Genomic DNA, 60,948 nt, shown 5'->3' on the forward strand with positions numbered 1-60,948 from the left:
GAAAAATAATTTGAGCAATGTTAGGAAGGAACGGAAAAGATGGGTGATGGATAGTCTCACTTCATTTTGTGCAAAGCTTTGCATTAAGGTGCCAACATATAATATATGTCTTCTTTTTCCCTAACTCCCCTAAGTGTGTTGTTTACATAGATTAACTTGTTTCGAAATGATGTATAATGAATATACCTGTGCCCTTTTTCTCAAAATACATCTTTGTTTCATTCCCTTAATTACATCCATTTTTGCTTGTAGATACAAAAATAATATTGGGCCTTCATTTACACCTGATGCTTATTAATTGTTAGGAAACTGATTTTATTTATATTCCATTTTAAAGATACATAGCCCTTGCCCAGTTTATTCATTTACACCGAACGAGGCTTGATCTTAGCATTTTGGAACATTTAAGTTCTTTGAGCACTATTTTATATAAGTGCTTCATAGTTGACTTAAAATTTCATCTGAAATGAAGTCTGTTATTATGACTATTAAGTTTGTACAAGTTGGTTACATCGAAACTTATGTTCTATCTCATTTTACTGCATTACTAATTTGAGTGACCTAAACAATAATGTTGTTTGCAATATATTGTAGGTACTTGAAGTAGCTTTAGGTTATTGGATCCTTTGTTGAAGGACGGTAATCATGCATTGTTTGGAGTCTCTTTTTCTCAGTGGTTTCATGTATCTGCTAAGTGGGACAGTTTGATAAACATTTTGTTAAAGAATACACTTTCCTGTAATAGAAATTGGTGAATAATGTCACAATTGATTGACTAGAAGCTTTTCTTTTTTTCTAATTGTGTGTTAATGTTCTTTTTGTTATTAAACCAAATTTTAAATCTTTGTTTCTTCAATTATATAGTTTAATTTCAAAAGTCATTTTGAGTGCGTTGTGTGTTTTAGTTCAGGTTTATTGTTTATTGGAAGCTGATGCTTGTTGCGTGGGATGGTTTCACAATTTTTCGATTAAGATGTGTAGTGGGTGAAATTCTTTTTTTTTGCTGTGCCGAGATGGATCCTCGGCCAAGTTGGATTTTAGTAATTTTCATCCTCTGTGCCAAATTCCCTATCTCGGAAACTTGGCTGGAGTATCCATCTCGGCACAGCCAAAAAAAATTCCAGATCGATTAAGTATTTCGGTACTTGTGGTTTTTTGTAAAAACTGAAATTATTAAGTTGGTTTGTTAATTTTTTATTTTTTTATTTATGGTTTATAAAAAAAATTCCCTGTTCTAGCACTCTGGAAGCAAAGCCTTTCTTGTTAGAGCATATGAGACAATGCCGTTTCCCGTCAGTAGCCCAATTCATTGAAAAAAAAAAAAAATTCTTTGCACAAAAATAAAATCCAACGAAGTCTCCAAAAAGAGAAACAAAAACAATTGGGGAATTCTAATTTTCGATTCAACCTGTTGGAGGATTTGCACTGTGTAAGTGATAGGTTTTGGGACAGCTTAACAGCAAGACAAATCTCAGCCAAGTGTAATATAAATGCTACCTAAGATGCAATCCATAAATTTCAAGAAAAAACTTTGGTGGGAATCCCAAATAATTGTATCAAAGTTGAATCAAAATACGACGGTGACAGCACCAATTCATTGGTAGGGAAGTAGTCATGTTGTAACAAGATTCATTCAAAAGTTTTATAGGTTTTAATATTCATATATACAATTAGTAACATCGCTAAAAGACGGCTTATGTTTGAACTCCCTAGAGAATCAATAATCATTGTGCCTATCAATAACAGTACATATGTGCTTTCATGTAACAAATTAACCAACTAATTAATACAAGTAAAATAGACACTAATCCTGATGTTCATAATTATGCTACTGACAGGTAGAGATTAGCCAAAATTACCACAATTTTTTGCTAGTAGTAGTCCTGAGGAAAGCAACATAAAACCAAACTAGAAAAGAACATACCATCCTTGGTAAAACTATCTCGAGGGAAGGACAGCATTTAGGTAATTGCAAGCTCTCTAAAAAGTAGCACCAATGCTTCTACAATCATTAACAGGACAAATAAAGGCAACATGCCAACATGGGAAGTGTCTCAAGCAGCATTATTGGGTAATGGCTATTGGCTATTGTACAGTGCATGTGCACTGTACAATACTGTTATTGATATTCTTCACCAAAAGCATTTTTTTCAGATTCTTCCTTGGACCAAAAATAATCTATGTGACTCCTATAGAAATGGACCAATGCAAAAGGATTTTATCATTGCATGCGACAAATGCCATCTGTACAAAGCTACAAATGCACTTTACAAGTAGAATGTGGAGTCAACCACAATGCTGACACAATATTACCCAAATTTTGTATAGCAAAAAATATTAATAGGATCATGATGTTTTGCTATGAGTGTGACAATTGCAACTATGGTTGAGATCTGATTAACTGTTCACAGCTGTCCAGGAACCTATAATATTGAGCCGTCATTTTTATTTTTACCCAATTAAAAAATGATTTTAATAATAATAACCAAGTTTAATCAAAAATTTTAAAAATATCCAACCCGTGGAATTTTTCCACGGGTTGAAATTTGAATTCCAACCGTGGAAAAATTCCACGGGCCAGACCCTTTTTTTTTTTTTTTTTTTTTTAAAACAGAAATTTGTATTTATTTTTTATTTTTTGTATTGAAATATTAGAAATATTGGATATATTTCTTTGAAAATAGATGGAATACAATATAATTTGATTTATTAGAAAGACTGCAACAAATAACCCGGATCAATATTTTTCAGATCGGATTTTTCGCGGTGGTAAGAAAAATTAATATATTTCTTTATGTGTTATTGGAAAAAAATAAAAATGCTTAGATTCCGAGTTATTGATCCCGGTTCAAAAGTCACTTCTATGTAATCTAGAAAATATTATGATCTTTCTAGTACATTTAATTTATTAAAAGTTATATCTATTTTGAAAAAAAAACAAAAACTTTAATTTATTTAATGATTATTATTCAAAAGTTATTCTCAAAATAGATAAAACTTTTAATAAATTAAATGTACTAGAAAGATCATAATATTTTCTAAATTACATAGAAGTGACTTTTGAACCGGGATCAATAACTCGGAATCTAAGCATTTTTATTTTTTTCCAATAACACATAAAGAAATATATTAATTTTTCTTACAGCCGCGAAAAATCCGATCTGAAAAATATTGATCCGGGTTATTTGCTGCAGTCTTTCTAATAAATCAAATTATATTGTATTCCATCTATTTTCAAAGAAATATATCCAATATTTCTAATATTTCAATACAAAAAATAAAAAATAAATACAAATTTCTGTTTTTAAAAAAAAAAAAAAATGGGTCTGGCCCGTGGAATTTTTCCACGGTGGGAATTCAAATTTCAACCCGTGGAAAAATTCCACGGGTTGGGTATTTTTAAAATTTTTGTGAAAACTTGGTTATTATTATTAAAATCATTTTTTAATTGAGTAAAAATAAAAATGACGGAATATTGAGTGTTCAAATTCTCGCTCATGAAGCCTATTCAAAATTTCATTTTTCCCAATTGTGTTTATTTCTCGAGTTCACCAGTTGGACTCGAAAAAGCCTGTTTAGACTTTTACTATTTTGTTATATTCAATGAGGCACATTACCGAAGGGAAATGGCATCGTCCCAAATGCTCTGACAATAGAATAATTTGTCTACCTAACTACCATGGTGCAGCAACTAAGAAAATTCTAGAGAAAACTCTGCTGAGAAAAATAAAATACCGAGAAATGTCAAGTCTAGTGAACAAGAAAAGGCTCCTTTAGCAGATCACAACATATTTGACGAACCACAATCAGTTCATCTCATTAAACCCATCCAAGCCTTGAATCCAGATATATGATCTGAAAAGGACCTATTACACAAATTGTGGACAATTGATCTCATAATGAATGTTTGTAAGATAAACAAAGGGTGCATCATCACATGCTGATTATAAAAAAAAAGTTCCTTGTAATGTACTTACTGTGTGCATCAAGGTGGAGACTTAGCAATGCTTCATATATAGTATATTAGATCTCATAGTGATTTGTCCATTGACTTACAAGAAATGCCAATAATAGATGCAAGTAAAGCAATTGGCAAAATTAATGCATAGTTTATTAAGTAGCTATCCAAAACACTTGAACACCTAACTAAATCCACAGAGTATGGGACTTCTTAAGATATCCATAACGAAAGTAATAATGTTTCGTCACTTCCAATCATGGCCGGCCCTGGTGCTGGGCAGCCAGGGCAACCGTCCCGGGCCTCAATATTCAAGGGGCCCCAAAAAATAAAAATGTTTGTGTATATATAAAAAAAAATTGTATATATTAAAAATAAATAAAATATTAAGGCCCAAAGTTTGTATGTATAAATGGCTCAAATTTTTCTATAAATAAGTATGATTTTTTTATAAAAATTAGACCGGCTAATCGCTTCCATAAATACTTTAACACCATATGCTTCTAAGTCGTTTTTGCATTTTAAAAGTCTAAATAGTCGATTAAACCGTTCAACATGATATCCATATTAAAACGTGCTCGGAGACCAAATTTTACATTTTTTTTACTATTTTTAAGGTAGGTAGAAAATCATTGTTTTTTATGGTTCAGAATCTTCTGAATCAATGGATTTTCTAAATATCTTAAAAAATAGTAAAAAAATCCAAAAATATATAAAATTTGGTCTCCAAGCACGTTCTAATATGAATATCATATTGAACGGTTCGGATCGACTGTTTGGACTTTAAAAATACAAAAATAACTTAATAGACATATGGTTTCATAAAAAAATTGTATATATAAAGGGTCCAAAATTTTCTCCCGCCCCGGGCCCCAAAAACTTCAGGACCGGCCCTGCTTCCAATATTGTTATGACCTAAAGTTACTGATAATGCACATATAGATTAAAATTATATTAGCCAATACCAAGTTTAATTATTTTTTGGCAGATGCTAATCAAACTTATACCAAGTTCTGACGTTACTGATCCATATCCATATCCTTATATTAGGCAATACCAAGTTCAGTTAATAATATAATTTTAATATATATATAGGGATTGACTTGGGTGAGCCATGGAATAAAACAAGTTGGTGCTTCATGGTACTATATTTTCATTTTAAAAATTCAAACAACTGATCCGAACAGCTCAACACGTTCTCCATATTGAAATGTGCTTGGAGACTAAATTTTACATTTTTTTGAAATTTTTTTACTATTTATTAAGCAATTTTGAAAATCTCTGTTTTGCTGTGAACAGTAAAAAAGTAAAAATTTCTGGACCATCGGATCAGCGATTTTCAAAGTAGCTTAATAAATAGTAAAAAAAAATCCAAAAAATGTAAAATTTGGTCTCCAAGCACATTTCAATATGGACAACGTGTTGAGCGGTTCGGATCGGTTGTTTGAATTTTCAAAATAAAAATATATTGCCATGGAGCACTAACTTGTTTTACTCCATGGCTCATTTTAGCCATCTCCTATATATGTGTGTGCGCGCGCGATAATTTTGATCAGAACAATACCAAGTTATATTGTTCTGCCAAAAACTTGTTGCCAAAATGAGTACTTTAATAAAGATATGGATCAATTTGATTAGCACCTGCTGAAAGAGAAGGTGAATTAGTTTCAGAATTCAAATTAGCTTTCGTAGACCACAGATAAGGAATATAACTTTCAGTATTCAAATATTTTGTTATAGAAAATAAAGAAAGTTGTTTGAGGATATGGATATGAAATGCAAAAAATAAAAATAAACAGACACAATGATGACAGCAAAAACCTACTTACTCAGGATTAATAAGATGCTCCATGTCAGCATTAGTTGGGTCATGTACATTTTTAAGCTCTTGATTAGCATTAACTGCAAGCTCTCTTTTTTTCAAGTTGCATTTTCCAAGTTGTTTAATTTGACCTGTATCATTGATATTATAGTGATGTGTTATCCTCGTAAATAATGTTCGCGACACTGTGGTTATTATTTTTCTATTTTTTTTTTTTTTTGTGGAACACAACACTTTTAGACACAAATTTGTGGTTAGGGTCCCTAATAGTTATTAATTTGTTAACAAAAAAGTTCATATACTAAGTTTGAACAAATGATTTTGTTGATAATTAATTAGCTATTGGTCATGCCACTAAGAGAGAGTTAACAATTGGTTAAAACTTGGGGTCTGATACGGCCGAAGTCCTGACTAGACTCAAGGTCCGTGAGTGGTTTTGCGAGTGGATGTGTGCGTGTGTATGGCGTCCCGTCTCGGGAAGACGGTCCGAGAAAGAAACTCGAGATTAGTAACCCGAGAAAAATTGTGAGACATTATTACTCTACCCTATGTTGTTTTAGGGTTTAGGGTTTAGGGTTTAGGATTTTTATTTGTCTTTGGACTTATTTCATCAAAGTAGTTGTCGGTCCAAGTCGTTTTGAGGTCCACTATTGTCTTTATAAGGGCCTTGGGCACATGGCCCAATCAGGGTCTAAATTAGGTGTTTGTTTGAGGGGGAGGTTTTGCGTTTTACATTGTTCTCCGATATTAAGAGAAATTGATACAGATTGAACGACCGACAGGAGACCGAATTTGATTTGATGTTTCTTAAACTGCCCAACTCCCCACTGAATTTTTTATTAATAGAAATAAAATAAAATAAAATATCGAAATTCGAGAGCAATGTTGATTATTTTCGAAAAATAGGTAGGATGGGTTGTGTCAACCCGTCCCACCGGACGGGTCTAATTAACCCGTCCCGGTTCCCTCCTTAATCACTTAACTTAATCAAATTCATTCGCGCAAAAAAAGAAGAAGAAAAAATCCGGACGGTACTACACAACCCGTCCCGGGTCAAAAAAAAAAAAAATTTGTCGAACGGGTTAAGTAAGCCCGTCCCGGTCCAGGATCAAAAAAAAGAAAATCCGGACGGGTTAAGTAACCCCGTCAAGAATTTCAAAGATTATATTATATTATATTATTATATTATATTATATTATATTATTATATTATATTATTATATTATATTATATTATATTATATTATTATATTATATTATATTTTTTTTGTTTTTTATATTATATTATGAATAGAACTAGTTTAGTTGTGCTTAAGTTCACCAAAGTGTTTGGTGAGCTTAACTCCAAAACTTTTTAAATCGGTTTCAAATGACGAATCCAAACCGTTAGAACCTGCCTATCTTGCGAGTGATGCATCTACATGTGAAAATTTTAAACGTTCGAATTAATTTAGTATAAAGTCAAGCGGTAAAAAAACGTTCAAAAAATAAATGCACTAAAATTAATTTATTAATCTTTTAATCTTGACCGATTGACTTTATACTAAATTAATTCAAATGTTTAAAATTTTCACATGTAGACGCATCACTCGTAAGATAGGCAGGTTCTAACGGTTTGGATTCGTCATTTGAAACCGATTTAATAAGTTTTGGAGTTAAGCTCACCAAACACTTTGGTGAACTTAAGCACAACTAAACTAGTTATATTCATAATATAATATATATATATATATATATATATATAAGTATATTAATATAATAATATAATATAAAAAACAAAAAAATATAATATATATAAAATCATAATATAATATAATATAATATAAAAAACAAAAAATAATATAATATAATATAATATAATCTTTGAAATTCTGGACGGGGTTACTTAACCCGTCCGGATTTTCTTCTTTTTTTTTTTTTTTTTTTTGATCCTGGACCGGGACGGGCGTACTTAATCCGTCCGACAATTTTTTTTTTTTTTTTTTTGACCCGGGACGGGTTGTGTAGTACCGTCCGGGTTTTTTTTTTTCTTTTTTTGCGCGAATGAATTTGATTAAGTTAAGTGATTAAAGAGGGAATCGGGACGGGTTAACACAACCCATCCTACCTATTTTTCGAAAATAATCAACCGTGCTCTCGAATTTCGATATTTTTTTTTTTTAATTTCTATTAATAAAAAATTCGGCAACTCCCCACGGATGATCTTTTATGAAATACGGCATCCTACGCGCATCAATAAAAGAAAAACACCCCATGGGCTGGACAAGCGTGAGGAAATAAATTGTTAAATATTAAGGCCTATACTATCAAAAGAAGTATTGGGCTAAATTAGGAGAAATTAATAGGATTGGTCGTGCCTGTTCTTTTGTTATCATTCCTTTTCTGCTTGTTCAAATTGGGCCACGTCTGTTAGATTTTGTTTTCTGTTTTGCTTTCAGCGGGAAGCATTTCATGTTTTTATTTTTTCTTCTTACTTCTGGTATGATACGTTGCTGTCTACTTTATAAGTAATTCGGTTTAATTTTTGTTCTATCTAGTACGATAAATTGGAAAAAAAAAAAGATAGTCCAGCAGTGCTGATAACTGATAAGCATCATCATATGGATGATCTGTTCATCTAAATAGCCATTTCAAATACATAAAAAGGAAATTGATAATCTCTTGCTTGCAATTAAGCATTGTAAATAATTTAAATTGTTATAAATTGCATGTTCCTTCAGGCTTCAACCTGCTATTGTTTTTTTTTTCCTGTCAAGATTCTTGTTTGGAAAGCAAAGCATCAACAGTACCAACTACCAAAGAACAGTTCGCCAGAAAAAGGCTCGTACATCAATAATTTATTCGCCGCGTGTATATGCGTGTGCCAATAGCATAATTGAATTTAAAATAAAGGATAGCTGAATTGTTGATGGAAAATTAAGCGTAGACAGTAGACACGGTCACACGGACAAACTTAAATTGAGAATAACTAAATTGCAAATATAATTTATTATTAATAATATTCTCGTAAATTCCAACGATAAATTAACTAAACAATAAAAAACCAATAACCGCATCCAACAAACCCAGACCCCAATTGGGCCAACCGAACGCTGACGATCCAAACCACGCTTGCAACTGCAACTGCACTTGCAGCAGCAGTCACAATAAAAACACCCGCCGCAGTCACAGTTACTGCAACCGAAATCCCTTCTTTCCTCCCACACCCAACTCCCACTTGCTTCGCTGACACCTTCTCCACCCATTTCCCCACTTTCCACTGGCGGCCTCTCAAAATCCGAAAATTCTGAACCGGTCCTTTCCTGTCCGTCCTGGCCCCACCTGACAGTCTCCCATCCATCACTGCCCCATTCCAAGCTTTCCTCTGAACACAGGGCTCTCAGTCTCTCCCTTGCTAAGCCAAATAGCTCTTCTTCGAAATCACCAAAATCAAAATCACTTTCTTTACTTTCGTCCCCGAATTCTTCGTTGTCCCAATCTAGGACGCCTCGAGGGGAGGGGCCCGTCGAATCAGCTTCTTCCACGTCAGCTAGGAATGGGTGTTGAAGCAACTTCTCGCAACCCGACCGCTCAATTGGGTTCAATTTCAAGCATTTGTCAAGAAAATCTTTTCCATCGTTGGACAATTTAACCGGATATCTCGGTAAAATTCCACCGTACCCGATTCGGACTAATAACCCGGCCACATCAGTGCTGCCGACTCCAAGCTCAGCCCACGGGTGGGACCCAGTGACCATCTCGATAATTGTACAACCGAGGGACCATACGTCAGAGGCCGGGCTCGGTCTCTCTCCTCTTGCCACTTCTGGCGCCATCCAATTGGGGGTACCACTAATCCAATTCACTCCTTTCTCCATGTCAGCAAGATGCTTGGCGGATCCAAAATCTGATAGCTTAGCACCATCTGGACCCGACCCAACAAGCAAATTCCGGCCCTTCACGTCACAGTGCACTATGCCGGCAACTGAATGCAAATAATGCAAGACATGTGTCAAGCATCTAGCATAGCCTCGCAGTTCTCTCTCTTCCAGTCCTCCTCTCCTTGCTGCCAGCTCACCGACAGTGCCGCCCGGTACAAACTCCATGTGAAGATTTCGGCACGTGACCGAATTGACCTCCTTTGTTGTATCATCACCGATATAAGATACAATATGAGGCGAATTAACATTCTTGAGAATTTCTATTTCATTTTCCAAAGAGAGAATTGAAAGAGGCGAAGAATATTTCGGGTTAACGGATTTAACTGCAAAAACCCGCCCAGTGGACCTGTCATTGGCAAGGTTAACGGTGCCAAAGGATCCTGACCCGATAAGGTTTCCACGAATCCAGCTTTTCGTCTCCATTAGAGAGGTTGAAAGATGAGCTTTTGATTTCTTTTTCAAATGAAGAGGGAATGGAACAGAGAAGGAATTTGTACATGGTGAAAAGGTTGTGAAGGGGCTGTGGTATTTATACAAGACCTGGCTTGGGACCAGGGATTTGAATTTATAATTAAAGAAACACTTTTTGCTTATGATCCATGAGAAATTGTTTGCATTGATGTGGACCCTTGAAAAAATTGAAGTGTGTACTTGCGTATCAATTTATGTATGTATATTTTTAGTAATATTTTCATTCAGTGTTAGCAATAGAACATTAACATTTTTATGCATAAATATAATTGATGTGGACTTTATATTGTGAAATTTTACTTGAAACATAGATTGAATATGATATTTACTAACTACTTAACAAAATTAACGAATGAGTATGTGTATTTTTTTGATAAAACAAATATAATTGTTTAATTTTATTCCATTAACGCGATGCAATAACTAATTAATTATTTCATAATCAGCATCACTAATTAATTATTTCATAATCAACACTGTTGGAAATTATTATTCAAAATTGTCAATGGAGCATCTTTTTATGTGTATTTTTTTATTCTAATAAAAAAATAAAACCAGTATTCGAATTAGTAACTGGTTTAATATTTATTGTTGGAAATTTTGATCTCATCTTTATTTAATAGAAAAAAATAGAAATGTTTAGGGGTATGTTTTTCATTATAAGATTTGAAAGGCTGATCGTGAAACCTGAACTCCTTAAAGTGCGCATGTGAGAAAGAATTAATTTTATAGAGGGAGGAGTCCACAAAAGGCCGATTTATCCAAAAAAAAAAAAAAAAAATATTGGGTCTTTCATCTGGACACAGCACAGTTTGTAATGAAAGAAAAAGAGCCGTGTGGGCTTTGCAATTGCAACCCTGCAATAACACTGTCAAAATTTTATCCTTATCCAACTTTCCCCTGATAATATTATCATATTCTAGTTTTAGTAGTAGCAGACTTAACAGTAAAAGATTAATTGGGGGAGTAGAGAAGTAGATGTGGGTTTGGTGTTGGTTTTACTTGCAAGGCTTGTTTACCTGCTTTACCTGGTTGGTTCACCAATTATATGCTTATCCGGTTCACATTTTGTATATAGTTGGATAGAGGTTTTGTTTTGTATACCATGTTGAAATTCTCTTGTTCCCCATCATTGAGGGTTTATGGGTTTATTCTATTTTGTTCCCTGGAGTATTCTATTATTCGCCTCTTTCATGTTTGGCATGTTTATGGGATGTGCTTACTATTATTCGCCTCATAATATTAAACTTTAATATTGTGAGAATGTGCGTTGGCAAGTGATTTAGAGATGCTTGGTTTATGTGGGATGACAATGTTTGCCTTTTGAGTTGGAGAAAGCCAGAAAGGTAATTTAATTGCTTGTTATTGTCACTAGGAAAAAGGAAACTATTATTTCATCCAAGACTTGGATGCTCAATTAGTAATTTCTTTCTTATCTCAAATTCTTCGTTGGTCCAAAAAGATATCGGGTCTAGAGCGTAGGTTTGCAATTATTGACAATATTTTTCAAATTAAGCATTTTTTTTTATAATTTAAAAGGTTCACGCATGTTTGTTAGTGGATTTTCCGCGTGTCCAATTTCACACAATTTAGTTGTCAATTTGTATTCATTAAAAGGTTTAATTATGAGCCATTAAATTTCAAAACATTTGATAAATTGTATGAGTTGCATTTTTTTAACCATTTTTAAGCGTGTAACTTTGCACGGAATATAGTTCAAGTTGTAACAACAGAATTTAAAATTATAAAATAACGATTATAAAAACTTTCAGATTAATTCAGTGGCAAAAGATAACATTTTCCGTGTGAAAAAACTGTGGACCCCAAATCTGAATAAGAATCCTTTATAAATATTGAAATTTGAAAAATGAAACCTTTATCTACTAATTACATCAACAAATTTCAACCCTTAAAATAATTACATCTCCATTGTTATATAAAGCATGTAGATGTCCTGACCCGCTAACAGTTTTGATTAAAAGATGAAATTTTGGATTAAATATCAGCCCTCCAATCAAATATTCTGATTTTATACACCTTTTATGTTATTTTACGTGTAGAAGTTTAAATTTATTTAGACACATACTTGTCACATGTACTCTCACAGATAAATTGTATCATATTTTTGATTGGCCCTGATTAGTTTCTATTTTTTAATTGTTCATATAAGAAAATTTTGAATTGATTGGTCATTTCTTCATTTCTTTCTATTTTTTTATCATTTAAGAAGTGTCATTTGTCATTTAATATGTCGTTTTGTTTGAGATTTTGTTTTACAAAAATATGTCAACAAGTTAAAAAATTTATGTCATTTAATATGTCATTTAAGGGATGTTATTTACGTGTGATGTCATTTAGTCTAAACTTTTTATAAAAATATATCATGTTGTTTGAGATTTTTTTTGTCTTATAATATGTTTTTGTTGCAATGTTTTTGTTGTAATGTATGAACACGATACTAGTAATACATCATGTATCTTAATTAGCGGATGTATTACATCGTGTATCTTATGACAAGTGAAGAAGACAGAATTATATATATATATATTGTCATAGAAAATATTGTTTGGTGATATGTCATGGAGTTTGAAAGTTTGGACAATATTTTTTTTATCCAGTCCAAACAAATAAAAACACAAATACAAATTTAAATGCATGGACGTGATCAATGCTGAAGTTACATGTGCAAGATATTTATTACTTTTTTTTAATTTAAATGCTTAGATTTCTATTGTTGAAATGTTAGAGTAGTTAGATATATAAAAAAATATTTCCGTTATTTCATCACTTGGTATAAATATGATATATGGTACCGTAAAGATGTCCTAAAATGAAGGAATTCAGATATAAATTTTATTTATTATACTTTTTAATTTAAAGTTTAATTGTTGTTAAAAAAAATTACCCACATAAGATGATCCTTGAAATAAACACAAGTCACACTTAACACACCCGAATCTCATGCTGGTAAAAATAAATATTGGAAATTATTTTGTCAAGTGCAAATGTGATATACAAAGGATTTATTAAACTTATAAATGAGTGTGACATACTGACATTTCACATTAAAATATGAAAATTAGAGGAGTCATAATCGTCCACCTTAATTATCACATTCTTTGTCATTGTCAGCACCTCGCAGTTCATACTTCATACTTCTCTTTAGAAAAAAAAATATACTTGATATAAAAAGTGTTTATACCTTATGTTATTAGGTTACAAAAATTTAAAGGCTGTTTTATTACTTATTCAACAAAATTTAACTGAATTTGTTTATGATAATTTTTAAAAAATTGACAAACACTTTTTATGCTAAATATAAATCCTTTTTAATTCAGATCAGATTTAATTAAATTCTATAATAAGTATAAATATTTTCACATGAGGTACAAGTAATTTTTCTGAAAACTATGCATAACTTGTCACTCTGTTCTTTTTATTAGTCTTTTTACTGGAAATTAAGATTTGACTTAGACAATTACATATCCAAGTCAAAGAGCAAATTTACCTCTGAACAATCATCAATGGGGCTATGATATTTTAACATGTCTACAATGCTATGAAAAGTAAAATCCTTAATTTAAACCACGTACACGTCACTGGAGGCTAAATTAACAGTTAAAAATCTTTGCTAGTTAGGTAGACTGTTTATTTAAACCAGATACTCATCATTACTAACCGGTTAAAATTATGGCCAAGGTCAATTAGCCTATTTTATAATTTAAATCACGTTTACAAGTGTTTCTGATCAAGAAACTATAATTTTACTTCCGGATGTATATTTTATTTATGCGTTATATAAAGATGTGATTGAAAAAATAATAAACATTGAATATTTACTTCAGGTGAAAAGCGAGAATCACAAAAATTGAGGACAAAGTAGTAATAGTTCTCTGTTGACTATAAATTAATTATTAACATTTTTACCGAGACGGACAAACTTGAACGTGAAATAAGAAAGATTTAGGAAGGCTGATTCATTAATTTTGGCAAGTGGCATGCATACGGTATCATGTAATCATGTATGGTGCATATTATGTAGTCATTTTTAAAATATAAATGATCTATCTGAATTTAAATGATTTCTATATAAAAATGTATTTACAAATTAATTTTTTTTTTAGATTTGTAAAAAACCATTATCTAGAATGATCTAAAAACTTTTAATCAAATGATTTTTTTACCTATCTAAAGATATAGTAAAAAAAATATTTAAAATGTGATCTACAAGAATATTTTCATATGTAGATTATGTTGAACGGTTTAGATTGATTATTTGAAATATAAAAGTAAAATTATCGATTCATAGTACAAACCAATATGCACTATGCATAGTACCGTAGTGTCACTCAATTTTGATCCACTACATAAAAATGTACATGTAGATCAATTTTTGTTATTTTTACTATATATTTAGATAAGTAGCGAATCACTTGATCTAAATATTGTAGACCATTCAAAAGTAGTGATTCTCTACCTATCTAAAAATAGTAATAAATTATGAAAAATTGTTAAAGTAATTTATATGTATATTTTTATATGGAGATTATATTAAACGGTTCATCAGACTGGTTATTTGAATTAAAAAAAAAATCAATAGTACATACTAATTTGCGCTATCCAAAGTACCATGGCCTTATTCTCTTTTTTTCATAATCAAACTATAATGACCAATTATTTTTCAAATTATACCCAGTTATATAAACTGTCTACTTGAAACATGAAGAAATATAATTTTAACTTTGTTTTTTACAACTCTTCCATTAATTCGAAAAAAAAATTATCTAATAGTTGCATAATCAGTAAACATTAATGTCTCAAAGTAATTTAGCTTTTATTTCGTTTTAACTTGTCTAATGTCGTTCTGTAAATTTGTTGTCAGCCTAACATTTTCCCTTAATTCCGACAGCGATCTCCAACTCTAGCCAAGCAATCTAATACAAAATTAATCCACCAACCATCAACCGAACCTCACCGCTTGCTTATTCTAGCAGAGCCAGAGAGACTACTACTGTTAATTAGGTTGTGTGGTTTGCGTGACCGATACTCAGGGCCCCACAAAATGGGATTAATACGTGTACCGATGCCAATGGCCAGGAATCAAGATTGTCGCCGAGAAAGCAAAAATGGGCCCCACTAAGGTTGGGTTGGGTTCGGTTGGGTGAGGCCTGGTGAGGTGAGCGAGGAGGTGGCCGATTCGTGGCTTGTGGGTGTGGTCTTGGCGCGCACGATCCACGCCTTTGTATCTCAGATTCCTTATTCACATTACTCAACAACAAAGCATGTCGCGAGTCAGAAACCGACATAACCAACCTCATTCGTGACTACTTCCGTTGGGTCATCATTGTCAATAATATACCACATGAAGGATCCCACACATTGTCGGCCACAGAGAAATCTGCCCCCTATGGATCCTTTTGGCCCCAAATCGGAGACGTGCACCCATCCACAGCCACAGGTATGAATAATACGGTAATACCTTAATTAAATTAAGAGAGACTGAATCAGTATATTCTCTCCTCGTCTTGCTTGCTTTGCTTCTGGAGTTAGGTTGCGGATTGTGCGTTTGGTAATATAAATGTGTTCAGTTACTAAACGAAGAAAGGACATGCGGATATCTTCCCCATTAATCCACCTCCTAACTTTTTGTATCGACAGATACGTATCTTTTTGTCGCGCAGGTTGTGGCACCTCAGCTTAATTTAAGTCAATTTTTTTTATAGTTGTGCGTCAGCGATGCAAAACATTACTTCATTATTTGCTCAGAAAAAGTGACCGTTCGATATGTTAACACGTCGTATAATTCTCGCCAAATATAAAACACTAGTATATTTTAACCATGTTATTTCCGAGTTCAAATTTATTACAATATCTAAATCTGTCTAATTATTTGATCACATACTAGTGCCTAATTACTTGATTACACATTAGTGTAATAAAGTGTATTTATGTTACCTAACAATCCAAACATACGGTTTGAGCGCTCAGTTAATTGTCATGTCACCTAAAATGTCAACATCGGCACATTTACACTTTTAATAAATTACTATATCAACATTTTTTTTTCCTTGTAAACCGAATCCCTCAAAAACACTGTTTTCACAGCTCTAATACATATATATTTTCTTGGACATCACTTGTCCTTAGGCTTTCTATTGATTTATGAAAGATTGCACAGTTACATAATACCAGTGCACATCCCAGCTCTAATTACGAATCAATCATATCAGTACCACTACTTGCATATCACAGGTTGTTACCGTGCTATGGCTTTATATTCGAGTTTTCAAATCCTAACGGTCGATCCGAACCGTTCATCTTGTTATTCATATTAATATGTGTTTGGAGACCAAATTTTACATTTTTTGAAAAAAATTTACTATTTTTTTAGATATTTAGAAAATCACTTGATCTGAAAATTCTGGACCATCCAAAAAGAGTGATTTTCAATAAATCTAAAAAAATAGTAAACAAATTTCAAAAAATGTAAAATTTGGTCTCCAAACACATATTAATATGGAGAACAATATGAACGGTTTGGATCGACCGTTAGGATTTGAAAACTCGAATATAAAGCCGTAACACAGTAACAAATCGTAATATGCATAGTACCATAGACTCGCTCTATTTTCTTGAACATCACTTGTCCTTAGGCTTTCTATTGATTTATGAAAGATTGCACAGTTACATAATACCAGTGCACATCCCAGCTCTAATTAAGAATCAATCATATCAGTACCACTACTTGCATATTTTTTGTAATACAAGTTGGTCCAAGACTCCAAGTGCAGGATTTCACAGCTCTAACTCTGAGATAATAAAAATATCCCATGGATCTTCCTTGCACTTCGGGACAAACATCATATCCACAACTGATATCTCTGATCTTCTGCGACCAAATAAAACGCCAAATGCTGTTGCGATCACATACTTATTTCACTAGAATTAGAGCGGAGTAGGTCCGATGTTTTTGGTTTCAGAATTTGGATCCTCCCAGATATCTGAGGTATAATTATTAAATCTAGACTATTCTTTCAACCTAACACAAATTTCAAAACAAATCCTTATAGTTTACATAGGCACCGGATTATTAAGCTCGATCTATCTGCAATTTATCTGAACCGCCCGTTGCTAATTGTTCTCTGTTAAGTACCTAGGAGGATACAAATTCTTAGTTTGATAGATTCCAAGGCAGTACGAGATTCTTTCAAATATATGAGCTCCGATTTAATATCACGTCAACTTCAATCGTATGCACAGCTCTTAAAGCATATCCAACGATTTTGGAGCCTATCAGATCTACTCCGCTCTAGAAAACCATCAAATTAGTTTGAATATATGTGTCAGGTAGATACCACACCGAATGAGGTATCAGAAATTGGCACAGGAAATTTTGAGTCCGGTTTAGGAAACAAGCGAGCTGAATCTCTCTCTGATTTGGCAATCAAGTCACGTGCAAGGATCAATAACATAGCGGCCCAAATTAAGAGATCCAAATCCCTTCATTAAGTTAAGATTTTTGGATTAATTTGTTAAATGCGGTTTGATGTGATGGCTAGTTAGTTTATACAGTGAGGCGATCGTGTTAACTGTTTTCTTTATTTTTTATTTGTTGCCAATAATCATTAATTAGCAAGATATATATAAACGTGTGAGGATTCACTCAACCTAAGTTTCTCTAATAGGCCCATTTTTAAAAGAGCGTTTGATTGATTTTAGGATTTTTATTAGCTGTTCCTATGAGTCTAGACTGATTAATATGATTAATTATCTCTAAAAAAATTAATACACAATCATTGGCTAGTTCATGTTACATTTTAAAATATATCATTGTCTGGACCGTACATTCCTTGTTGGTTCACATTTATTATATTTGATCTAAAAAATATTAGCTAATAATACTTTAACAATGGAAAATCGATCGTGCAGAATTCTTTTTTTTTTTTATATATAAACTAAAGTGATTTAGTTTTACCAAATGCAGTGCATCGAAGTTTCAAATAGTGGTGTAATTCTTTCCGAAAATTTTATTGGTACTGTAAAAAAATAAGCTTGTAATGTCGTTTTTGTCAAAAGTCAATAAATGTCATGATCACTGAATTATTCTCTTCATGGGAGCACCTGATTGAATAAATCAGCAGGAGTGTTGTAAACAATTAATAATCGATCTTTCAGAATTTTATTTAAAAAATATTTAGTTTTATCAAATGCAGCGTAATTATTTGTCGGGAATCAAGAAAAGTATTTACTTCATCATTATTTTAATACAGAAAATATGTATAAGTCAACCGACCATATCATGATGGACCAATGAATTGCTCTCTTTCAACAGCCAACCCTACCTTTTTGACAAACAGTTCCAGCAATAAATTGGATTTGCCTTTTATTTTATTTTTTTTTTGTTTTTTGGTTGTGTGTTTGGTTTGTTAGTTATGATTATCCGAAGAAAAATAAATAAATATATAAATGAACATGTTGTAGCAGAAAGATATAACCATGACTTTTTGGCAGCCATGATCTGAGCAAATGGAGTGCTGCTGCTGTATGGTTTGTCTGGGAAATACCTGACAAGCAACAGGGAATTGTTTGAAGTGGGAGAGGATTGTGTGCCAATATTAGGCATCAAACCATGAATTGATGTTTGTGCAGCGTATTTCAATATAAATTTTAACTAATCGATCACAATTGTTAAATTTGAACGTCGTCAGATGGACACAAAACTATTCAATTTGAACAGATTAGAAAGAATAGGATCACGGTAGATCCAATCAAATGTTGCTCCAACTTCAAATTTAAAATTGTTTTTTGAAAACTTGGTAGCAGCTACAAAGATTATATTAATAAACGTGTTTACAATCTCAATCCCTAATTATTATTACAATTATAATTAAAACTACGTTATCACATAACCTTCAAGACCCCCCAAATTTAAAATTGCTATATTCATAATAACTTATTCAAGCCACTCAATTCAACCTACATCAATAAAGCATCTGCATCCCAGCTATTCAAATGAGTTTCTAAATAATTGTTAATTACTTTTTAGAAATTATAGTCTCTAAAGTTTATAACTCTCACATCCATGAAATTAGTTTTAAAGTTTCTATTAAACCACATCAGCAATAAAATTAAAAGGAGAAATAATTTCAGCCAATCATTTGGCTAGCATAGAGTTTATACACAATTTCATAATAAGAAACTTTCCTGCATAATTTCTAAATAAGAAACTCTTCCACATCTCTAAAACTTGATTATAAACTGCCACATTATATTAAAAACTCTCACAGTACTAGGGATGTAGATGCTATAATATGAGAAATTAAATTTTATATTTTCAAAAACTTTTTTACTATTTTTATATTTAGAAAAATAATTTTCAATATCATTAGATAGTAAAATAATTTTAAAAAAATATCAAATATAAATCGAATTAAACATCTTGACATAATAATTTAATGTCAAAAACGAGATTTGAAGCCGTAGCACCAGTTGCTTGGTACTATACATAACACTATTTACTAACCTAATAAAAAATCATGTCATTGTGAGAAGTATACTAATGTGATCAGATTGATTATCGAGAACAGAAATTACAATTGATATCTCTGCTGAAATTAGTCCCGTGCTAAAAGTTCTAATTTAGAAATTGGTTGTAATTATCCAAACTGCCCATAAAATTTGAATAAATAAGTTTGATCATTAGCGAGCAAAATTATAGAGAAAAAAAAAGATGCATTGGGACAAAGCTTTGCAACTTGCAACCGTGCAAGCATGCATGATTTGCTGGTACACACGACCAAGGGAAATGGAGACCCGCCTCGGCGTGGTTTGTCTTCGAATCCCCATACATTTCGTCGGATCGGTGGAGCATAGAGAACCGTGAATTAAATATACATATCTATTTCCTAAAAAAATATGCATACCTAACTAAATATATTAGTAAGATTTGAAAGCATTAAAACAAGGCTTCTTGGGAGACCCAAAATGCCCGGCTAGTTGCTTCCCTGTAAACCTGGACCCCAATTTTCTTCTAATAAAATAAATTATTGCCAATTGTGAATATCAGCTTTTTATCGTGAGGATGAATCTGATTACCACAATTTTGAGTTATTATAAAGTTATCACAACTATTTTTTATATCTTCAAATTTCAATTCGTCGATCCAAATCGTTCAACATGATCTCCACCAAAAGTTTAAAATAGCGCGGAATAGCGCGGATAGCGCCATAACTTTTATGGTCCTTAACGCTATAACGCGTTATTTAGAACCTTGATCTCCACAATAAAATGTCCTTCCTAATCAAATTTTATATTTTTTTTGAATTTTTTTTACTATTTATTAAGATGGGTACAAAATTCAATGGTATGAATTTGACTAATTTTTGTAAAATATTTAATAAATAGTAAAAAAAATCAGAAAAATATAAAATTTGATCTGCAAACATATTTTATTGTGGAGATTGTATTAAACGATTTGGATTGACAATTTGAACTTTGAAAATATAAAAAGAGTGAGTCTATGGTACTATGCATATCACGGGTTGTTACCGTGCTACGGCTCTATATTTCAAATCCTAACAGTCAATCCGAACCGTTCATCTTGTTCTCCATATTAATATGTGTTTGGAGACCAAATTTTACATTTTTTGAAATTCTTTTACTATTTTTTTTAGATATTTAGAAAATCACTTGATCTGAAAATTCTGGACCATCCAAAAACAATGATTTTCAATTAATCTAAAAAAATAGTAAACAAATTTCAAAAAATGTAAAATTTGGTCTCCAAACACATATTAATATGGAGAACAAGATGAACGGTTCGGATCGATCTTTAGGATTTGAAAACTCAAATATAGAGCCGTAGCACAGTGCCAAATCGTAATATGCATAGTACCATAGACTCACTCATATAAAAAATAGTTATGGTAACTCAAAATTGTGATAATCGGATCCGTATCTTTTATCTTATATGGGCCCCGTGCATATATTTGAAATCTATCTTGATGGTTTAATTGTAGACTTGTAGTATACATCTTCTTGCCTTGAGGGTTTGAGTTGGCAATTGGCATGCCGGCTGGCATAGCATACACAACTGTCAGAACAAGATAAAGGGGCTGTACTGCAAAATTACTTGTAAGATAATTTTAGTTGATTCTACGAGGAAAAAAATAAAATTAAACGTGTTATTATATCACGCTGATTATTCATGGCTCTCAAGTCTTATCTCTTCTTTTTTTCAAATAAATAAATAAGTGCATATATCATATGTTACACTTTTTGTTTCGATTAGACATCAACCGGTTAAATGCTTTGTCACTGATATGAGCTTGTTCTTTTGTGTTGTGTAAAAAAAAATGCAAAGTAGTCTAGAGTATGAGAAATTAATAATACGGTGTGAAAGCTTCAAATGGAATAGATGAGTTGACAATCAGCTGTTGATCTAATGACAAAGACAATATTTAACATGTGAGAGACAACATACTTGAAATTTAAAAATAATATTTTTTTGTAAATATTAAATAGTTATGTGATTTAACTTCTGACCTTTATTAAAAAAGAAAAAGAAAAAAAAGATGACTACTATTTACACGATTGAAATTAATGCGGCAAATAAAATTGATTCTTACTTGTGTAAAGATCAATTAATAAATGAATTATTATTTTAAGGTGTAGTTATGACAACAAATCTACTTTTAACCTTAATCTTTAAGAGAAGATAAGTCAAAGGTCACTATATTAACTTTCACTTTGGACTAAGATTAAGTAAGGTTTAAATTGGAAATCTATATTATATTATAATTGTGATATTTATTATTCGTATATTATGTCTGTAAAAAATAGAGGATTCACAAACCACATGTCTTTTATATCTCATTTTGTCTCACATTTTATATTTTTGTTTTCAAAATTTAAATTGTCAATTCAAACAACTCAATATGATCTTTATTTATATCTTTTGAAATTTGTTTATTATTTTTTTAAGATAGATACAAAATCACTGTTTATGGACCATCATTATTGTACATATCTAAGTAAACAATTTCCAAAAAGAAAATAAATTTGGTCTCCAAACATATTTTAATATAGATATCATGCTAAGCGATTCGAATTGACAATTTTAACTTTGAAAATAAAATATAAAATACAAGGCACGATGAGCTATGAAAGACATGAGATATTTAAACACTACTTAACAATTTTAATAATAATTTGATGTTTCACTCTACACGAAATTAATAATCCTCGATTCATCATCAATTGAAACCGATTTTTTATTAATACCCTCAATTAAATAAAAAGTAACTAAAATGACCTCATTTTTTTTCTTCTGAAAAATGCATTGAAGCCCCACCATGGGGCAGTTGGCTATGAATTTTTTTTAGAGATTGTATAGTATGTATAGAATGGTTTCGGTCTCACTGCTTCTATGATTTATATTCTTTTTTGTCTCTTTTTGGAGACCTATTGTTTGATTTTTGTATATTGGTCTCACAGTAAATCTGATACATTATGAATCCAAAATTCATTAAAAATAAGTAAGTAAATAAATATTGTTTGAGTTATTTCAAAGCTAAATGTATCACGTACATTCAATTTGAAATCCGAATATATATGTCTAAAATAGCTCAAACTAAGATGTGATTAACTTTGAACAAACTTTGACTGACCATAACTTTCTCTAGGAAACTCGGTTTTGAGCATTTGATCAATTTTCGGAAGTTTGGAAGGAGGAGTTATGGATTTTGAAGCTAAACTAAGATTTACCTTATAAAATGTCCCGCGCACTCAAACCTGCAAAAAAAAAAAAAAAAAAAAAACCCTTTAGGGCCTCAAAACTGCAATTGAAGTATCTGAAAAATAACGATAAGTTAAAAACCTATCATATAAACTTCAAACTTCGATCTAAGTATCTCAGTAAATTGGTTATATAATGAACTTGTAGAATAACAATTTAACTTTTTTTACTATTTTTTATGATTTATGAAAGATGACAAAAAATGACTTAAAAATAAAAGAAAACTGTCAATATTTTATGAAAGAAAAGAAGAGTGTATTTTCTTGGTACATGGGTTCTGTACAATATCTAAAGTTCATCTATAGTTTCGCACACACACACAAACATATATATTCTTTGTCATATATTCTATTTATAAAATTAAAGAATAAGAGTATCCAAAAAAGGGAAAAAAGACAAAAAAAAAATCATAAAAACAGTGAGAGCAAATTACTGTTAGTGTCTATATGTAAAAAAAAATCACAAAGAAAACAAAGAGAAGAGCCTCAAAGCTTAAGTTAGAGTTTCCAATTAAAATTTTCATTTCTAATTTGCAACTTTTTTGTCATTTACAGTAATTTCATTTACTATTTTCATTTTAAGATTTTTCCAAAAAAAAAAAAAAGATAATCGCCCCACAGTGCGTCCATCAGAGCAGTTTTTTTAGAAAAAAAAATTGAGGACATTTTTGTTAAATTTTATTTAATTGAGGGTATTAAATAAAAAATCGGCCATTAAAATTGCAAGTTTAAATGTCAAGCCGTCTATATCTTCAAAATCTGTTGTGTTACTTAATTTTTTTCATTTTATTTTTTTTTCAATTTTTTTAAAAATTACTATTGCTAAAAAAAAAAATCAAAAGACTACTGAATTTTGGTAATTTGAAATTTAGCACGATCATCATTTATCGTTGCGGACGCAAATCGTGTCCGCCATTTGCAATTGCGGACACCCTCTTGCCCTATTCGCAACCACAAATGGCGGACATGGCCCTATAAATTTACTACGGCTAGGAGAGAAATCACAATTTTATTCTCACATCAAATTCCTTCGAGTTCGGATAAGTTTTCTCTTCTTTTTTTGTTTCAATTTTCAATTTTTAATTTAGTAGTAGTTTAGATAGGTTTGGGATTTAGATTTAGGGTTTAGGATTTATATTTAGGGTTTAAGATTTACGGTATATTGTTTAGTACCAAAATTAAATTAGGCTTGTATCAAAATTAATTAGATTAGTACCAAAATTAAATTAGACTAGTATTAAAATTAAATTTGACTTACTGTATATTGTTTAGTGCGAAAAATAAATTATACTTATATCAAAATTAAATTAAATTTACGGTACCAATTAAATTCCAAATTTTACCAAAATTCTTCCAAATTGTAACAAATTTAAGACCACATTTGGCCAAATTTAAATTAAATTAAATTACAGTATATGGTTTAATTAGACGGTCCAAATGTAACTCGATTGCAATAAGCAGGATAGGAGGTTTACGAAGAAGAAGGCGAAGAGAATTAGTCGATATTAGCAGGCGTTCGTTTTTATAGTTTGTTAGTTATTTTGTCAGATATTGTGACTTATTTATTTTTATCGGACATTAAATGTTATTTTTTTATCTGGCCATACTCTAGTTATTTATTTATCTATTTTATTGTTTAGATATATATTTGGTTGATTTGTTATTTATTTTTTTGTTAGTTATATCATTAATTTATTTTATACATACGACATTTCAAACAAACAATATTTTACAAATAAACGACATATCCAATAAACAACATTTAAAACAAAATAACAATTAAATTTTGATGTAAATAAACAAAATAACCAAAATTTTTGATATATACATATATAAAAAAACAAATTAACAATCTGTTTTAAATAAAAAAGGTCATGTCTGCCATTTGTCGTTGCGGATAGAACAAGGGGGCATGCGCAACGACAAATGGCAAACGTCTAAATTTTGAATTCCCATAATTCGGTAGTCTTTTAGTTTATTTTTTTTTAACGAGAGTATTTTAAAAATTTTGGGATTTTTTCCCCTTCCTTTTTATCTTTTATGTAATTTTACACCACAAGTGTTAATTATTGAAACTTGGGAACTAGACTCATTATCTTTTAATAAAAAATACAACATATTTAAAAAATTACTTTATACTTTTCAATTTTATTTAACTTTTTTTAAAAACAATTGTCATAATTATTAAAAAAATATTGTCAAATGGAATATGGAAGAGAATGCTTTTCCACGGTTCTTGGTCCTTAGTCTCCTTTCTAGTCCTCTCTACATCTACCGAAATTTTTTTTTTTATAAAAAAATTAAACCAAATAATTCTTTTTTTCTGAAAATTCGATTTTTATTATATCCCCAGTTTCAAACTGCCGACCAAATTTGAGTATCTTTTTTTTGTTTTGGATATTGTTTTGGTCAGGCCATCTCCCGATTTTTTTATTTATATTAAAAAATATATAAATTTAAAAAATTAACCAAATCACTCGTCAATTTTGAAAACTACCCAAATCGGAAAAAAAAAATCTAGAATTTTTTTTTCGGGTAATTGAATATTAAACCCAGAATAATTTTTTCCGGTTTTAGGAAAAAAAAATTTTAGGAATTTTTCTTTCGGATTCTTTTTTTTTTCTTCATTTTTTACTTTTATAATTTATTTATTTTTTGTATTGAAGTATTACAAATATTTAATATAATTTTTTTAAAATAGATGAAATACTATATAATTTGATTTATTTGAAAGACTACTACAAAAAATCCAGATCAACATTTTTCATACCGGATTTGAAAATAATTTGAAAATACCAATCGTTGAATGCCTACCGTTGAACGAAAACTTAAACTGAATTTTGAGGCACTAAACGACTTTTTTTTGAAATTCTGATGCCTCATTTTTTTCATACCTCATATTTCATATTTTCGTTTTCAAAGTCCAAATTGTCGATCCGAACAGTTCAACAAAATATTTATACTAAAATATGCATGGAGATGAAATTTTATATTTTTTGGAATTTTTTTGCTATTTTTTAAGATAGGTACAAAATCACTGTTTTTGAACCGTTCAAAAAATAGTGATTTTCTACCCATCTTAAAAAATAGTAAATTTTTTTCAAAAATTATAAAATTTCATCCCTAACCATATTTTAGTATGGATATCATGTTGAACGGTTCGGATCGACAATTTAGACTTTGAATATGAAGAAAATGAAGATATAAAATATGAGGTATGATGAGGTATAAAAAATGAGGCATTGGAACCCTCGTTTAGTGCCTCAAAAATTCAATTTAAGTTTTTGTTCAACGGTAGGCATTCAATGATCGGTATTTTCAAAGTTTTCAAAGTCCAAACAGTCGATCCAAACCGTTCAACATGATGGATATTTTAAAATGTGCTTGCAGATCAAATTTTACATTTTTCTAAATTTTTTACTATTTATTAAGATGGGTACAAAAATTCAATCGTCTGAATATATCAATTTTGTTAAATACTTAATAAATAGTAAAAAAATAAAAAATATATATAAAATTTGATATGCAAGCACATTTTTAACATATATATTATATTATAGAGTAAAGCTAATATACACTTAAGTGTACCGTACACTTAACTTTATGACCGTCAGATTTCTTTAAATGTCGTGTAGATTCTTTAAAAATCGTGGTAGCACGATTTTTAAAGAAATCTGATGGCCCTAAGGTTAAGTGTACAGTATACTTGATACACTTAAGTGTATATTAGCTTTACTCTATATTATATATACATATATTATATTATATTATATTATATTATATTATATTACATATACATATATTATATTAATTTTTCTTACGGCCGTAAAAAATCCAGCAGAAAAAATGTTGATCCGGATTATTTGTAGCAGTCTTTCGAATAAATCAAATTATATAGTATTCCATCTATTTTAAAAAAAGAATATTAAATACTTGTAATACTTCAATACAAAAAATTTAAAAATTATAAAAACTGAAAAATGAAAAAAAAATCCGAAAAAAAAGGAAAAAAAAATTTCGGAAAAAAAAATTTCCTAAAAAAAAAAAAATCTAAAACCGGAAAAAATTATTCCGGTTTTAATATCCATTTACCGGAAATTTTTTTTCCGAAAATTAGTGTTGAAACCGGAAATTTTTTTTCTGGTTTGGATAGTTTTCAAAATTGACAAGAGATTTGGGTAGTTTTTTTAAATTTATATATTTTTTTAAGATATAAATAAAAAAAATCGGGGCCATCTCTCTCGTGTTTTGTTTTTTTTTTTTTTTTTGTCCTGTCTTTTGTTAAATAACTATTTGTCTATTTCTGAACAAAAAAATATATCTACTGTAATACAAACGCTCCCCAGTTTTGGCTGTTGCTTGCTCCAAACTCCAAAGTTTCTTATGGTTCGCCATGCAGCAAGGTGGGTTGTTGTCTACTTGTTGAATTCTATGGTTTGTTTTGGTAAAAATATGTGGGTCATTTTTTTGATGCTACATCTAGACCATTCATGTCTCACCATTAATTGGTCTGACAAAACAATCCAAAACAAAAAGCGGTGTGGCTGACCAAAAAAAAAAGTCGGACACCCAATTTTGATTATTTGTTTTTTTTTTAAGATGGTAAAAATAAAAAATTTCGGCTATATCGACCGCTATAAATGCGGCTCGTTTAGCTTTGGACATCCGATGCGATTTGTTAAAGTTGAGACAAATATAATTAAATGAGAAAAGATAACGTCCCGGACTACAGTTTTCTGAAAATTTTCGTGTATAAGAGTCTTTTTTTTTAGCTTAGTTCTGACGCGTTTTTAACTGCCACAACTGTCATAATTTCAAGTACAATGTGTAAGTTTACATGATAATATGTGTATGTTTACAGGATACTATGTGTATGTTCACAGAAGGTGGTGCCCAACAGCTGTCACACGTTTTCAACAGTTGTCACGCGTTTTTAACAGCTTTCACGCGTTTTCATCTGGGATCACGCTGTTTCATCTGCAGAACATCCATTGAATTTGTTTATAGGATTGTTGTCATAGTATTACGGGATCTAATGAACTTGTTTATAAGATTAGTGTAAAAAGTCCGGGGATTTTAGGGGGACTGAGGGCCGGAGACTGTTAGCTGCTTCCTAATTAAATAGATACACTATCAAAAAAAATGTATTGATGAATTAATTTTGTACATTAACTAAGTAATTAAATTCGACAACAATTAATATTCGATCCAAAAATTATATTTTTTGGTAAGTACTTTTTTTTTTGTCTCTACCCGGAGCTTAAGTTTGTCGGTAGTGTTCGGCAAGGATAGCTTAGGCTTCCTTAGAGCTCCTTAGTGCTCTAAAGAGTCTTAAGCTTGCCAAACACTTGCTCCTTTGCAAAACTTAAAACCACTTTCTTAAGTCTCCTTTTACCCACTTTCTTAAGCTTGCTCCAATTTTTAAGCCACCATTCTACATGGCTTAAGGCATTAAGTCTCCTTAAGAAAGCTAAAGATTCACTTTCTTAAATTTATCTTGCCAAACACCTCTTCCTTAGTGGAGCTTAAAATTTAAGCCAAACCAACTTGCCGAACACCCTGGACGTTCTTGAAGTTTTAAAGAGGAGATCGCTTTATTGTTTTTCTAATTTGAACCATAAATATAAAAATACACCGCAAAAACTATAGCCGTGGCATGGTAATATTAACAGCATAGAAGTAGTCACAGCGATGTATAATTGGTGAAATCATATTTACCAATAAAGAGGATAACAGTACAATGGCAGGACAAGTAAATGTTGTACAGGGAGAATCTAATCTACAGTCTAGTCAAATAATTCAATGGATTCCAAATGCGAGGTGAAGACATGGTCTTGTGAAGCCGATCAGCTGCCTGAGTGAAAGATTCCAATGTGTAATATCTAATTCAATCAAAAATAGGGGGGGATTTTAACAAAGTAAAAGTTATATACAATTCCCCTTTCTACTTTCTAATTTCTTACATTTGTCAAGTCCAAGTCACACCTTGACATGGTTAGATTCATCCCCTTATCTTCTGACGAGTCACATGTTGATGTTTCAATTTTTTTTTTTTTTTTTTTGGCATATACAAGTTTTTAACACCGCCAAGTCCAGCATCTGATTTGGCCGATTAAGATGCAAGAACAGAAAAAGAGTCCCCTGTTATTTGAATTTTAAATTGAGAAATTTTGTGCATGGAGAGGAACAAGGTCCGGGAACTCAGAAACCGCAGATATATTTGACAAAGGAAATTATTAATTAGTTAAAGAAAGAAAGATCAGAACTCAAGAGTCAATTAGTCAAAATCTTCTCTGGCGTAAATCATGAAAAAAAAAACCTCTGGACGGTGTGTTGCTTCCTTCTCTAAACCTGGCAACAAGGATTGCTGGATTGCTGGATACAGTGTGGGGGCAGAAGGTAAATTTCTTAAAATAAATAATAAATGACCCATGAAACAACTTGCCAAGGGAAAAAAAAAAGGATAAAAGAAAAGAAATGAAACACGAGAACAGTGCAAATTGGCATAGTGATAATGCAACATGGTTGGGAGTTGCACCTGGCTGTATACAGTGGCGCAAATAATTTGTTTAAAAACAACCCATCATGTTTGGGAGGATTAAATGATTCATGAAACACCGATTTTTTTATTTATATCAAAAAAATAAATAAAATTTCAAAAAATAATCAAATCTGTGTTGAATTTCGAAAAGTACCCAAACCGGAAAAAAAAATTTCGGATTCAACCTCTAACACCAGATAAATTTTTTCCGGTTTCTAAATCCGAAAAAAAAAATTCCGGACTAAACTCCCAAAACCGGAAAAAAAATTAATTATATTATAAATTAAAATTAAAATAAAATAAAAAACCTGAATCGAAAAGCCGATCGATCAGACAGTCAGAGTTCCGTAAGGGATCCGAAAAGGAAAGAGGTTCCTAAAACAATTCTAAATCATTTTAGTATTTTCTAAATTATTCTAGTCCATTTTGAAAATCTCTAAATTATTCTACACCATTTTGAAATTTTTTTAATTAATAGGACAATATTCTAAACTATTTTATAATTTTTTAAATTAATCAGACAATATCTAAACTATTTCCTAAATTATTACAAATAATTACAAATTTAAATAATTTAAAATTAAATAAAATGATAAAACTTACTGTTTGAGACTGAGTGAAAGCGAGTGAGAGATTGAGTGAAAGCAACATTGAGATTCGCGGTTTTTATAAAAAAAATTCCGGTCCAAAACCGGAAAAAAATTTTCCGATTTCTAATCAAAATACCGGATAAATTTTTTCCGATTTCGGATCCAAAATTTTTTTTTTCCGTTATTAGATTTGAGTTTCCGGAATTTTTTTTTTCGGTTTTGGATGTTGAAACCGGAAAATTTTTTTCCGGTTTGGGTAGTTTTCGAAATTCAACATGGATTTGGTTATTTTTTGAAATTTTATTTATTTTTTGGATATAAATAAAAAAAATCGGCATGAAACAACTTGCTACGAAAAAAGAACAACAACAAAAATTGGTTGAAAGTAATACAAAATTGAATAAATGACATTGTTGATTAGTCAAAACAATATACTGAGTAAGTCAATATATTTAGTAATAATTTATGAAGTAGAAGATGGTAGTTGTGTTATATTTCCCTAAAAACAAAATCGATGCCTGAATAAATAAAATTAAATATTAATGAATTAGCAGTTGAGACAAGTGCAAATTGGTTGGGGATAACGCATGGTTGTGCGTGCAATTGTACAAGTGCATATCTGTTGGGCCCATGAGGCCTCCAGTCCTCCCTCCATTTATTTTTTATAACGGTAATCGGATTCGGATCTGTTTTAATTTATGATTGACGGTCCAATTATATAACGATGATTTGATATTTATCTCATTGGAGAGTCCTAACTCCTAATTCCTAAACTCGAATTATTCATTTTGAATTAGGAGGTTCATTTTAAATTCGATATATGCAGTCTGATCAGAGATGAATGCTTTAAATGAACTTCTATATAATGGCAGGGAAGGCGACACAAATAGGAAGTATATCAAGGATTTCATGTTAGTATTTCCAAAATTGTAGATGTTTAGAAATTTTAAATGACCCTAATTCAACATATGGTATTTAATTTTAAATGTAGATGTTTAGAAATTTAAATATTTTGATTATATGTAATGACAGTTAGTAATATATTCCTTGTAAAATAAATAGAAATTAATGTGTTTTATTGCTTGTTTTTTTTAAGTAAAACATGTCAATTTTTTTAAATAATGAACGGTGTTTTACAAAGTTTTTCATAAATAACTTACAAAATTGCCAGGTCATTGCTGAGTATTTTTTATAATAGTCTTTATTTTCATCTGACTTTTTATGAGTTAACTATTAATCCCACTCGGATTTCAGTTTCAATGTTTAATTCCACTAAAACTTAAAGATCAAATCATAATTGTTTATTTAATAAGAATTAATTAACGTGTGACCATAAAGTAAAATTCCAAAATCTATTCAGCAAAACTTTTTATAACAAGAGAAAGGGGAGGTAGCACAATTGGTTGTTGTATTCAAGAGTCGAGAGTTCGATTCTCTTTCACGAATTCGCAGCTTCGGTAAAGAATTAAAAAAAAAAAACTTTTTACAACAAACTAAATAGTTTTTTGAAATACTGATAGAGGAACGAACTAAATAGTCACCGAATGGAATATTCCGAACTGATTCTTGCACACCTGAGAGAAAATATTCATAAATAAATAGTGAGCCGATAAACTTGAGACTATGGACGGTTCATATTTTTTTAACAAAGTTCACGGCTGAGGTTGTTACCCTTCACAGTGCGTCATTCCCTATGTTTTCCCCAGCAGAGGAAGTTAAGTCGTTGGCCAATGGAAGCATTGTATTTGTTGCAATGTAAAGAGCAATAAACGCGCGCCGCAATCAACTGCCAATGAGAAAGAGATGAAGCTGAGCCACTGATTCCTTGTTTTATTTTTGTCTCAATAATTTGCTAGTTGATCTTTTTCTATCGGCCACTTGTGTATGTGTCGAGTTCATCTCACTTGGTCCCTTGGAATTTGTTTGTGACGTACTCCACTTTAGATTTTTAGCTATCTGCAGCCTTCGGGAGGTTGAAGTCTCGTTTGCATTTATTTGCAGTTATCCTTTTCAAATTTAAGTTTATGTTCTGCAGATTTGTGAAACAACCCTTGGTAATATATCTTGTTGTTGTTGTTGTAGTAGTAGTAGTATCAATTTCCGAAATTTTTATTTCTAGCTTTTTTTTTTTTTGAAAGAAAGTAAACCGATAAATTCTAATTTCTGGAGAATTCGAAATCTATCATGGCCGCAGAACACTGTTGCGGACTCAAATACTGGGGTCCGCACTATGCCAATGCAGTCTCAGATTGGAGTCCACAACAATGTTCTGTAGTCCAATCTTTTCCTCTCTTTTTAAACCTCTCAGAGGATGCGAATTGCAAGGTCTAAAGTTTTGTTTCTTTAGACCAAAAAAGAAAAAGAAAAATAATAGGGCTGCAGAACACCGGTGCAGACTCCAATCTGAGGCCGCATCAGTATAGTGCGGACCTCAGCATTTGAATCTGCACCGGTATTCTGTGGCCGTGGTAGATTTCGAATTCTTCAGAAATCATGATTTTTTGGTTTTTTTTTCAGAAAAATAGTAGAAATAAAAATTTTGGTATCAATTCATTGTCCGCATCTCAATCTCGTTGTAGGATCTTTTTTCTTCTGAAAAGGTCTGATCTGACTAGTAATGTTAAGAGAATTTGTTATGACCACATTTATTCTAGTGAAAATTTTGGACCAATTTTTCAGATAAAATGGTTATATGTTGCATTTAAGAGTGAAACTAAAAAAAAATAGACTGAAAGAGCTGAAACATAAAATATATAATACGTGATCACTGAATGTGAGCTAAAGCTCCACAACAATAAAATGAAATTTTAACCAACAAAATTTAATATTTATATTTTACAAGGAGACTCAACTATATAAAAACTTAAAACTTAATATTTATAATTAAAAAATTTACAAACATGAGTGTCGGAGAACTTCCTAATTTAGCTTTAAATCGGCACCTGTTGCATCAAGAATCATATAGCTTTGGAAAAAAAAAATTCTTATAGTAATTTTGATATTTTCGAGACATAAGTTGTATAATAACATCCGTTTTCAATTATCGAGACATGTCACATATCTTGATATTTTTCCACTACTTTGAAAATATTATTAAGCTCACCAAAAGTAACCGTTTTCAATTTTGGTACTGTTATTTTTCTTTATAATTCTAGACGGTTACGATAATATTACAATAAATTCATATAGTAATAATCAAAATTAAATCTTTAAGTTGATTTTTTTTGTTTTGACAAAAATGGTATTTACCACCAGTTTCATTACGAAACGAAAAAGTTCATACAGCAGGTCCAAAATAAAATACTAGTATACAGTCAATCGACATCTAACAACCAATAAACTCTAACCACAAATCAAAATAACATATAACAGCATAGACTAACAACTAAAGCATACTAGCATAACATGAAATAGTAATACTAAATAGAATCATAAATGACTATAACACTAGAAGAAGAGGCACTAGCTGATGAAGATGAAATACTAGGCAGAAGGCCAGCAGCACAATCAATAGCATCATAAACTGCTCTGTCACTCAAATAATCAGCTAGGTCCGATCCTTCTAAACCAAGACTAGTGTCCTCGTCTAAATCCAGCGGGAAGCTGTCATGGTCATGTGCATCCGTGTCGGATAATACTATCAGAGGGCCTATTTGAGTCAAAGAAGAAACATCAAAAGACATAATAAAAAATAACTTAAATTAATAATTATCTAATAGTGACTTACACCAAAATGAAGTCAAAGTAATAATAGAAGCAGCTACAGACCTGAGAGAAGGTATAGGAGAATTTTGAAAACAAAACCTATTTCGTGTTAATCATACAATCTAAAGAGTTGCAGCTCTAATCAATTTCACTAATAGTGAATTCTTTAAGTTGAGTTATGCTATTCAAATCATGATATCACCGTCCATATTAAGTCTCGATCATATGAAATTTATAAATTGTTACCAAAATAATTCGAGACGGTTACCCCTAGTTTTAAGAAACCATCATAAATATAACTGATGATAACTTAATATTTTTTTTTAAGAAAAAACTTCATCAATATCCAACACATGTTATTTAATCAGATATGAAGCAATATAAAAAGGAAAAAAAAAAAGGAGTTTTATTTTCTGTTGGAACACGAATTAACGAAAATTAATGGCGCCTCTTCAGTTTATTATCATGTCTTTGTTTGTTCTTTTCTGTAAAACGATATGGATGAGATCTATACAAAAAATATCAGCACTGACACCATAATAAAATAGACTTTTCAGTTAATCTCTTGGATTGTAAATATTATAAATAGGTTCAGATGTTTGTATCGAATTTTTAAAACAAATGGAGATAATGTAGATTCATCAAATATAATATTTACTCGTTAATAAAAAAAATATTAAAAAAATATTGAAACAAATTTTGAATTATGTAAATATAAATTTTGACAACTAAAAACATTCTTCATTAAAATTTTATATATGTTGAACTATTGCTGGAGAAGTAAAATCGCCGGACGTGTGCATTTTGCATGAAGCAGCTGGTCAGTTGGTGTGACAGTGTGAGACGACAAAAACTGAGAGGAAATTATCTGGACAAGTGATAGTACCCAGTAGGCACCGCCGGTCCGGTTCCATTAAAAAAACTTAAGAATAAAGGTCCGATTGGAACGGCTTCATTTTTCAGCTTAAAATTAAAAAAACTTTTTCCCTTGATATCTGAAATGCCTCCAGTTGCATCTCATTGGAGATCACCATTTCTTGACCAAAGGGAGGTGCTGTTTCTGGAACATGAGTTAATAGATCTGAACCGTCCGATTGAGATCCGCACTAATATTAAAGAGCTACATGCGTTATAGGCGTGGATCAGACGGCCAAGATGCACTAAACTCAAAAGATTGTTTTTTTTAGTTAATGAAGAAGATGCAGACTCCTGTTTTTCTGATAGTCTCGGACAAGAAAATCATTTTCTTTAGTTATTTAGAAATTAAGAAACCTATGTCAGAAAATAAATTGATTATTTATCCTCCAAAAACAGTAAGAACCAATTATTTATTCGGTCCGAGTCAAGGATTATCAAATCAATAATTCAGTCCATTTTTTTCAAACTTCCACACAACCGATCGCACAGATCATGTTTCTTATCTTAGATTGAATCATTGATTCGGCTTCTCTCTCTGAGGAGAGAAGGAAGATGAAAAGGGAGAGAGCTCAGAAATTCCAAGTGGACGGAAGCAATAATTCGATCCTCTTTCGAATTTTGGTCCACCCGGAAGAGAATTCGTATCCTCTGCATTAACTTAAAAATGAATCTTCTAAGTTAATGCATCTGGACCGTCCAATCAGCTTCAAAATTTGTGTGAATTAGATCCGCACTAATATTAAAGACCCCTATGTTTTAGGCGGGGCCGGATGAGCTCCGTTTACAATCGGACGGTTTATATGTATTAACTCAAAAGATGCTCTTTTGAGTTAATGCAGATGATGCGGACTCCCCAGAAGAGAGGTACTAAATTATTGATTAGATCATAATTATTTTTAAAAATAAAATTATTAATTTATTTCCTGACTAATTATTTTTTATATTTTATTTTAATAAAAGAAATGTAAAGGAAATGTAGCAAACTCCGATTCACGCCGCGTTTTGTGCAACTTTTTTAAAATTTCTGGGATAACTAAAAAGCGCAGGGGAATGAGGCAGTTGACATGCAGGATAAAAACCCCAAGTCGGCCCCGCTATTTATTCTCTCCAAGCGCCGTCTCCTTCTTACAGGCCACGATTGTCTATTATACTATTTTTTTTTCTTTTTATTGGAAGCCCGTAGGCAGTCTATTAGACTATTACAAGCTTGATCAGTGGGCCCGATTAGAATGGATGGTCCGATTGTTGGTCCTCTAGCCACAAATTGATGAATTCGTATCCTCTGAGATATCTCAAACTTTGCGTGACTTTATGGAAAATCCCAACTGTTTAAATACGTTCTGCACGAATCTCAAAGCACACATAATACTAACCCCTACAACACCCCCGAATAGACACCGGATACGTCGGTCACGCAAAAGTATATCTCAGAGGATACGCACCCCAAATTGATCAGGTGGTCCGGTTGCCTCAAGCCTATCCAAAACAGTGCTAACTGAGACCTAAGCCTCTATAGAACTTAAAAACAAATGAACACTTATTCACTAATTGGGCCTCTCCCTGGAAGGAACTAAAGAGTAGATAAATATTGTTGGAGAAACTAGCAGATTTTGTAATTCAGGCTGTAATTCAATTTTCGGGCCCAGTATAGTTTCCTTGTTTTTATTTATTTATTTTTTTTTTATTTATATATTCAGTCTCCAATTAATGAAATAAGTCATCGTTGAGTGCATAGTAGAGCCGATAAACATCGGATCTACTTTCGGATTTAATGGATATCGGAGTTGTATGATACACTTTAACATGTCCGTGCACAAATTTCAGAGCAGACATATACTAGAGTTATCTGATGCGCCTTAAAATACGTGTGCACAAATTTTAGAGCAGATACATACGATTTTAAAACACATTGGATGGCTCTGATACTTGACGAATTCAAAAGTACGTCTGATGCTCATCAGATCTACACTCATGAGATCTACATTTTTCTCATCATTTTTACGGACTACGCAACATTGGACAAACGAAAACTCATTTTCTCCTCTGTAGAATTCATATCCTATGAGTTAGCATAATATTTTAGTTTGGATATAGACCGTTTGATCAAAAATCTGAACTAATTCAGTTTGAGATGAACACACAAGAACAGGGGCGGACGCAGGATTTTTGTCAGGGCGGGGCAATAATCGGATGCAAATAGCTTATCGGGTACAATTCAACATAACAAAAAAAATACCAATCAATATAATAAAAATCCTAAATTACTTGAAAAAAAATCAACAATTCAACATTTATAGGAAATTTGAAATCAACATTTTGGTTCAACTTGGCAACCTCTGCCTTTGAATTCAAAAAAAAAAAAAAAAACATTTTGGTTCAACTAATTTTCGCTATTTGGGATCAGCGCCTATTTGAGCTCCGCTAATTTGTTTCGCTCAGAGTTTATATGGGCTCCGTTCCGTCTATTAGAATTCCAGACTGGGATACAACGGGAGGCAATTTGAATTCCAGGGAGAGGCAGAGGTCCGAAAAGTAGATTTTTAGCACTATTTTTGAAAATCCAGCGGGAGGCAGCTGACCCCCCCTGTGCTACAGTGGGTCCGCCCCTGCACAAGAACTATAATATCCATGACAAACCAAATCAGACGGTTTGAATCCAAACTCAAATACTTTGTTACACTGTTACGTGATATGAATTTATAATCTAGTGGGATCCAATCCAATTAGTTATCTATATAAATTGTCAGAGAACCTATTTCTACCTGAAGGATAAAACAGGAAACAAATATTTGTGATTTATACAATTTTTGGACCATTTCAGATTTTGCGATATTGTAACCTTTTCCAAAATCCGCGACCAATAATAAATTAATAATACATAAAGAAAAAAAAGGTAATGATCTTCTCATTATTGCATCAAGTGATATCAAAAACGAACTAATTGACAAAAATATGCATGTTATAAAAATAAAATTGAGCAATAAATAGTTAAGTTTATTCCGACATACTTATCTGTCTTGCAATATTGACAAAAGTCTTATTATACGACAAATATTGCCTTCATATATTGATATGTATGCAGAATACAATAATCACTGTCCTTTACCGAGCAAGTTAGGAATGAAACTGCCAAATAGAAAATGTGTGATTGGTTATGCAAATATTTTTTCAATCAGCAGCACATGATAAAAGATAGAGCAAGACTATATATCACGAAGTGTATTTTTAATTATTTCCAAATATAAATTAATGAAAAATCTACGTGTTTACAATTCTTGATTAGATATATATTAGAGGAAATCAATACTTTCTTTCATCTAATAAATATAATGAAAGCAAATCTCACAGTGCTGCGTTAATTTGCGTTTATTTTTCCTCACTGTGTTTATCTTTTTGTAAGAGAACTTTTTATATTTTAGGTTTCAAAAAAATTATATTATAATAAATTTTATCATTAAATTATTTTTTAGAATTAAACATTTTAATAAACATTTTTTTCAAATTTAACGTAATTAAATAACAAATAAGGAAGAAGATTAGAAAAAAAAAATGACTCCACATCTAAAAAAAAACAAAATGTTAATAAAATTATACATTTAAAAAAATATAAATGAAACATATTTATAGATTTAATTCGGGTTAGTACTTTTGTTGTTATGTAATTAAATTTTTTTTTAGTGTTAATCTTTTTGAAACGTTGTGTGAAACGTCAAAACTAATGTAATTTATCTGTTGTTTGAAATATTTAATATTATTTGAAATTGCTGAAATCGGTTTTTACTTGTACTCTTAATATTGATTTGTTTGATAATATATATTTTTTATATTATTTTACATGAGTCTGATTATTATGTCTACATTAGTATTTCAGTCTAAATGTCTAACAACATAAAAACGAGTTAGGCTGGGGTGCTATGGATAGCATAGTGGCCTCTATGCTACGGCTCAATATTCGAGTTTTCAAAATCCAAACGGTCGATCCGAACCGTTCATCTTATTCTCCATATTAATATCTGCTTGGAGACCAAATTTTATAATTTTATGAATTTTTTTACTATTTATTAAGCCACTTTGAAAATCGCTAATCCAACGGTTTTACTGTTTTGTGCAGCCACCGTTGGATCAACAATTTTGTAAAATACTTAATAAATAGTAAAAAAATTCAGAAAAATGTAAAATTTGGTCTCCAAGCAGATATTAATATGGAGAATAAGATGAACGGTTCGGATCGACCGTTTGAATTTTGAAAACTCGAATATTGAGCCGTAGCATAGAGGCCACTATGCTATCCATAGCACCCCAGCCTAACTCACATAAAAACTATCAAATAGACTTCAAACGATGAATTCAAACCAGTTAACTTTAAACCAATCTACGTCATGAGTGATGCATTTACATTTAAAATTTATAAATTTTCAAATTCATTTAAATGTGATTTTTTTTCTTTTAATGGTATATTAGCAATGGGATAGTTGTGATTTGTGAAGAACTTGCTCTATTTATGTGAAGTATATAACTCTCTTGTCTCTTTTTATTTCAGCATTATAATGACACAGTTAAACTCTCTTATCTCTTTTTATTTCAAGAAATGAAATAATTTCTATGCGCTGGAGTTATGTATATCAAAATTCTGGGAGGGATGCTATGTTTTTAAACTTGTCAGATCTGAGAAAAAAACTAATAACAACTAAAGCTTGAAAGAATGTTGCAAATACAACTTTCCTGCACTAGGATAATAAGATAGGCTGTAAGCAAAAAAAAAATTACACTAGGTCCAGCAAAAAGTTCATCCTTTTTAATTTTTTAAGCATTTTGCTAAACTTTTCTTCTAAAAAACAACAAAAGTGCCTATTTCATTACCAAACTATAAGTTTGTATTCATACCACTGAAATAGAACGGAATTAACAATGCTCAAACAAATACTCTTCATGGAAGTGAGAGTACCCAATGGTCACAATTTTAGCCCTATATATCTAAAGTTCTAAACGCATCTTAGCGTTTAAAAAAGGCAGCGTCAAGAAAAATCATTTTCTTTTTCCATTCTTTCCCTCTGACTCATGACCCAAAGAAAGCTGATCCCATCAATTTTTGAGCAATTGAATGTATAAAAAGGCATTTAATAGAGGGTAAAAGTAGGAAATTTATAAATGTAAAGTGAGTTTTAATAGAAAAGACAATAAATTAGGTAAATGTGAGAGTTTCTGAAATTTAAAAGGATAAATAATATATTTTGCTAATTTTAGAAGGAAAAATGTAAGATTTTTAAAAGGCATAAAATCTTTGGAGATCCTGCCTCTCATTTCATTCCTCCCTCTCTAATTCTAACCATTCTAACCGACGATTCCCTGACAGCCATGGTGAGCAAATTCCTTGAGGAAGCAAAGGCGTGCAGTGTGCTTCGTCAGGTTGAATATCCCTCACACTCGGTTATTTGTTTTTCAAGATAAAAAATACAAATTGTAGTTGGTCATTGCTAAATTTACTATGCAACTCCGCTTATTTGTTCTTTGGAATATATTTTCTAGATATCACAATCGCATTAAACCCCTACAATTATGTGAAATATTCAAGGAGGAGGGATCAAGTTACAACACTTGAAAGTTACAACAAAGTTACAACATCATTTTTTTTCATTTTCAAAGTCCAAATCGTCGATCCAAACCGTTAGATATTCAATCTATATTAAAATGTGCTTACAGACCAAATTTTACATTTTTTGAAATTTTTTTGCTATTTATTAAGATGGGTACAAAATTGCTGTTTTTAATGGTGCAGAATTTTAATAAAAACAGCGATTTTGTACCCATCTTAAAAAATAGCAAAAAAATATCAAAAAATGTAAAATTTGGTCTGCAAGCACATTTTAATATAGATTGAATATCTAACGGTTTGGATCGACGATTTGGACTTTGAAAATGAAAAAAAATGATGTTGTAACTTTGTTGTAACTTTCAAGTGTTGTAACTTGATCCCTCCTCATATTCAAGTAGCACATGCCATTATTTATTACCATGCAATTCATTGAAACTATTCTCTTTCTTTCATTGCTTTCATTGTGTAGATTTTGATTAAATCCTAAAATACCCCTTTCCTGTTGAAGATAGAACAAACAAGTATCAGTAGTTCTATAATTTGTACTAATGGAAAATTGGAGGTATAGAGGGAAATGGCATATTGTTTGAATGAGATATTTATCATTTCAGAAGACTTGGATTTTGTGTGATTGTTATGGCAGTTAAAAAAAGGATTTTCACTTCATGTAATATTTGCAATTTTTTCCCCTTAAGATGCTAACAGTTTCTGGACATAGTTTTTTTTTTTTTTCTTTTCTCAGATGGATCTATATCAGTTTTGCAGTTGGAAACTTGCCGAGCAATTTTTGGTTGTTTTTATGATGGGCTAAATTGGGAGTTATAATGATGTTTTTCTCAAATAGAATTCTTTTGATCTTACAGGTGGAATTCTACTTTAGTGACAGCAATTTGCCAAGAGATGGATTCCTGAGAAGACCTGTTGAAGAAAACCAGGATGGACGTATCCTTTACACACAAAGTACAAACCTAACAATTATTATGATACCGAAGTTAAGCATGATAATGATGCACAGCTTGTTTGTTTTTTCTTTTTATCTGTTATCCTTTGGTTGGAACTTGTGGTGTTTGAGTCTTGTCAAATTAGGTTGTGTTGATTCTGCTTTAGTTTTGTTTTTCAATTATATAGAAGTTAAAATACAAGAATGTGATGCAGATACTTTGCTATTCGCAATATTTTTTTCTTTTTACCTTTGACTATTGTAAACTTGCAAAGTGGTAAGCTTGGCTCTGATATGCTCATTTGGACGGATGCGATCAATTTTGGGTTTGGATCATGATACTAAACCTGAGTCGGTACCGGCTGGTATAGTCGATGTTGTTTCTGAGGTTCTTAAAAGCCGGTCTACTATTCTTCGTATGTCAGAAGATGGTAAGTCTTTGCCTTAGTACCATTGTTTTCTGTACAATTTGATGTGATACATGATAGTATTGTACTGGTTATATCAAAGATAAAATAGCTGTATCCGTCTCATGTTTCTTACCTTTAGTATTTTTTTCTGACTCTTTACTTTATTTGAAAATAGGAAAAAAAGTAGGGAGAATTTCAGAGTTGTTAAAACCAGAGGAGCTGATAGAGCAACTTGATTCTCGTACTATTGCCACCTCTCCATTTCCTTATGACATCACACTCGAAGATGTTGAGGCATTTTTTAGCAAGCTGGCTAAGGTAAACTGATGTAGATCAATTGTATTTAGTAGCTGCTGACATTATCTTTACAACTTCTAAAGAGAATGAATTTAGTAATAAGAAAAGTACCTAGCAAGTAAGTTTACCAATACCAGTAAGGACCAGAAGCAGGATTCCCATTCCAACTGAATATTATGTTTTCCTTGTATCTTGTTTTCTTTCTTCTATTCTTTTGGTCTTTGGTGCTCAGAAATTCATATTGTGTTCGGCAATTGTCAAGATTGATTGGCATGTAGATGACAATTTTCTTGTTAAGGATAATATAATAAAATAAAGAAATTGCTTTTCTAGGTGAATAGTGTGAGGCTACCGAAGAATGTATCTGACAAGAGATACTTTTGTGGTACGGCTCATATTGAATTCTCTGAAAAGGATGATGCAAAGAAAATTCTGGAGGAGAATCTGGTATTTGCCGGAGCTGAACTGGTGCTCAAACCAAAGTACGTATATTCTATTATTTGTCGGAGCTGAATTGCTACCCCTTAACTGTATATTAAAAAAAGGTTCAATTAATTGTCGAGAAAGAAGGGTTCAATTGAGGATTGGAATATCAATTCACAATCGTACCAGAATTGACTGGTACTCGTGTTCTGTATGTACCAGTTCTTGCTGCGTCCTTGAGGTCTTGTTGAACCACGTAAAATTCGTTTTTTTTAATTTGAGGTGAAGCAATTCTCAATTGAGATGAGTTTAATTACTTCCAATTTGAACTTCATTTAATTTAAGATAATTACCTTTCTTCTATTAAAATAAATTGAATTTGATCCTAGATCTGATATTTATCTTCTCTATCACAATTGATTGACAAAACAGGAAGGAATATGATGCAGAGAGAGAGAAACAGATAGAGGAGCACAAAAAGAAGAATACTGGCAAAGGGTACCGCTAGAAGCACTTAAAATAGTAGTACTTGTTCTGGTACCTGAAGGTGAAAATTCAACTAATGCCAATGCTAATAGAGTTTCATAGTTTTTTTTTGGGGGGCACAGCCTAGACCTGACTGGTATGGTAACTGGATGCATGAGTTTGTTTGGATGAGTAGGAAATGTTTGTAACTTATTATATGAACTAAAATAGAATGTGCAGGGAAATTTTTTATCTAAAATGCTTAGAATTTTTCTAGGAGTGTTAGAATATGATAAGAATTATCCAGGAAAGTTAGAGATTTAAAATTTTTAAATTTGTTGAATATTTGTAAAGAATTAGTTGGTATGTGTTATGAAGTTCTTATATATCTAGTTTTGAAGTCTTAAAAATATCAAAAGTCTCTTCTCTTTATATGGATAAAGAATTTTTTGTACTCTCTCATATTTCCTCAAACCACCATCCTGTCATCAATCATCACATCTTTTCTATATCCAGTTTTACTTAGAGCGCCACTTTTGTCAAAAGTCTCAAAACACACACATCTTATTTTGAGCGGACCCGTCAAATCGGAAGAGGCAAAGGAGGTGCCGCTTCGGGGCAAACGGACCCGGCTAAACTATTTAGTGCTCTCCAACCGTGCGCTTCTCATAGGCCCAGTTTGATCAGCGGGCCTGATTAGATATCAGGCAGGAGGGGCCTCGGTGTACCAGTAAAGCCCCAAATTGTTCAAGCGGATCCTCTCTACATGTTGCATTCTCTAGCCTCTGGCAGTGGAAGATCAATTATTCAGATGTTCTCATGAACCACCTTCTAAATAAATACAACAATGTTAATTAGGGGATCAAACTTCCATTTAAATCAAGAAAATTATTCTCATTCTGAATTCAATCCGTTTGATAAATTATTTTTCTATTATTAATAAAATTTACACTTATTAGGAGACATCATACTTGTCTTTTTTTGGGACACTTTATTATTTGAAGCTTCAGTAAGTGCTCCTAACCATCCTTCTTTGTTTGCTACATGAGTACATGTTTGACAGAAATTACAGAGACTCTCATTCCCATCTATTCCAGGCTTCCAGCTCCCAAACAAAGCCTACCAGTATTTGCTGTTCTTGTTTCTAACCTACATGTTGGCCACCTACGTTCTTCCGCAAACATTGCGGAATTGCAACCAAATGTGTTTTATTCTGACATATTACCCAAGCTTGGCTCCGTTCGCATCATCAGCCAAACATTAATGCACATGAAAGAATACCTTGCGAAAAGAAAATAAAAACGACATAGTAAAGATTGTTAGAAGCCTCCAGCAACAATACAATTCAATATCCAAGAAGGATTTTCGGTCCCTCTCACTTTCCATGGAAACCTTATTTCTCCTGGAAGAATACTCCAGCTCACATAAATGAAGGAAAGGAAAAAGAAAATAATAGCAAATTACTCTGCACCTAGATTTACCCAAAACTGGAAATACAAGTTTACCATCAATAAAATTCCCTACTCTGCAATTTCTTTTCATTTTTACTTGTTTTCAAATCAGAAAGAAGCCTCCTTTAAGTATCTCCTCTCATATAAGCCAGTAACCTGATCTGCGACAGTCCACATAATTGCCTGGCCCGGCGGTATCCTCATAAGCCTCGGAAGTAATCCTTTCCACAATGCACGTAGTCCTTCCTCAGCATATATAGTTCTGATAGCATGTATCATGCCTCTATACTTCAACTCTCCGGATGGCGACCTCCCTTGGGCCATGAGTCTGGTCTTGACCACATCAAATGGGCCCGTACATATTGGTCCTGCGGTACCAGCCAAGAAACCCGAGATCATTGATTGCCACGGTTGGAGGGTTTTTCTGTCTCCTTCATGCTTCTGCCATAGTAGCACATCAAAGGCATTCTTGGCAGTGAACATGGCAGCCTGGTTTGTGCCATTTCGCATCACAGTTGGTGATGCGCCAGACCAAAGTCCGCGGAGTCCCTCTTCACGAACAATAGTTCTAGCACAGTGGATCGGATTCTTGTAGCGTAGAAGATCTGGGCTTAGACCTTTCTGTTGCTGAAGTCTGATTTTTACCACCTGAAATTTGGATAAAAAATGCTTTTAGCAATATTGTTAATTCAATACAATAGAAGATATTACATGCAGAGAGGATTCAAGTCAATGCTGGTCTTTGCTTTTCCTTAATAGCAGCTTTAACTGTTCTGGCAACTAGGATTCATGCAGAGAATTCGACTACTATTGCACTGACCTTGCTAATGAAAACCCGGTACAGTGATTACTGTGCTCACCACTAATTGAATTTTGAGTTTTTTTATTGGATACTGAGAAGCAATAATGTAGTATTTGTTATAAGGTTAGTTACATGGTACTATGAAACAGCCATCACAGTAGAATTGGTCCCAACAAGGAGTGAGAAAGATCAATTTTCAATCTTTTTTTTTTTTTACCTCTTTTTTTAAATAATTAAAAAAAAAAACTTAAACTGCATCAGACAGCAAAATAGCATAGACCTTAATTATTTGTCTCTCTTGACAGCAAAATATAGTAATTTGATAGTACAGCTTCATTTGTCTCTCTTGACAATTGCATTTTGAGGGAGCAGTATCCTTAATTATTATTTCAGATGGCACAATAAAATAGTGTGACAAAAATATGCTTATAAATTAAAGGTCAGCACAAGAAATTTTCAATGCTGGGTCAGAAACTTAAAATGAAAATGTATGTATCTTACTGAGACTAATAGTGTAGATTCCCAATGGACCTAATCTGGAATTAGCACACAGGTCGTGAACAGGAACAAAAAACAAACAAATTTGTTGAGGAGCTTATAAAAAGCAAACAAACAACTACTATTAAGGTTTTCTCAGCCATGTTCCTTGAATGTGTCAAAGCAATGAAAAGAAATGTGACCTCAAATACACAATACATTAGCTATATAGAGCGAAATGAAAAACTGAGATTTCAATTTCTATCCCCGCTTTATAATTATTTTTCTTTTTGTGAAAAAGCGGGGGAATCCTACCAGTTACATTGAAGCCGGAAGTTTTTTTGTATAACCATATATCTGGTACCGGAACAAACATCAAGTTCAAAACAACAATAATAGTACAAATATTTTCCCTCTTAATAATATGATCTGATACAAGTACACTATTAATTTGTTGACCAAAAGTTGACTAGACCCATTCAAATATTATTTAATTTTGGAACAAAGATTCCTAATGCAAAAGTATAACATCAGGGCAAGCTGGTTACGAGGTAATCAACTTGGAGTTTAAAAATATCCAGTTGGGTAAAAGGCGAGATGCTTTTTGAACTCTTGATATCTGAGGAATATTATAATGCAGAGTGAGTCTATGGTACTATGCATATCACGGGTTGTTACCGTGCTACGGCTCTATATTCGAGTTTTCAAATCCTAACGGTCGATCCGAACCGTTCATCTTGTTCTCCATATTAATATGTGTTTGGAGACCAAATTTTACATTTTTTGGAATTTTTTTACTATTTTTTTAGATATTTAGAAAATCACTTGATCTGAAAATTCTGGACCATCCAAAAACAGTGATTTTCAATAAATCTAAAAAAATAGTAAAAAAATTTCAAAAAATGTAAAATTTGGTCTCCAAACACATATTAATATGGAGAACAAGATGAACAGTTCGGATCGACCGATAGAATTTGAAAACTCGAATATAGAGCTGTAGCACGGTGCCAAATCGTAATATGCATAGTACCATAGACTCACTAAACTTCTCCACGATCGACTCAGCTTACAAAAACCAAAAAAAAAAAACTTGTCAAGTTGTCCACCGGCACTAAAGCAACCAACATTTCTGTACAGTTAAGAATTTAAAACTAATAACCGGATGAATCAATGGACTAAAATAACAGACGTAGGTATAACCTCAAAAGGAGTGACAATTAGCAGCCACTCGTCGCCTCGAGCAACGAACATTTCTTTCCAGTAAGAATTTATAACCAATAACCGGATTAATTAATGGTAAACAAAAAAAAAACTGAGCCAGATATTACCTCAAAAGGAGTAACGATTAGCAGCGCCTCGAGCACACCGGCTCCAAAACCCGACGCAAGCCGTGCCTGATTTGACAAGTTCCCGGTCACTGGATCCTTGAAAGCTGATTGGAGAAGAGCATTCGACCCCATCCTGAGCGCGTACTTGAGCGTCAAGTGGGTGGCGAATGGCGTAAGTCCCTTCCAGAGAGCTCTCACCCCTTCAGACGTCGCCACGGTCTTGCCACAGTGGATTATCCCTCGATAGGTCCCTGTTCTATCCAGCTGGAGCCTGGTCTTGATTACATCGATCGGCTGGAGACAGCACGCTTCCATAATTCCGCCGAGAGAACCCGATAACGCCTTCACGTGAGGAGGGATGGAATCCCGGCGGCGATCGTCGGAGGGAGACGGTGCCATCTCGACCGGAAGCGATCTTGGCGGTGGCTGGGGAGGCGAGAAGGGTGTTACTTTAGTTGTGTTGGGGGGTTACTTCATTTCATTGTCTCGCAGTCTTCATTTTGCTTTTGTTGGTTTTATTGGTTTGTGTTGGGGCACTAGGGAGTGAGGGAGAAGTTGCTGGTTTAATACGGGCCGTTGGTTAGTAGTCGTGCGTTTCTCGCGTGGGAAAGCTGGCAATAAATAAATATTCCCTTTTAGTTTGAAATTTCAGATGGATATGGAGTACAAGTTTCTCGTGTACAAGTTTCTGGACTTGTTACACATTTGAGTGTATGCCATGAGTACGAACAAATTTTTTTTTTCCAATTTAGCGGGGATAGAGAGACTCACAGACGCAAGGAATTTGACTACCTGTCTCGTAAAAAAAAATTTACTACTTCACTTTCCAGTAAGGAAAAAGAGCCTCTTTTAGATTTTTTTTAGCAGCTTAATCTTGCCTAATATTAATTTTTTAGCTTGAATTAAGATAATCTCCTTTAATCTCATTTTGCTCAGATCTTAATCTCTTGCTCTTTTCTTAAGGCACCTCCTCCTTCTTTAGCTTAGCGAACAACTCCTTCTTAGTGCGGACTATTATTTAAACACCATGTATTGCTGAACAGCCCCGTAAGTTTTGCGCTCATCTGGAAAATTGTGGACAGGTCTATCAAGTTGAGCTATGTTTAATTTATACAAGTTTATATATATATTTTAGAAAGTGATGTCAACAGAACTTTTTTTTGTTTAAATTTAAAGTAAAATTTCTCGAAAAAGTTGTTAACAGATCTCAAATTAGTAGAATTGTGGATAACTTTGCAAATCTACTGGTTCATATTGATTATTCCAGCACCAAGCAAAATGTAAAACACAAAGTAATTTACATCACACGGGCCTACTATCCATTAAGGACTAGTCTGGTAATACAGATTCAAAGTTTCAAATTAGACGGCCCACTCAAAACCGACTGTCCGAAGGAGCACAAAAAATAAATCTTTTCTTCTTCTTTTTTGAAAATACGATAGAGGCTATCAGAATAAAAAATGAATCTTTTCACCAAATGATTTAGCATCAGTTTCTCCACAAGGATAAACCGAGAAATAAGATTATATTACTTCTGAGATTATTCAAGGAACCACCACAATTAAGATTTTGTTACTAAAAAGGAAATTAAGATTTTGGTTGCCACGTGAAGATCTTCAATTAAAAGCGCCTTAGCCAAATTTAATCATTGTATACTTGGTATAAATTGACTGGGTTTTTGAATTGGGATGTAATTTAATCATAATAAAAGAAGAGGAGGGTTCAAATGCACCCAAATGCACTCTATTTTTTAAATCTTTTTCTCCGTTTTCAAAGTCCGAATAGTCAATCCGAACCGTTAGATGCAATCTATGTATTAAGATGTGCTTGAAGACCAAATTTTACATATTTTGGAATTTTTTTACTATTTATTAAGCCACTTTGAAAATTGCTGATTTTACATTTTCTGGACCATTGGATCAGCGATTTTTCAAAGTGGCTTAATAAATAGTAAAAAAATTTCAAAAATGTAAAATTTGGTCTCCAAGCACATCTTAATATATAAATCGCATCTAACGATTCGGATTGACTATTCGGACTTTGAAAATAGAGAAAAAGAATAGGATGCATTTGGGTGCACAAAAATTTGAATGCATTTCAACCGTCCTCATAAAAGAATCAGCTAGCCTCATAACATTAGAAATCTGGACAATAATTTTATACTGTTTAAGCAAAATAAGAACAAAAATGGAGATCGGCAAATTGTCAAACCTTAACGGCTCTTTCAAAGGAGATAAAGATTCCTTAACGGCAAATTGACAAATTTTTAACGTCTCTTTGGTTATCTCTGTTAATAGTTTCATTTGGCTCAAAACTCGCATTACATCTGAATCATTCATGAGCACGATATTTTCACACCTTAAATTTTACATGCAGAGAAATTATTTTCTTTAATTCTTTTGTAAGCCCAAAAGGATAAAAGAAGTTTAGCGAAAACAGAATTTTGAATACATAATCGTGATAATATCATGCAGCAGCAAACTTCAAAATTTTTTTTTTTTTTTAACCACAAGGATGATCACAATAATGTTATGATATTTTTGGTACTCTTTTCATGTAGATATATTGAACTAAAGGAGGGTTTCAATTCCTCATGTTTTTCATGCCTCATCATACCTCATATTTTATATCTTCATTTTCTAATTATCGATCCCAACCGTTCAACATGATATCGATACTAAAATATAGTTGTCGATGAAATTTTATAATTTTTAGAAATTTTTTATTATTTTTTAAGATGGGTAGAAAATCATTATTTTTTTCACGATGCAAAAACAATGATTTTGTACATATCTTAAAAAATAGTAAAAAAAATTTCAAAAATTATAAAATTTTATCCCCAGGCATATATTAGCATAGATGTCATATGGAGCTGTTTGGATCAACAATTTGAACTTTATAAACGAAGATATAAAATATGAAATATAATGAGATATGAAAAACAAAAGGTATTGGAACCCTTCTCATTGAACTAATATAAAGCTTCATTTCGCAATGCATGCAAAAGTTAAAACTTCTTATATAAAATATTACTTTAGGAATTAGGATGGTCTATCAAGTCATCAAATCTTATAAATTTATTGAGACGACTTTTACCTTTATCAAATAATAAAATATTTGAGAGAACTAAAATAAATTGTGTTGGAAATTTATTTTTACACTTAACAATTATCTATTACGTGACCAAATTATTTATTTTTATTTTTTAATATCAAAAAATTATATCTTGACATTATGGAATATCCGGATTAATATGAATATGTACCAAACATAATATATACTCCCACAGATACAATTTAATATTTTTAATTTCTAAAGTCATCCACAAAAGAAATTGTCTAATATATCCATTTTTTTTTCTCATGCACTTTAAATAGTAGTCTATATAAACCACTTGCACAACAACAAACACTACTGTTATATTAACTAAAATTATTTACTCAGTAATAGAAATTAAGAATTCAACTTTTCAATACAAAATGGTGAATGTAAGGAGTACACAACAACTACAAGGGCCTGCCACTGTGAGATCAGCACCGGATGAATGAATTATCTGACCTGGTCTTTAAGGCAACCAAAACAGAAAACCTATATTCTAAAAGAAAATTCATTTATAATAGTGAACCAACTTGGTTGATGGAGAATCATAGGAGAATTTATGATTTAATCTACAATTGATATACACGCTTACTATGTAATATGAACCAACTCAGCTTTGTTTACTTTTTAAAATATTTTCTTTTAATTTTGTCAAATTTGGTCAATTCAATTGTTTATTAAAAATCTTATTTTTTAGACGAAATACTAAGAGGGGTTCACTGTTGTAGAGGGAGATCACTAAATCTGTAAAGGAAGGAGAGAGAGATCGGAACGGAGGTGATCTGCACTGGAGCCTCTGGTGCGAACATGGCGACAGCGGCATGAGGATCTCGCCGTGGGGAGGTTGATCGGAGCAGTTATTCGTTTTTTTTACTATTCCAGCCTTTTCTAGTCGGTTTTTAAAATGAAGAGTTTGTTTCATTTTTTTTGTTTTCTTGTATATGCCTCATTCACATTCTATCTCTAAAAAATGGTCTGACAAGGTCAAAGGTAGATGCAAAGTTGCAAGCTGGATCAATGTGTAGGAAATTATGGACCACTTATCACATTATTTCTTTTTGAATGAATAAACTTGATTCTGCATGTTGAGTTGGATATGGTGTAAAATTGACTTCTTTGGATTTTATTGTGTGTGCATATCAATCGATGAGATACATAGCATGAAATAAAACCTTTTTAATTCTCATATACGCTGAAATTCTGATAGAATTCTGACATAAGAGAAGGGGCATCCAAGCTAGAAAAAATACACATAATTTCTACTACTTGCGAACTGGAAGGCACCATGGTACCCAATATACGAATGACTGGTACTGAATGGGCAAAATATGTAGTTAAGCTTTTTGCATCTTGTTAAGTTTTCATATCCAAGACATAATTGCTGCTACAGGTTCAGTACCAATATACACCCTGGTACCGCTGGTACTTGAGCTTTTATTTATGTTCCTGTTGAATTTTATAAATAAATTTAATTATTTTTCAATAATTTTTTTAATTTTTTCTAGTTGTAACTTTTAAAAGAAGCTAAATTGATTAATCTTATTGTAGTATTATTGTTGTTCTGTTGATTTTCAAAACTAGTGTGCAGCAGCCCCAACAATCTGTCAAATTTCAGATTTCTCAATTTATACGTCCAGCTCAGCCCAAAATGATGGATCACAGGATCGCAGGATGAGTGAGAAATTTAGCAAACTCAAATATTATGCTGTTCGAAAGAAGAGGAGAAAGCAAGAGCAAGATCGAGAGAAGATCGGTGAAACAATCGAAAGAAGAGGATAGAGCAAGAGCAAGGCGTAGCGACCAAGAGTGAGAGCAGAGCGAGAGAACAGGAGCGACAGACAACAAAGGGTCTCTCCAGATTGAAATACGGAGGAGGAAGGAGCCGTTTTTTAATTTTTCGCTGGCGTAGCGTTAATTGCAATTTATAATTAATTGCTGTGATGGAGTGATTTAGAAATTATGGACCCTTTAAACTGCTAAATTCAGTGACGTGGCTGTTTAGCAATTAATTTTAATTGCTCCATTGGAGATGTAATGGCCCAGGTAGGTTCGGGCCCATGTGCGAGGAGCGCAATTAATAAAACCCTTGTTATCATTCTCATGCTGGGTTTTTACACGACCATCCTGTGTTCCACGTCAGCTCTCCAGAATGATGCTCTGGCGAAGTGGCGATGATCATTTGAGAACTTTTTCGAAATGAAATCTGCTGAAATCATTTAGGATTTCAGGACCCTGAAATTTCAAATCTAATCATTTAAGTTTTTTCATACACGAATCTCAAAGCAGGCAGAATTTTATGCACAAATCACGAAATATATAGATGGTTAGATTGAAAATTTCAGGGACCCTGAAATCTCCATGGAAGCAGATTTGTTTCCAACTTTTTCTCAGCCAGATGGTAGTTAGGTTTGAGAGTATTGAATATGTTTGGGTGTGGAATAAAGTTACTTCGAATTAAATTTCTTACTCTAAGTTAAGATAGATTAAAATAATTATGTTTGGTTGGAGTTTGATGTTGTAAGCTCATAAATAAAGAGAAAATTATAATATGATGTTACTCTAAACAAGTAGAGTAAGTTATTCCATCTAAAAAGATAAAATAACTTACTCTGATTTAACTCAAATGTTATTCGAGCTTATGTCAATTTTTTTACTCATTTGACTCTTTAAAGATGTAGTAGAAGATTTACTTCATCATTTAATCCACAATCAAACATAACTATTGGATTTGACACAGGAATTCACATGGTAGCATAATAGGGAATCTTTTATAATTAGTAGATCTAAACCTTTATTTTTAAGAGAAATTTGGATATATACCCATCACAACTTCTTTAATTAGATATTTACCCATCCAAAATTAAAAATTAGATATTTCCCCATCTAAACATCATCTGTTTATTAATATACCCATTTTCAATTTTTCTCAATAAAAAAAGTAAATCAATATTAATAAAATATTTAAGGGACTATTTTGCCCTTCAAAAAATTGAGCACTAAAACCCTGCTTCACTTTCCATATCCTGCTATTCTTCCAATCAACCCATCCTCTCCCAGTGCAGCCCTCCATCCCGCGCAAACCCTCCTCCATCTCGTGCGATTCTCCATCTTGCATCACCCTTTCTCTTCCACCCTCACGACCCTCCTCTGTCAGAGGCAAGCCTTCACCTTCCATCCAATTTTACCCTTTCTTCTTCCTCTCACAAAAAAATTGTTTGCAATGGAGGAAGATTGGAACAGTATTGATCCATTTTCTTCGTTGATTATCAATTCTAATACTGATCAGTCCAACAATGTTTTGAGCAACCAAGATGCAACAGCTCGTAAGAAGTTGAAGTCGGTGAGAAAGAGAACACATGTAATGGTCTCATACCAGCATTTGGTACAGAGTAACCAATAGGAAATTTTATACGAGCAAAGAATGACGAGTGCAAGGATGGTTTCATACCAGCATTTGGTAAGCTTGTTTGGATACTGGTAAGGTGTGGGAGAAGTCAGAAATGAAGAACTGGTATTTTTGCACTTTGGCCCCTAGCTGGTTGAGTATTACAAAAAGAAAAAGGTGCGGCACCCGGAGATATGCAATTCCAGGTTTAGAGTAAAGGTTGGAATTATTTTGGTTTTCACTGATTTAATTTTGTTGGTTTCTTGCTTTGATATTTTTTTAGTAGCGAAATGTAATCTAAAGATGTAGACCTTTGTTTTTCTTCAATCAAAAGTACCGACAAAAGAAGAAAATGGGCACTCAACTTTTTTTGAAGGGAAAAAAAGTCTTTTAAATATTTTATTAATATTGATTTACATTTTTTAGTGAAAAAAATTGGTAATGGGTATATTAATAAATAGGTCATGTTTAGATGGGGAAATATCTAATTTTAAATTTTGGATGGGTAAATATCTAATTAAAGAAGTTGTGATGGGTATATATCCAAATTTCTCTATTTTTAATTTGGCACGAATCTCAAAGCTTAATGATATTCCTCTCTGTACTAGTTCGAATCTCAAAACAGTTGGAAGTTAATCTCAAATCGTAAAGTGAAAAGAATCTTTTACAGTACTTGGGATTAGTGAATTAGAAACGGGTTAGGTCGGGTCTGTCCGGTCTGAACCCGGTCGGTCAACGGTTCCCACGGTCTGGGGGTCATATGGGTCTACGGGTTAGCACGAGTCGGGTCTGGCGGGTCTAATTTGGAGGAGTTGGTCCAAACCTGTGCTAGACCCATGGTCCAAATTCACACGAGTCGATCCGGTCCGATCCTGATTGTGTTTTTTTTTTAAAAGTGGACTTTTTCTGGCCGAAACAGGTTTATTTCTGTTTAGTCTAGTCCGAACCGGATTTGGTCTGGTCCGAATCTAGACAGGTCTCGAGTTAGTTCGGTCTAGGTCTAGACGTGTGTTGAAAAACAAAATTAATATCTTTAGAATATCCATCATAGGTTGTAAATAGGAACAAATAACAGCTAGCATCCATGATACAGCTGTCAAAGCTAAACTTGGTACCTAGCATGTAATTAGGATGTAAATAGGCAAAGTATCTAGCAATTGTATTTTAGGAAACAACCCAAACGGCTAGTAGAATTAGGCTATAAATATCATGTACAGAGAGCTTGTATAATATCAGAAAAAGCAATAAAATACATCTTTTCATCATATTCTGTCTCTCTCCCTGATTTTCATCATGGTATCAGAGCAGCACAAATCCTGCAATAGCAACAAACCAAAAATACAATTGTGATGTTTGTAAGCTTGCAAAACAAACCAGATTATCTTTCCCTTTATCTACTAGTATTTCAGAAAAAAAATTTGATTTAATCCATTCAGATGTGTGGGGTCCAGCTCCTGTTGATTCTTATAATCACTTTAAATATTTCGTTACATTTATTGATGATTTCTCTCGTACTACTTGGATTTACCTTTTGAAGGGAAAAAAATGAAGTTTTTTCATGTTTCATAGAATTTTTTAATTTTGTGGAAAATCAATATAATGCAAAAATTAAGATTTTTTGATCAGATAATGGGACAGAATATGTAAACAAAAACTTTTTAGAGTTCTTTAGGTCAAAAGGAATCTTGCATCAAACCACATGCATTAATACACCTGAACATAACGGCATTTCAGAAAGAAAAAATCGTCATCTTCTTGAAGTCACTAGATCACTTCTTTTTCAAAATAATGTTCCAAAAATATATTGGTCAGATGCAGTGTTAACAGCAACCTATCTCATAAATAGACTACCAAGTGCAAGATTAAAAAATATGAGTCCCTTAGAAATTCTCAAGGGTAGAAAAATTGATCTTGACCATATTCGAGTCCTTGGATGCACATGTTTTGTACACATAAAAAGACATGATAAATTAGATAAAAATTCCGTTAAAACCATATTTTTAGGATATTCTTCTGAAAAAAAGAGATGTAAGTGTTATGATCCCAAAAATTTTAAAGTTTATTTTTCAAGAGATGTATCATTTTTTGAAAACCAACCCTATTATGAAACAAATGAGCAAAAAAAAATACACCAAGTCAACCAACCATGTTGCCTCCAAATAGTTTTATTTTTCCTGAAGAAACAAATGAAGAACAGGTTATGAATGAAGAACAAAATGGCGAACCAAGTGCAATTTCTTCAGGGGGAGAAAATGAGGAGTAAAATGAAGAACCAGCTCAAGAAGAAATTACCTCATGAAGAAGATCCACACGACAAACTCAACCCTCCGTCAGGTTAAGGGATTATGTGTTCCATCAGGTGATGTATCCAATTCAAGATTATCTCTCTTATAAAAAGGTATCTCCAGAATACCGGGCCTATTTAGGGAATATAACTAATCAAACCGAACCAACCACTTTTGATGAAGCAAACCAAAACCCAATTTGGCATAAAGCTATGAAAGAAGAACTTCAAGCTTTAGAAAGAAACGATACATGGGATATTGTTTGTTTACCAAAAGGAAAAAAACTCGTAGGATGTAAATGGGTATACAAGATTAAGTACCATAGTGATGGTACGGTTGAAAGGTATAAAGCCAGGTTAGTAGCCAAAGGATTCACCCAGACCTGTGGTATTGACTACCAAGAAACTTTTGCACCAGTAGCTAAAATGAGCACGGTTAGAATATTGTTGTCGGTAGCTACCAATTTAGGGTGGAATTTGTTCCAAATGGACGTGAAAAATGCATTTCTTCAAGGAGATTTGGAAGAAGAAGTCTACATGACTCTCCCTACAGGCCATAAATCTACGTTGGATCCATCACATGTATGTAAGCTAAAGAAGTCAATTTACGGTCTAAAACAGTCTCCAAGAGCATGGTATGCCAAGCTAAGCTTTTCTCTGTTAAAACATAATTTTATTAAAAGCACAGCTGATTCTTCTATGTTTATTAAACATAGACAAAATTCTACCACCATTATTCTTGTTTATGTAGATGACATTATTATTACAGGAAATAATAATGAAGAAATTAAAAATGTCAAACAATACTTGAAAAATGAATTTGATATTAAGGATCTTGGACAACTCTCATATTTTCTTGGAATAGAAATAACTCACTCTAGCAAAGGTTTATTTCTATCTCAAAAAAAATATGTCCTTGACTTGTTAAAAAAAACTGGTAAATTAGAAGCTAAGCCAGCTGGTACCCCAATGGAAACAAATGTTAAATTGAGGTTAGAAGTGTTGGGGTTCACGCGGTGCTAACCGGAAACCCGTTTAGGCTTAAGTTGCGGAATGACCGTAGAATAAAAATTTCTACGGCCAACTTAAGCTCAGGATTAAACGGGGTATGTCAGGAAACTTTCCAAGGCGGTCCACCTTCAGTATTCCTTTGGCATCAAAATCCAATTTAATCCTTTTACAGATCTACTCCATGATTGATTTCTAACACTTTAATCTACTTACAAATTAAATAGATTAATATAACATATTTATACCTTGTTTCCAAATCACAGTTGGAATGCAGACCGAGCGAGTAGAGCCTCACCAGGGAAGGAATCGACTCGGAGTATCACACGTGTGATACCTCTATCGGTTATCCACCAGGACTAACCGGAGAGCGGTTTATTTCTTCTGCCAGAAATACCGTAAACCGCGGAATTCTGCAAAAACACTATTCACGGGGAAAAGACGAAAACCCGTAAACACGAATTTTCGGTTGCTCAGTTTCATCAATATGCAAAACTGACATACCGCTAAATTCGGTAAAACACTATTCATCGATCCCATAAATATTCTCCACAACAACCCGCAAGATTATACGTCAACTACGTATAACTTTCTTTTCTCAACCGAAACACTATTTGGGAGAGAAATCGAGAAAGAGAGAAAATACCGATTCGTTTCTGCACGAAAAGATACATGTGAATGTGCATATGTATATATGTGAATATATCTTTCTCTCTCTACCCCTCCACCCCTATTTATAGTGTTTAGATTCGGTTGCAAAAGACCAAAATGCCCTCCAAGTTCGGCTTATTTACAAGATATGCCATTGACACCTCATCCTTTTATATGTGAAATGACCAAAATACCCCTTCCACACCCTTCCACATTCTTCTCCATGCTTCTACACATGCAAGGTGGCATAGGTGTGAAATGACCATTTTGCCCTTGTGGATAGGATTGATGACATGTCATCTGGATAGGATCAATGACGTGTCATGCGGATAAGCACGAATCTGAAAAGACCCGAATGCCCTCGGCCCGAACACAAATAATATTCGTATAATTATTCTGAACAATTATATATATATTTTTCTTTCGGTTATTTGTTTCGGTATCGATGACGTGTCATCTGGATAGGATCGATGACGTGTCATGCGGATAAGGACGAATCTGAAAAGACTCGAATGCCCTCGGCCCGAACACAAATAATATTCGTATAATTATTCTGAATAATTATATATATATTTTTCTTGCGGTTATTTGTTGTTTCGATAATTTATACAATGTGTCCTGCACATTTATAAATTAACCGGTTAACTTTTATACAACGTGTCATACACGTTTATAAATTAACCAATGTTTTTGCTTGTTATTTTTACATAACATTTATAATTTAATTATAACACGTATAATTAATTATAACCATCTTAATATTAATTATAATCAATTTATAATTAATCAGTAAGATTCTCCGAGTAGCTCCTATATGGTGTGACCCAATAGGATCTGTGTTATGTTGGTAAACAGAGTTAAAACTGTTTTAACTTCTGTTAGTCATGGGTGGCATCTGGCAACACATCATGACCATCCAATTACACAGATGATGCTGTACTGTACAATATCACGATCCAGTAAACAATTTACTTGTGTCTGTTCTTCTGTCTCATAGCTATCATATTAGTTTCAAGGTAGATGTGTGTCATCCTTGCTAACTTAATCTTTTCTTGATCTTGAGCAGATTATCAAATATAATTACTCTTGTAATTATACCGCTAGCAGATAATCTTACTCTATCAAGGGGCCCAGTGATGCTATAGCTCGTATAGAGATACGAGGGACAAATAGTATTCTTGGTAAACTATCACTTCCTCAGCTAAGCTATACATATGGAAAAGCTACCGTTATGACTGCTTTTTACGGACAGCGGTGGATAACAATCACACATACATATTTCTCAGTGGGAACGATAAATACCTCATACTGTAGAACGTGACACTGAATGAAAACATAAATGACACGAACACAATTCTATTTAATGTTTCATTCGGGGTCTGTCAAATACCATGTTTCTAAAACATGTATCTATGTGATTAAAATGACATCTCGTGTCAGGTGGTTTGTAAAACTTAACCATCTTTTAATCCACATACTAACCTTATCGCGGTAATTAGTGTTCCTGCTAATTACCTTGGTCAGTGACCTTTTAAGAGTATATATCATCTATATTATGGAGTTTCACAATTTCAGTCATGAACTCGAAATGATCCATAAATTCAATAATACTCAAGGCAACAAAATGCTATATAAATAAACATTCAATTCATGAACAAAGCTTTATGATAAATTATCGTATTATTGACTTCTAGATTATTACAAACTAACAAGAAGATGGTGAACCACTATCTGACATAGGACAATATCAAAGACTGGTTGGAAAACTAATATATCTTATGGTTACCAGACCTAATATTGCATTTGCAGTTAGTGTTGTAAGCCAATTTATGCATGCTCCACGTACCAGTCACTTGAGTGCAATTGATAGGATACTTAGATACCTTAAATGCACTCCAGGTTAAGGAATTTGGATGAGAAAAAATAATTCTAATGATGTGGTTGGTTTTTCTGATGCAGATTGGGCCGGGAGCTGTGACAGAAAATCAACCACTGGCTTTTGTACCTTTGTAGGTGGTAACTTGGTCACCTGGAAAAGCAAGAAGCAGAATGTTGTGGCTAGATCAAGTGCAGAAGCAGAATATCGAGCCATGGCATCCACCACAAGTGAGCTTATCTGGATTAAGCAGTTACTCAGTGACATGAAGATAGAGCACAAAAGAACCATGAAAATGTACTGTGATAATCAAGCTGCACGACATATTGCATCCAATCCAGTCTTCCACGAGAGGACAAAACATATAGAGGTAGACTGTCACTTTGTCAGAGAAAAAGTGAAGTCGGGGGAAATAGAAACTCCATTTGTCAGAAGCAAAGAGCAACTGACAGATATTTCCACAAAGGCGCTTAACAGGGCTAGCCATCTGAACATACTCGGCAAGTTGGGTTCAATAAATTTATTCGAACCCCACTTGAGGGGGAGTGTTGAAAAACAAAATTAATATCTTTAGAATATCCATCATAGGTTGTAAATAGGAACAAATAACAGCTAGCATCCATGATACAGCTGTCAAAGCTAAACTTGGTACCTAGCATGTAATTAGGATGTAAAGGCAAAGTATCCAGCAATTGTATTTTAGGAAACAGCCCAAACGGCTAGTAGAATTAGGCTATAAATATCATATACAGAGAGCTTGTAAAATATCAGAAAAAAAGCAATAAAATACATCTTTTCATCATATTCTGTCTCTCTCCCTGATTTTCATCAACGTGTCTCAGGCTAGTGCAGAACGGATTTGGACGGATCTAGTGAAAAAATTCTGCCTAAATCTTTACTACATCTGTTCCTTGAGTTAGTCCGGTCCGAAAATCTAGCAAAGATCGGATCCGGTCCACGGTTCGGATCTGGACTCCGGACTTTTTCAATACACTAGCTGGGATGATACCTTTCCCTTGGCATAGTGTTACTAGTGTAGCTATCTGTAGCTACTAGCTAGTGAGGAGTCGTAGACTCGTAGTATAGAAATATAAAAGAGGTGCTGATAAGGACATTAAAATTTCTACAAACTTGTGTTTGTTTGTTTGTTGGTAACGTGGGTGAGAGGAAATTGCTCGGTTTGACTTTCCGTTCATTTGGATGTTGAAACAATAGATAGATTTTGGTCGGAAATTCTAATGAATTGAGTGTAGAATATCTCATTTATTTTATTTAATGACAACGCCTGATAATTTGTAAACGTGTATTTGGAGAGTACGAACGCGCTACTTCTACATCAGTATTCTTATTTTTTTTTATTGGAATAATGACTAATGATTTAATTTGAAAATAGTGATCTAAACCAACTCGCAATGCCTTCATTTTATTTTAAAAGCAAGATGACTAATGACTTAATTAGAACCTCCGCAAAAATTTGCCTAAACATTGCATCTGCCTAGCAAAAATACATGCAATCACGTTTGTTCTGAGCATTGCATGACTCTTAACTCTAGTTAAAATGAGCATTTAAAAAACATTGTACTATCTAATTCAGGAAAAAGATAAGATCTTTTTTTTTTTATTTAAAAAATAAGATCTCAGAATCCAAAAAAAAAAAAAAATAAGATCTTTGTACAAGTTAGATTCATACCTTAGTAAATTTAAAAAACAAAGCTAAAAATATCTGTTTTGCATGCCAAGT

At 32.5% G+C, this 60,948-nt stretch overlaps 4 protein-coding genes across 6 annotated transcripts in view; 2 read left to right on the forward strand and 2 right to left on the reverse strand.

The window, feature by feature from the left end:
• LOC144555480 (uncharacterized) overlaps positions 1–878 on the forward strand; it is a 2,603-nt gene extending 1,725 nt beyond the window's left edge. Inside the window, exon 3 of the mRNA XM_078303823.1 lies at positions 595–878. Within this exon, the coding sequence (XP_078159949.1) occupies positions 595–602 (8 nt within the window). The 3' untranslated portion in view covers positions 603–878. The remainder of the gene's footprint in view (positions 1–594) is intronic.
• Positions 879–8,681: 7,803 nt separating this feature from the next.
• LOC144556082 (mitogen-activated protein kinase kinase kinase 18-like) lies at positions 8,682–10,163 on the reverse strand. Its single transcript, XM_078304579.1, has one exon. The coding sequence runs from the start codon at positions 10,119–10,121 to the stop codon at positions 8,718–8,720; it is 1,404 nt and encodes a 467-aa protein (XP_078160705.1). The 5' UTR covers positions 10,122–10,163; the 3' UTR covers positions 8,682–8,717.
• A 29,625-nt stretch (positions 10,164–39,788) lies between these two features.
• LOC144555860 (la protein 1-like) lies at positions 39,789–42,993 on the forward strand. 3 transcript variants are annotated; one of them, XM_078304295.1, is made up of 7 exons: positions 39,789–39,845; positions 40,072–40,124; positions 41,175–41,253; positions 41,527–41,682; positions 41,837–41,979; positions 42,292–42,440; positions 42,814–42,993. In XM_078304295.1, the coding sequence occupies exons 2-7, from the start codon at positions 40,074–40,076 to the stop codon at positions 42,887–42,889; spliced, it is 654 nt and encodes a 217-aa protein (XP_078160421.1). In that variant the 5' UTR covers positions 39,789–39,845; positions 40,072–40,073; the 3' UTR covers positions 42,890–42,993. The 3 variants fall into 3 exon arrangements, with proteins under 3 accessions (XP_078160421.1, XP_078160422.1, XP_078160420.1); XM_078304296.1 differs by having other exon boundaries at positions 39,828–39,868; XM_078304294.1 differs by lacking the exon at positions 39,789–39,845 and having other exon boundaries at positions 39,887–40,124.
• A 1,140-nt stretch (positions 42,994–44,133) lies between these two features.
• On the reverse strand, positions 44,134–47,486 carry MSFC1 (Mitochondrial substrate carrier family protein). The gene is made up of 2 exons (XM_078304079.1): positions 46,905–47,486; positions 44,134–44,945 (listed from the first exon to the last, which is right to left on the reverse strand). The coding sequence occupies exons 1-2, from the start codon at positions 47,301–47,303 to the stop codon at positions 44,406–44,408; spliced, it is 939 nt and encodes a 312-aa protein (XP_078160205.1). The 5' UTR covers positions 47,304–47,486; the 3' UTR covers positions 44,134–44,405.
• Between the last annotated feature and the right edge of the window lie 13,462 nt (positions 47,487–60,948).

The sequence above is a fragment of the Carex rostrata genome, chromosome 6 (assembly GCF_964058835.1).
Source record: "Carex rostrata chromosome 6, lpCarRost1.2, whole genome shotgun sequence".
NCBI lineage: Eukaryota > Viridiplantae > Streptophyta > Magnoliopsida > Poales > Cyperaceae > Carex > Carex rostrata.

Excerpts from the sequence above, each read along its gene's own strand:
- MSFC1 (XM_078304079.1), bottom strand. The coding sequence starts at position 47,303 with ATGGCACCGTCTCCCTCCGACGATCGCCGCCGGGATTCCATCCCTCCT. Across the intron at positions 44,946-46,904 it reads TAATCGTTACTCCTTTTGAG|GTGGTAAAAATCAGACTTCA; the intron begins GTAATATCTGGC and ends TCCAAATTTCAG.
- LOC144555860 (XM_078304295.1), top strand. The coding sequence starts at position 40,074 with ATGGTGAGCAAATTCCTTGAGGAAGCAAAGGCGTGCAGTGTGCTTCGT. Across the intron at positions 41,980-42,291 it reads TTTTTAGCAAGCTGGCTAAG|GTGAATAGTGTGAGGCTACC; the intron begins GTAAACTGATGT and ends TTGCTTTTCTAG. Across the intron at positions 42,441-42,813 it reads GAACTGGTGCTCAAACCAAA|GAAGGAATATGATGCAGAGA; the intron begins GTACGTATATTC and ends TTGACAAAACAG.
- LOC144556082 (XM_078304579.1), bottom strand. The coding sequence starts at position 10,121 with ATGGAGACGAAAAGCTGGATTCGTGGAAACCTTATCGGGTCAGGATCC.